Consider the following 72089-nt stretch of genomic DNA (forward strand, 5'->3'; position numbering starts at 1 on the left):
AACCCACAACAATCCAAAACCTATGAGGTGCAGCAAAAGCAGTTCTGTGAGGGACCTTTATACCAATACAAGCTTACCTCAAGAAACAAGAAAAATCTCAAATAAACAACCAAACCATACACCTAAAGCAATGAGAGAAAGAAGAACAAAGAAAACCTAAAATTAGTAGAAGGAAATAAAGATCAGAGCAGAAATAAATAAAACAGAGATAAGAAAACAATAGAAAAGAATAATAAAACTAAAATTGGGATTTTTGAAAAGATAATCAAAATTGATAAACACTTAGGCAGACACATCAAGACAAAAAGGGAGAGGACCCAAATCAACAAAATTAGAATTGAAAAAGGAGAAGTTACAACCTACACAACAGAAACACAAAGGACCATAAAAGACTACTACACGCAACTATGTGTCAATAAACTGGACAGAATAATTGGACAAATTCTGAGAAAGGTACAATTTCCCAAGACTGGACCAAGAAGAAATAGAAAATATGAAGAGACAAATTACAAGTACTGAAATTGAATCTGTGATTAAAATACTCTCAACAAACAAAAGTTCAGGACTAGATGGCTTCACAGGTGAATTCTATCAAACACTGAGAGAGGAATTAAGACATATCCTTATGAAACTATTTCAAAACATTGTCAAGAAAGGAATACTCCTAAACACATACTATGAGGCTGCTATCACCCTGATACCCAAACCAGACAAAGATACCACAAAAAAAGGAAATTGCAGGCCAATATCACTGATGAACATAGGTGCAAAATTCCTCAACAAAATACTAGCAAACTGAATCCAACAATATATTAAAAGGATCCAGTGGGGTTTATTTCAGGGATGCAAGGAGTTTTCAATATTCACAAGTCAATCAGAGTGATACACCATATTAATAAATTGAAGAATAAAAACCAAAACATCATCTCAATAGGTGCAGAAAAAGCTTTTGACAAAATTCTACACCAATTTATGATAATAAAAAAAACTCTTCAGAAAGTGGGCTTAGGGGCTTCCCTAGTGGTGCAGTGGTTGAGTCCACCTGCTGATGCAGGGGACACAGGTTCGTGCTCCGGTACAGGAAGATCCCACATGCCACGGAGCGGCTGGGCCCATGAGCCATGGCTGCTGGGCCTGCGCGTCCGGAGCCTGTGTTCCACAATGGGAGAGGCCACAACAGTGCGAGGCCTGCGTACCACAAAAAAAAACAAAACAAACAAAAAAAAAGAAAGTGGGGTTAGAGGGAACCTACTTCAAAATATTTGCATACAATATGATACTCTATGTAGAAAATCCTAAAGGTGCTACCAGAAAACTACTAGAACTGATGAATGAATTCAGTAAAGTTGTAGGATACAAAATTAATACACAGAAATCAGTTGCATTCCTATACATTAACAATCAAAGACCATTTACCATTGCAAAAATATAATAAAATACCTAGGAATAAACCTACCTAAGGAGGCAAAAGATCTTTACACAGAAAACTATAAGATACTGATGAAAGAAATCAAAGAGGACACAAAAAGATGGAAAGATATACCATGTTCTTGGATTGGAAGGATTAGTATTGTGAAAATGTCTATAGAACCCAAAGCAATCTACAGATTCAATGCAATCCCTATCAAATTACCAATGACATTTTTCACACAATTAGAACAGAAAATTTTACAATTTGTATGGAAACACAAAAGACCCTGAATAGCAAAAGCAATCCTGAGACAGAAGAACAGAGATGAAAGAATCAGGTTCCCTGACTTCAAACTATACTACAAATCTACAGTAATGAAGACAGTATGGTACTGGCACAAACACAGAAATATTGACCAATGGAACGGGATAGAAAGCCCAGAGATAAACCCAGTCACTTAATTTATGACCAAGGAGGCAAGAATATACACTGGAGAAAAGATACTCTCTTCAATAAGTGGTGCTGGGAAAACTGGACACCTGCATGTAAAAGAATAAAATTAGGACACTCCCTAACACCATACACAAAAGTAAACTCAAAATGGATTAAAGAGCTGAATGTAAGGCCAGAAACTATGAAAGTCTTAGAGGAGAACATAGGCAGAACACACTTTGACATAAATCACAACAAGATCTTTTTTGACCCACCTCTTAGATTAATGAAAATCTTTAAAAAAGAACAAATGAGAGCTAATTAGACTTAAAAGCTTTTGCACAGCAAAGGAAACCATAAACAAGATGAAACAGCAACCTTCAGAACGGGAGAAAATATTTGCAAATGAAGCAACTGATGAAGGATTATTTTCCAAAATATACAAAGAGCTCATGCAGCTCAGCATCAAAAAACCCAAAACCACCCAATCAAACAATGGGTGGAAGACCTAAATAGACACTTCTCCAAAGAAAATAGACAGATGGACAACAAACACATGGAAAGATGCTCAATATCACTAGGCAAATGCAAATCAAAACTGCAATGATGTATCACCTCACCCCAGTTAGAATGGCTATCATTAAAAATTCTACGAACAATAAATTCTGGAAAGGGTGTGGAGAAAAGGGAACCATCTTGCACTGTCGGTGGGAATGTAAATCGATACAGCCACTACAGAGAACAATATGAAGGTTCCTTAAAAACTGAAAATAGAACTACCATGTGACCCAGCAATCCCACTACTGGGCATATACCCAGAGAAAACCATAATTCAAAAAGACACATGCACCCCAGTATTCACTGCAGCACTATTTACAATAGCCAGGACATGGAAGCAACCTAAATGTCCATCACCAGAGGAATGGATAAAGAAGGTATGGTACATATATACAATGGAATATTACTCAGACATGAAAAAAGAATGAAATACTGACATTTGCAGCAACATGGATGGACCTAGAGATTATCATACTAAGTGAAGTAAGCCACACAGTGGAAGAATGATAAATATCATGTGTTATTGCTTATATGTGGAGTCTAAAAATGTATGATATGAATGTACTTATTTACAAAACAGAATAGACCAACAGACATAAAGAAACAAACTTATGGTTACCAAAGGGGGGGTTATTGGAGGGATAAATTAGGGGTTTGGGATTGAAATATACACACCACTATATACAAAATAGATAACTAACAAGGACCTACTGTATAGCACCGGGAAGTATACTCAATATCTTGTAATAACCTATAATGAAATAGAATGTTAAAAAAGAATATATATATATGTATGTGTGTGTGTATATATATGTATGTATGTATGTATAACTGAATCACTTTGCTGTATACCAGATACTAACACAACATTGTATATAAACTATATTTCAATAAATATTAAAAATATATACAAAAAATACTCCATTAACTCAAACGAATGCCTCAAAAGAGGAAAATCTGGGGAAGAGTACAAAGAGAACAATTAAAAACAAATGATGAAATTGCAGTTTTTAACACAATCATTTCAAAATAAAACCAAGTAAAATTCCAGAAGTGAAAAAGCAATAATATAAAATTTAAAAACTTAATGAATAATTTTAACAGCATATTACACATAGTTGAAGAGAGGATTTGAGAATTGGAACATTCTCAAGCTTACATATAAAAAGAAAGATACACTAAGACACAAAAAGTTTGAAAAAAAGAAAAGAGGATAAGAGACATAAGGGATAAATTGAAGGTATAATATATGTAAAACTGAATCCTAAGGATGAAAAGAGAAACAAATGGGATGCTTGACATATTTGAAGAGACATATACTAAAATTCCTCCAAAATGATAAAAAGTCATTAAGACTGAGTTTCAAAAAGTTCTAGGAACCCCATACAAGGATAATTACATATTTCCACAATATAATTAAATAGCTAAAAACCAAAGAGAAGGAGATAAAAATGAAGAAACTGAAAGGCATTATCTTGAAGTAAGCAACACAGAGGACTATTGCCAACTTCTCAAAAGAAAAATAAAATCTAAGCAAACAAATGAACAAAAAGGAAAACAGAATTCAGTGACATGATACCTTAGGATAGCAGAGTGAAAATGAATGGCAACCTAGAATTCTGTCCTCAGTGGTAAGGAAGGGGGATGTCCCCTCAAAAATGAAGCTGAAATAAAGATATTTTCAGAATATAAATAAAGAAATAAAAATTGGTAGAAATTGTCAATAATTTTGTGGACTGAATTATGTCCCCCCAAGTTCATATGTTGAAGCTCTAATGCCCAGTACCCTTGAATGTCACTGAATTTGGAGATAAGGTCTTTAACGAGATAATTAAGTTTAAAAGAAGTCATAGAGTTTAGTCTTATTTCAATATAACTCATGTCTTTATAAGAAGAGGGAGAATATCAGAATTTGTTTGCACAAAGGAAAGACCAAGTGAGGACATAAAGAGAAAATAAACATTTGAAAGCCAAGGAGAGAGACCTCAGGATAAATCAAACCAGCTGAAACCTTGATCTTGGATTTTATCTCCAGAATAGTGAGAAATAAATTTCTATTGTTTAAGCCACCTAGTCTGTGGTGTTTTGTCATGACAACCTAGCAGACTAACATACTTGCAAGCTATTTTTCAAATATAAATATAAAATAAAGTTCTGTAATATAACAAGAAAAAAATAACAAATATAAATGCATTAACAAATCTAAATGACTATCATATGAATCAAATAATAGTTTGATTCATTTGATAAAGAGTTAAAGAATGTATATTATTAAAGCACATGACAAAGATGGCATATATGGTAGAAGGGAATTAAACAAGGTTATTATATTCAAAGGATCTTGCTTTATATAGGAAAGAGAGAGATATAGCACCACGCATTTATTTCTTTTTTATTCTGTGGTATCATTGACATTATATTAGTTTCATGTGTACAAGTTAGTGATTCAGTATTTGTATATATTGTGAAATGATCCCTACAATGTCTAGTTAACATCCAACACTGTACACAGTAACAAAAAATATTTTTCCTTGTAATGAGAACTTGTAAGAGCTATTTTCTTAGTAACTTTCAAATGTGCAATACAGTATTATTAATTATAGCCACTATGCTGTACATTTCATTCCCATGACTTATTTATATTAATACTGGATATTTGTACCTTTTGACCCCCCTCACCCATTCATCCACCCCCACTCCCCACCTCTGGCAACCATGCATCATGTTCTACTAAATAAATTTTTACTTTATCCAAAGGATAAAATAAAGATGGGTTCTAAGCAGGAGAGTGATGTGTCAGATTCACTAAAACACTGACTGCAATGTAAATAATCAGTGTTTTGACTAAAATGGTTCTATCTGGAAGAAAAGACTGGAAACAGGATAATTGTGGCTGTATTTTTGGTGTGAAATAATGGTAAATTCAATTGTGGGTGGTGGCAATATAATTAAAAATAAAAGACTTAGGAGACATTTATGATTTACATTTATAAAGACATAGGTTATTAGGATGTAATTTGTGAGAGGAAGATGAGGATTGTCATTCTGTTTATAGTTTTCCAGTTTGGACAACTGGAAGTATTTTGACAACATTCAGTAAGAAATGGCATAAATAAGACCCTGTGTTTGTAATCATTTATCAGAGTTTTGTTTAGGACATTTAGTGTCTATTTATGATTTTGTCTATTTATATAGCCACCAAAACCATGAAACCAATGAAACTGACCCTAAATAAGGAAGATTAACTTTATTATTATGTTTTAACAATGTTGTTGTTTTATAACTTTTTAAACTACTTTCAGCTGTTAACAAACCTGCTGTATGAGCTTCTGTAAGTTTTAGTTAACAGAAAATATATTGGGAGAATATATCAAACCAATGTTATCTCTGACTTCATCCTTTGTTACCAGAAGTCTTCTGGTGTTTTGGTACCAAGCTAAGGTGTTTCTTACAGTGAGTTCCTAAAGTATCCATGGCTAGATCTCAGAAGCTTAAGGTGGTTGTCTTAGTCTAACAAAGTTTTATTAAAATATACATACAAAAGTGCAGAAATCTTAAGTGTACTCAATAAATTGTATCATTGAAAGGTAAGAGAGAATGAGGCAATAGCAACTTAGGAAAGTAAGACTGAAATGCACCACATACTTAAGCAGGAGGTAATTATACCTTTTTGTAGGCAGTCTCTCTGTGCAAAGTGAGGATCCAATGAAATATAGAGTTCAGAGAAACAAGTTCAGAGATTGGTGGTCTTTCAGAGTGGAGTGTCAGTTAATGTCACCTATGGTTATTCAGGTGAGACTGTTGAACTGTTGACAATGAGGTTTTAACTAATTGGCTCATGTTCAAAAGTATGTGGCTATGGCTGAGAGGTTGACTTTTAGAAGTGCTTCTGGTTCAAAGCACCGATTGATTAAAATCAATTAAACAAAGTTCAATTAAAACAAAAACTATATATGTATACCCACTCTTTTTTGGATTCACTTCACTGTACAGCAGAAACTAACACAACATTGTAAAGCAACTGTACCTCAATTTTTTAAAACATCTGGTTATTATGACTACAGAATAATCAGTCTTTTCCTGGGAGCAAGGGAATTAAAATAATAATAATAATGTGATATGTAACACACTGCACCTATTTAATGTGTACAACTTGATGAGTTTGAGAAAAAGTATATGACTGGGAAACCACCACTACCACTAAAGCCAAGAGTTGTACAGATAAAGAAGTACAAATTATTACATGTCAAAAAATAAAGTTTAGTACAAATTTTTTTTTAAATAGGGGATTAGGGAAAGATGGTGGAAGAGTAAGAAGTGGAGATCACATTCCTCCAACAAATACATCAGAAATATATCTGCATGTGGAAAAAATCCTACAGAACACCTACTGAATGCTGGCAGAAGAACTCAGACCTCCCAAAAGGAAGAAACTGCCCACATACTTGGGTAGGGCAAAAGAAAAAACACACAAAAGAATCGGGATAGGACCTACACCAGTGGGAGGGAGCTGTGAAGGAGGAAAGGTTTCCACACACTAGGAAACCACTTTGCAGGCAGAATCTGCAGGTGGCAGAGGGGGGAAGATTTGGAGGCATGGAGGAGAGCGCAGGAACAGGGGTGCAGAGGACAAAGCAGAGATTCCTGCATGGAGGATTGGTGCCAAGCAGCACTCACCAGCCCGAGAGGCTTGTCTGCTCACCCACTGGGGTGGGTGGGGGCTGCGAGCTGAGGCTCCAGTTTCAAAGGTCAGATCCCAGGGAGAGGACTGGGATTGGCTGTGTGAACACAGCCTGAAGGGGGCTAGTGAGCCACAGCTAGCCGGGGATGGGGGGTGGGAGGGGTGGGGGTGAGACTCCAGGTAAACGTCTGGAACTGCCTAAGAGGCAAGAGGCAATTGTTTTGGGGTACACAAGGAGAGGGGATTCAGAGCACTGCCTAAATGAGCTCCAGAGATGGGCACAAGACACAGCTATCAGCCGGGACCCCAGAGATGGGCATGAAACTCTAAGGCTGCTGTTGCAGCCACCAAGAAACCTGTGTGCTAGCACAGGTCACTATCCACACCTCCCCTCCATGGAGCCTCTGCAGCCCTCCACTGCCAGGGTCTTGTGATCCAGGGACAAATTCCCCGGGAGAACACATGGTGTGCCTCAGGCTGTTGCAGTGTCACTCTGGCCTCTGTCGCTGCAGGCTCGCCCTACATTCTGTACCACTCCCTTCCCCTGGCCTGAGTAAGCCAGAGCCCCCTAATCAGCTGCTCCTTTAACCCCATCCTGTCTGAGCTGTAACACACAGCTTCAGGCAACCTACATACAGAGGCAGGGCCAAATCCAAAGCTGCACCCCAGGACCTGTGTGAACAAAGAAGAGAAAGGGAAATTTCTCCCAGCAGCCTCAGGAGCAGCGGATTAAATCTCCACAATTAACTTGATGTACCCTGCATCTGTGGAATACCTGAATAGACAACAAATCATCCTAAATTGAGGTGGTGGACTTTGGGAGCAATGATATATATATATATTTTTTTCCTTTTTCTCTTTTTGTGAGTGTGTATGTGTATGCTTCTTTGCGTGATTTTGTCTGCATAGCTTTGCTTTTACCATTTGTCCTAGGGTTCTGTCTGTCCGTTTCTTTGTTTTTGTTTTTTAGTATAAGTTTTCACTTGTTACTCTCAGTGGATTTGTTTTTAAGTTTGTTGCTCTCTTCTTTCTTTTTTCATTACTTATATTTTTAATTTTTAATAATTATTTTTCATTTTATTTTATTTTGTTTTATTTTTTCTTTCTTTCTCTCTTTCTTTTATTCTGAGCCGTATGGATGACAGGGTCTTGGTGCTTTGGCCGGGCAGCAAGCCTGTACCTCTGAGCTGGGAAAACCAAGTTCAGGACATTGGTACACTAGAGAACTCCCAGCTCCACATAATATCAAATGGTGAAAATTTCCCAGAGATCTCCACCTCAACACCAAGATGCAGCTCCACTCAATGACCAGAAAGCTACAGTGCTGGAAACCCTATGCCAAACACCAAACAAGACAGGAACACAATACCACTCATTAACAGAGAGTCTGTCTAAAATCATAAGGTCATAGACACCCAAAAACACACCACCAGATGCTGATGTGCCCACCAGAAAGACAAGATCCAGCCTCATCCACCAGAACACAGACACTAGTCTCCTCCACCAGGAAGCCTACACAACCCACTGAACCAACTTTAGCCAATGGGGGCAGACACCAAAAACAATGGAAAATACAGAACTGCAGCCTGCAAAAAGGAGACACCAAACACAGTAAGTTAAGCAAAATGAGAAGACAGAGAAACGCACAGAAGGTGAAGGAGCAGGGTAAAAACCCACCAGACCAAACAAATGAAGAGGAAATAGGCAGTCTACCTGAAAAAGAATTCAGAATAATGAGAGTAAAAATGATCCAAAATCTTGGAAATAGAATGAAGAAAATACAAGAAACGTTTAACAAGGGCCTAGAAGAACTAAGGAGCAAACAAACAATGATGAAGAACACAGTAACTGAAATAAAAATTCTCTAGAAGGAATTAATAGCAGAATAAATGAGACAGAAGAACAGATACATGACGTGGAAGATAAAATAGTGAAAGAACTACTGCAGAGTAGAATAAAGAAAAAAAAGAATGAAAACTATTATGGACAGTCTCAGACACCTCTGGAACAAAATGAAAAACACCAACATTCTAATTATAGGGGGTCCCAGAAGAGGAATAGAAAAAGAAAGGGACTGAGAAAGTATTTGAAGAAATGATAGTTGAAAACTTCCCTAAAATGGGAAAGGAAAGAGTCATTCAAGTCCAGGAAGTGCAGACAGTCCCATACAGGATAAATCCAAGGAGAAACACGTCAAGACACTTATTAATCAACCTATGAAAAATTAAATACAAAGAAAAAATATTAAAAGCAGCAAAGGAAAAGCAATAAATAACATACAAGGGAATCCCCATAAGGTTAACAACTGACCTTTCAGAAGAAACTGCAAGCCAGAAGGGAGTGGCAGGACACATTTAAAGTTGATGAAAGGGAAAAACCTTCAACCAAGATTACTCTACCCAGCAAGGATCTCATTCAGATTTGACAGAGAAATTAAAAGCTTTACAGACAAGAAAAAGCTAAGAGAATTCAGCAATACCAAACCAGCTTTTCAACAAATGCTAAAGGAACTTCTGTAGGCAGAAAACACAAGAAAAGGAAAAGACCTACAAAAACAAACCCAAAACAATTAAGAAGATGGTAATAGGAACATACATATTGATAATTACCTTACATGTGAATGGATTAAATGCTCCGACCAAAAGACATAGACTGGCTGAATGGATACATAAAAAAGACCTGTTTATATGTTGTCTGCAAGAGACCCACTTCAGACCTAGGGACACATACAGACTGAAAGTGAAGGGATGGAAAAAGATATTCCATGCAAATGGAAATCAAAAGAAAGCTGGAATAGCAATTCTCATATCAGACAAAATAGACTTTAAAACAAAGACTATTACAAGAGACAAAGAAGGACACTACATAATGATCAAGGGATCCATCCAAGAAGATATAACAATTATAAATATTTATGCACCCAACAAAGGAGCACCTCAGTACATAAGGCAAATGCTAACAGCCATATAAAGGGAAATTGACAGTAACACAATCATAGTAGGGGACTTTAGCACCCCACTTTCACCAATGGAAAAATCATCCAAAATGAAAATAAATAAGGAAACACAAGGTTTAAATGATACATTAAACAAGATGTACTTAATTGATATTTATAGGACATTCCATCCAAAAAAAACCAATATGCTGTATCATAATAATAAAATAAAAGATGAGAAAACTGTGCTCTACTATATATTTCATTTAACTTGATTATTCTTAAGCTTGTCATACTGCTCTGAATTTTATTTGTCATATCTCTTTTTATTTTCATATCTGAATGAAGCTGAGTAATTTATAAGACTGTTCATTCTGCTTTTTAATTTTGTTGTGTTTTGTTTTTATCTATTGCTATTTGGTTATATTTTTCTTCCTCATGTATCTAAATATATGTGATGAGGTGTCAACTTTGTACATTTAAATTCCAAAGACTACTTTTGCTTCTCTCAATCACATAGCCTTCACAGATGACAGGTATCATACAGGTAGTGAGATGATTCAAAGTTGGGTTTTTGTTCTTATGAGAGCTATTTCTAATTCTTGTTTACTCCATGTTACAGATCTTCTGGTTTCCAACCAAAAGTCTCTGAATGTTATATTGTCCTCTTCATCTTAGCCCTTGCTGATAACTTCTTTCCCCCCCTTTAGATTCATTATCCATGCAAACGTCTGATAAGCTTCTCAGTCTCCTTGCACTGCTTAATCTTATTAATCCTTCATGCTATAAAATATCTAACAGCTAATATAGACTAATAAGGAAGTCTTCCATCTTCTACTACAAACAGTACACATCAAGGTAAACAATATGCATATTATGATTATAACAAAATTAGAAGTTTTAAGTTTATATGTGAAACAAAATATCAATATGTGTAAAATATATAGCAAATATAGCTAATAATAATAAAATTAGCAGCAGGGATACAATAACATTTTTAGTTAAAAAAAAGAACAGATAGGAAATTATAACTTTAGTGAAATTTGTAAAAAGTTAATAATGTTGGTTCATTTTTATCTTTCTTTGAAACAAGAGTCCCTTGTTGTTCTTTGAAGTAGACTCTGATGTCTCTTTATCTCTCATTTTCAATGCATTTTATTACTTGTGGTTAATTCAAATTAGGTTTAACAACAAATATTTTTCCAATTTTAAATTACAATTATTTTTATTCATTGATATAATGAGTCAGTACCTGAAAATAATCTTGTAATGCTTTTGCTTTTCTTTTTATTAACACTGCATCCTTCTTAGAGGATATTTAAATATGATTATGTTTTATAGGTGTATATGAGTCTTGGATATATATTTTCTTCTATTGTAATTGTAATTGTAATCATTATTTATTAATGTGCATTGAAGCTTCCAGACTAAAAATAATGTACTCTTTTTTAAAATTCCATTTTTATGAGATATAATTGACATATATAACTGCATAATTTAAGGTTTCTAGAAAAAGATTTGACTTACATACATCATGGAATGATTATTACAATTAGTTGAGTGGACCTCTATCAACTCCTATAGATACAAAATTAAAGAAACAGAAAGAATGTTTTCCTTGTAATGAGAACTCTGGATTTTCTCTCTTAACAACTTTCATATGTAACATACAGCAGTGTTAATTATATTTATCACATTGTACCTTACATCTCTAGTACTTATTTATGTTATAACTGAATGTTTGTACATTTTGACTACCTTCATCCAATTCCCCTCTCCCAACCCCCACCTCTAGTAATCACAAATCTGATCTCTTTTTCAATGAATTTCTTTGTGACTTTTAAACATGTCATTAGCCTAAAACACTCTTAGTTCCTGTTACAAAATACAGTGATTCAATATTTTTGTACATTTCGAAAAGATCACCATGTGAAGTTCAGTCATGATCTGTCACAATACTAAGATATTACATAGCTACTGACTATATTCCCCACACTGTACATTTCATACCTAAAGCTTTCTAATTTGATGTAGTCCCATTTGTTTATTTTTGTTTTTGTGTTTCTTGCCTTAGGAGACATATCAAAGAAAACATCACTAAGACTGATATCAAAGAGTGTACTACCTAGATTTTCTCCCACATGTCTTATGGTATCTGTTCATACATTTAAGTCTTCAATACATTTTGAATTTATTTTTGTTCATGGTGTGAGAAAGTAGTTCAGTTTGATTCTTTAGCATGTAGTTACCCAGTTTTCCCAATATCATTTATTGAAGAGTCTCTCTTTTCTCCATTGTTTAGTCTTTGCCTCTTTGTCATATATTAATTGCCCATATAAATGTAGGTTCATTTTTTGTCTCTCTGTTCTGCTCCACTGGTCTATGTATCTGTTTTTCTGTATTATATTGTTTTATTACTGTAGTTTTGTAGTATGGTTTGCAATCAGGGAATGTGATACCTGGGTCTTTGTTCTTTCTGAACATTGTTTAGGCTATTTAGTGTCTTTAGATTTTCCATACAAATTTTAGAATTATTTGTTATAGTTCTGAAAAATGCCACTGTTATTTTGATAGGGATTTCATTGAAGCAATATATTGCCTTGAATATTTATGGTCATTTTTAAAATATTAATTATTCAAAGCCATGAACCCTTTTTCCATCTGTTCATGTCTTCATTTTTTTTTTTTTTAATCAGTGTTCCATAGATTTCAAAGAGCAGGTCTTTTACCTCTTAGTTAGATTTCTCCTTAGGTATTTTATTCTTTTTGATGCAATTGTAAATGGGATTTTTTCTTCATTTCTTTCTGATAATTTATTGTTAGTCTATAGAAATACAATAGATATCTGTATATTAATTTCGTATTCTGCAAATTTACCAAATTCATTGATGAGTTCAAGTAGGATTTTGGTGACATCTTTAGGATTTTCTATGTATAGCATAATGTCATCTGTAAACATGTCAGTTTTACTTCTTCTTTTCTGAATTGGATTTGTTTTATTTATTTTTCTTGTCTGATTTCCATGGTGAGGACATACAATACTATGTTGAATAAAAGTGGTGACAATGGGCATTCTTGTCTTGTTCCTGACCTTAAAGGAAATGCTTTCAGCTTTTTACTATTGAGTATGATGTTAGCCATGGGCTTGTCATATATGGCCTTTATTATGTTGAGGTATGATTCCTCTATATCCACTTTGTTGAAAGTTTTTGTCTTAAATGATGTTGAATTTTGTCAAAATCTTTTTCCACGTCTGCTGAGATGACCATATGATTTTTATTCTTCAGTTTGTTAAAATGGTGTATCAAATGGATTGATTTGTGGCTATTGAGCAATCCTCACATCACTGGGATAAATCCCACTTGATCATGGTGAATGATCATTTTAATGTATGGTTGAATTCGGTTTGGTAATATTTCATTAAGGAATTTTGCATCTATGTTTATCAGTGATATTGGCCTGTAATTTTCTTTTTTGTGATATATTTGTCAGGTTTTGTCATCAGGGTGATACTGACCTCATAGACTGAATTCTGAAGTGTTTCTTTTTCTGCAATTTTTGGAATGATTTGAGAAGGATTTGTGTTAACTGTTTTCTAAATGTGTGGTAAAATTCTCCTGTGAAGCTACCTGGTTCTGAACTTTTTTAGTTTGTTTATTTATTAGGAGTTTTCTTAAATTATCGATTCAATTTTATTACTGGTAATTATATTCTCTATTTCTTCCTGTTCAATCTTGGGAGATTGTAAATTTCTAAGAATTTATCCATTCTTTCTATGTTGTTCATTATATCACTGTATAACTTTTCGTGGTAATCTCTTATGACCCTTTTAAGTTTTATTGTCTAGGCAGTCAATTCTCCTTTTTTATTTCTGATTTTATTGATTTGGGCCCTCTTTTTTTTTTGTCTTGATGAGTCAGCCTAAAAGTTTATCTTTTCAAAGAACTAGCTCTTGTTTCATTTATATTTTCTATTACTTTTTAGTCTCTATTTTTTTTCTGCTCTGATCTTTATGTTTTCTTTCCTTCTATTACCTTTGGGTTTTGTTTGTTTTTCTTTTTTTTACCTCCTTTAGGCATAAGGTTATGTTTATTTGAGTTGTTCTTGTTTTCTGAGGTAGGTTTTTTATCACTATAAACTTCCCTCTTCAAACTGAAGGTGACAACATACTGCCACAGAGAATAAAGTTTCACAGCACTTTTGTTTACTGCTTCCTGCCCACCTTGCTGACAATTCATTATGTCAGCAATCAAGTTCCACAGATTTTGGATTATTTTGTTTTTATTTTTATTTCTCTCCAGGTAGTTTTTTTCTATTTCTTTGATTTCTTCAGTGATCCTTAGATTGTTTAATCACATGTTGCTTAGCCTCCACATATTTTTCTTATGCAGTCTTTTTTTCAGTTGATTTCTAGTCTCCTAGTATTGTGCTTGCAAAAAAATGCTTTATATGATTTCACATTTCTTAAATTTACTGACACTTGTTTAGTTTGTGATCTATCCCGGAGAATGTTCCATGTGCACTTGAAAAGAATGTTATTATATTCATATAACATTCCAACCAAAAGCAACAGAATAGAATATATATATATATATATATATTCCATTTTGTGAATTGTTTTGGTGTTGTTTTTGTTATATTTGGATTCCTTTATCTTTTTTGTGTGTATATTTATTACACACTTTAGGTTTGTGTTTACCATGAGCTTTATATATAGGAATACATATACATACATAACTAAGGTGCTGATTTCTTAAGTTCAAACACACTTTAACAACACTGTGTTTTTACTACCTGACATGTTTACTGTTTTTGACATCATATTTTAAATGATTTTGTTTTGTGTATCCCTTAACTACTTATTGTGGATATAGATGATTTTACTACTTTTGTCTGTTAACATTCCTACTAGCTTTATACATGGTTGATTTAGTAACTTTACTATATATTTGCCTTTACCAATGAGAATTTCCTTTTCATAATTTTTATATTTCTGTTTGTTGCCTTTTTCTCAAATGCAGAAGTCTCTTTAACATTTCTTGTGAAGCTGGTTTGGTAGTGCTGAACTCTTTAAGCTTTTTATTCTCTACAAACTTTCTTTCAAATCTTAATAAATGCTTTGATGGATATAGTGTTCTTCTTTCTTTCAAATCTTAATAAATGCTTTGATGGATATAGTGTTCTTGTAGTTTTTTGTTGTTGTTTGTTTGTTTGTTGTTTTTTAATTTCATCACTTTAAATATATTGTGCCCTTCCCTTTTGGCCTGCAGAGTTTCTGATGAAAAGTCTGCTGATAATTTTGAGTTCTACTGTGCATAACTAGTTGATTTTCCATTGATGCTTTTATATATTCTCTTCTCAACTTTAATTTTTGCCATTTTAATTACAACATGTCTTGGTGTGGTCCTCTTTAGGTTGATCCTGCTTGGGACTCTCTGTGCTTCCTCAACCTGGATGTCTGTTTCCTTTCCCAGGTTAGGTAAGTTTTCAGCTATTATGATTTCAAGTATGTTCTCTGCACTTTTCTCTCTCTCTTCTTCTCTTATAAGTCAATATTAGTAAGCTTGATGTTGTCTTAGAAGTCTCTTAAACTTACCCTCATTTCTTTTTATTCTTTGTTTCTTTTTTATGTTCTGTTTCATTTATTTCCACTACTTTTTCTTCCAGTTAGATGATCTGTTCTTCTGTATTATCTAATCTGTTGATTCCTTCTAATGTATACTTTTTATTTCAGTTATTGTATGCCTCATCTCTTTTTTGTTCTTTTAATTTTAATAAATTTATTTATTTATTATTTATTTTTGGCTGTGCTGTGTCTTTGTTGCTGCTCATGGGCTTTCTCTAGTTGCAGTGAACAGGGGCTATTCTTCGTTTTGGTGTGTGGGCTTCTCATTGTGGTGGCTTCTCTTGTTGTGGGGCACAGCCCCTACGCATATATGGGCTTCAGTAGTTGTGGCACGTGGGCTCAGTTTTTGTGGCTCATGGGCTCTAGAGCACAGGCTCAGTAGTTGTAGTGCATGGGCTTAGTTGCTCCATGGCATGTGGGATCTTCCTGGACCAGGGATTGAACCCATGTCCCCTGCATTGGCAGGCAGATTCTTAACCACTGCACCACCAGAGAAGACCTTATTCTTTATATTTCCTAACTCTTTGTTAAAATCTTCTAACATCTCATTCTGTTCAGCTATTCTCCTGAGTTCTCTGAGCATCTTTATGATCATTACCTTGAACTCTTTATATGGTAGATTGCTTATCTCCACTTCATTTAATTCTTTTCTGAGGTTTTAACTTATCCCTTCATTTGAAACATATTCTTCTTTTGCCACATTTTGCTTAATGTGTTGTTTTTATTTCCATGTATTTGGTAGATTGGTTGTATTTCCTGACCTTGGAAATGTGACCTTTTGTAGATAATCTATGAATACCAGCAGCACACTTTCCTCTTGTCACAAGAGCTACATGTTCTCAGGGTGCCACCAATGTAGGCTGCATCAGCTCTTCTGTTTTGGTGGGCTAACTACTGTGGGTGGCCTGGTAGGCATGGCTGGCTCATGGTCCAGGTGTTTATCAGGTCCTAAAATGTGTGGTTTTTCTGCATCATGAGGTGCCTGGCTATGGAGACTCAGGGGATTCCCTGGCTAGTGCTGGCCCTCTGGTAGACAGAGCCAGATTTCTGGGTGGGTGGTTGCTGGGATAAGGTTCTCAGATTTAGTGTCAGCCTGTCAGCACACTGGTTGGTTTGGCCAGTTCTGACATGGTTGGCTGTGGTTTCAGGGTATCCCAAAGCTGGTGTTGGCCCACTGGTAAGTGGTCCTAGATCTAGAGTGTCTGACTGAGTTGTCCAAGGTGTCTTAAAACTGGTGTTGGCCTGCTGATAAGCAGTGCTGGGGCCCCAGGTGTCCCAGTACTGATGTTAACATGCTGGTTCTTGACATAGTTGGTTGCAAGGTTTTGAAGCTGGTGTCAGTCAGTTAGTGGATGTGGTTGGACCTAGGGTCTTCCTGGATGGTGCTGGCCTATAGGTGCATGGGCTGGATACTGACACAGTAGACTGAGTGTCTGTGTTGGTCATGGGGCTGCTGTCTGACCTCTTGTGGTCAGGGCTGGGGCTCAGGAGATACTTGAGCTAGTGCTTGTCCACTGGTGGGGGAGGCCAGGTCCTGAGGTTAGTGTCCACACCCTGGTGGGCAAAGACAGGTCTTGGGATTTCTGGCTGCAGGGCCCTGGATGGTGTGTTAGCCTATTTGTGAGGGGGGCTGGGGCCCAGTACCTTCTGAGGCTGGTGCCTTCCCACTGGTAGAGGAAGTTTAACCCAGTTCTTGGTGTGTAAGGCCATGTCCTGGGCCCTCTGGTGGAGGCCAGGTCCTGGGGCAGCTGATGGCTCAGGGGGTATTGATGCAACCAGACTGCTGATAGGTGAGGCTGTGTTCACAGCCAGCTAGTTGCTTGGCCTAAGACATCCCAGTACCGGTGCTGACAGACTGGTGGGTCAGGCTGAGTTCTGGTACTAATAAGCCAGAAGGAGGATTCCAGCACCAGTGTCCTCATGGTAGAACAACCTCCCCAAAGTGGCTGCAGCCAGTGTTTATCTCTCCAGTGTGAGATGCAGTTGCCTCCAGCTTCTCAAAGAGGCTCTCCAAGATAAGCAGGTGGATCTACCCAGGCTCCTTTCAAAGGGCTGCTTCTGCCCTTTGTCCCAGAGTATATGCAATTTTGTGTGCACACTTTACTTGTGGGGTCTCTACTTCCAACCACCCTCTGGCCTTCAAAGCCAAACATTCTTTGGGCTTGTCTTCCTGGGATAGGAGCCTTGGGCTGGGGAGTCTGATATGTCTGATAAGGGGATGTCAATCCCCTTGCTCCTTGGGCAGAAACTCTGTAATTTTAATTATCTTCTCATTTTTGGGTCACTCACTCGTGGCTATGGGTCTTGATTATACCATGTCTCTGCCCCTCCTACCTGTCTCATTGTGGTTCCTTCTTCATATCTTTACTTGTAGAATATCTTTTCTGTTAGTCTTCTAGTCTTCCTCACCAATTGTTTCTCTGTAAGTAGTTGTAATTTTGGTGTGCCCATGGATGGAGGTTAGCTCAATGTCCACCTACTCCACTATCTAGGTCACTCCCTTTCCATGCACCCTCATAAATATTCATTTATCTGAGCCAAATACTAAATAAATCTTATAGAAAACTAAATAATGATCAAACAAGTAAACCCTTCTATATTTTTCTTGATTGTTGATTTATTTATTAATATTAAGTTACAGAATATTATGAAGTATCTCCCTGTGCTTTAAATTATTTAATTTTAGGGGGAAATCCTTCTAATCTTATATATTTGAAAAGTTGCATGTCTCTTACTTATTTTAAAATTGTGTTTACTCATACTTTGTCAGATATATGCATTGCAAATATCTTCTCTCTGTTGTGGCTTGTCTTTTAATTCTTTTAATAGTTTTTTTGATGAGCAAATTTTTTTAATTTTAATTATATCAAAATATTCCAATATTTTCTTTTAGGCTTAATAATTTTGGTGTATGGTTTAATAAGTCTTTGTCTACCCCAATGATTTAAATATATTTTATTATGTTTTATTCTAGGAGTTTTCTATGTTAGCTTCCATATTTAAGTTTATGATATATCTTAATTATTTTTATAGTATTAAGTACTGTTCAAAGTTTATTTTTTGTCTAATCTGAATATTAACTTTCACCAACACCACTTGTTAAAAAATAAGTGCTGCTTTCTTTCTCTCTCTCTCTCTCTTTTTCTTTTTTTTTTTTTTTCAAATATGGTGTAAAGATATAAGAATGAGTCTTTGTCTGGACTCTTTTTTTCTTTATTGTATATTCTATTTTAGTCTAATACTACACTATCTTAATTATTGTAGCTTTTTATAGGGGAGTGTATGGTCTCAAACTTTTTTCTTCAAAAGTCACTTGTGTATCTTAGTTCCTTAGAATCTGCTTGAAACTTCCAAAATAAAATACAACCAAACAAACAAATTGAAGACAAAGAAAATTTTCTGTAACATTAAATATAAGAGGTTGTATGCAAAAATGTCCACATTTATAAAGTCAATATCTACATTATTTCATTTTGGAAAAAAATAAATAAATTACTAAATATTCAAATTGACTTAAGTGAAAAAAAATGATAGTATTATAAGATGAACAGAAAACTACACAGAAATGAATTAGAAAAAAGCAGTAACCCACAGAGATTAATGCAAAAACTTTAAAAAAACAGTAAGCAGGTTAATATCTAGAAAATCTGATCATAAAAATTATAAAAAATAAACTTCAGATAAGATAAAGGCATTAATATATACAGAGGTTACTCAGAATATACAGTGGACTTCATAGTATTTTAATGTTATATGTGTTTAAAAATACTATTTTCATTTGTGTGACTAAGATTGCAGTACCAAAGAATTTACATAGTAAGAGAACTAGTAATAGTAAAACAGTAAACAAAGAAGAAAGTAGAAAAGGTTAATTTTTATTACAAAACTCTGAGGATTGTTGTGTATATTATCAATATATGAGAACAATTATTTCACTTTATTCTATAAGAATGGAATTTAAATTCAAATACTTCTATCTTAATTATTTTATTTCTTCTTTAGTTTCTTTTTAAATTAATACTGATAGTGTTTTCCTATCTAAAGAAGATCTGTGAATTAGCATTCTAGAGAAGAAAAATTCTCAACCCAACATAATAGAACAGCTGGGAACTAAAGTAAAAAGTTTAAAATGGAATGAATAACTTGAATAAAGGTACATTTTATTTATTTTTTTTTTTTTTGCTATTCCAATTATTTATTTTTTTTAACATCTTTATTGGAGTATAATTGCTTTACAATGGTATGTTAGTTTCAGCTTCACAACAAAATGGATCAGTTATATATATACATATATTCCCATATCTCTTCCCGCTTGCATCTCCCTCCCTCCCACCCTCCCTATCCCACCCCTCCAGGTGGTCACAAAGTTATGTTTTAAAATTAAATCTCTGAAAATTTATTTAAAGTACTAGCTAACCAAATACCCACAGAAATATGTATTTGTGCAAGCAGTAAAAGAACATAATAAATTCATTAACAGAAAGTGTTGAGTCATCATTCTGTACTTTGACTATGCTTATTTAATCTCACCTTGTTTGTAATTATTCCTCATTTAACAATTTATGTCTCAGAGGTTTTCTGATATAAAGGCAACAAGAAAAATCCCAATGCTTGAATGCCTTCAAATTCATATACTGGGATATACTTTCACAATTCACAAGGCCCTCTTGTAAATTACCACTGCATCAGTGAAATGAGGTGAAATACATTGCTTTTTACCTTAGGCATCCTCTTCAAGGAAACGTTAGGATTTCACAAATGAGATTCTTTAATTATTCATTTAGCATATTTGTCAATTTCTTAAAGTAGTTGTTTGCCATTTCTTGTATAAACAATATATCCAATCACCCTGTATATTCTAAGAATAGAACAACAATCTGTATCTGTAAAAGCATCATTATATTAAATTGTAGATCACAATAATTAATAGCCTTGTTTTGTTTGCTTACATAAAAACCTAATAATACATACTTTATCCAAATAATATTGTCACATATAAAAGAGATCATTTCACAAATCACTTCTTCTCCAATGAATTATTTTTGAATAAAATCATGCTTTAAGACTTTATGAGAAAAATAGGGATATATTAAACATATAAGCTTACAGGTTCTTAACAACTTATAAGTGAAAACAGAGATAAAAATATATCTACCTTGACCCATCTCTGTCCTGCTTTTCACTTCTTCAAGGTTTTTCCTTAACCTTTCTAATTTCTTTTTCATCCCCCTTCCCATGCTACCCCAGTTCTATAGATTTTTATTTAATTAAATATTGAGTTGTTAGGGAAACATTTTTTTCTGTTGATGTCTATGGTATTATGGGGTTGTTTGTTTTGACATGCTAGCTAAGTTTCTCGATTTTCTAGAAGACCAGTGTTCCCAATATTTAGGATCATCACTCCTACATGGGAATGTAGTAAATTGAATATTTTTGATCAATGACTGTATCATTGTAGTGGAGGAGGATATAAAAAGTGCTGTTGAACCCATAGCAAATATTACTTTAATCATTCAATTCTAGTTTTATATAGGTGACATAAAAAGAAATTTCAGTATATAGAAATATAGTGTTACTTTTAATGAAGATTTCAAGCAAAATTTCAGAACAGCACCATTTTCCCACAACATAAGGTGGGAAAAGTACTGAGAGTTTTCAATACATAAGTGTTTTTGCATATGTCATTATGCCTAGAGTTACTGAATAAATATTTTACTAATATTAAGAAAAAGGCAAAAGAATTTTCAGTAAGTAAATCAGACATATTTTGAACTTAAAATATGGTGAGTTTGCTTTGGGAGCTCTCCTGTAAAAGGGAAAGAGATCTCATTAAAATATAGAAAATGTAAATATTATGGTCAATACCTTACAAATCTCATGGATTTTCAACTGTCTCTAGGAATAAATGAGAAGAATAAAAGTTGTTGTCATAGCTTGCTGAGTTGATTTTTTGTTTTCAAATGCATGCTTTGAAGGAGTGCCTGATGCAAGCTGCTTGGCAATTTTGCTAAATTTCTAATTTCCAACTCTCATTTGCATTAAACTACCAATATCTGGTTCCTTGAATGTGGAGACATGTCATAGGAAATGAATTAAGTAGATGTAAAATGAACTTTAGACAACTATTAAGTTTACTGTATTAAAGAGGAAGTAAAATTTCCAGCAACTAAAAAGAAAAAAAATATATAAAAGTAAATAGGTAAATAATAGCTAAACAAATTACTTTATAGCTATATTTACTAATTTTGTCTCTTTATATATTTTATTTTATAGTATATAATTATTCACTGAAAAAAACTAAATGCTTACCATACAAGATGAGGTATTTATGAAATTACAACCATAAAAAGATACTAGTCTACTTTCTTAGTTGAAGATATTAAAGGGGATAGAATGCTTTTCTAGTTGAATACCAAAGGAATAATAATCTTTCAATGTTAAGCTTCCTTCTTACTTGTACTCCTGGAACCTGCTCTAAGAAGTCAGACAAATGTCCTAATATCACTAATGCATTTATCATTAAACTAACCATCTCTCAGTATCTTCACTATCTGGCATATATTTTAGTTCTATTCAAACAACACTTGAGTATGACAAAAAGCTATTCTAAGTAACTATGCATTAATAAAGTATATTTTTAAACATAAGTATTTCTCTAGAATTATCCTATGTTGTACCAAAATTGTTGGTATTTGATGAATGTAGCCTAAGTTTTAAATTAAAACAGTTTTGGCAAACACACAAAAAAAGCTGCAGACATGAAAATAGTACTTATAGCAGAGAATTAATTAAATCAATCAGGGTAATATTGAAAAATGGCAGGTAACTGAATAGCAGGTTGAAAGACAAATTTTCTTCTAAATATAAGCAAATAGTGTTTCGTGTCGAAACCAAAAATGGATTTACTACTAAAGAAACTGTAGATATGTTTTGACATTTACATGAATATGTTAGAGTAATGGCCAAGTGAGGCAGTCTGGAAACTGACTGATTTGGACAGAATATGAAATAATTTTGCTTCACGTGTATTATTCTTCTTACCTTACACAGATAGTTCTGTAAATGAGAAGTTAATCCAGGAACACTATACTCTGAAGACAAATGGTGATTTTATGATTCAAATCAAATATAGAAAATACTCAGAAGAAGTAATACCACACCCTTGTTAATTAAGGAGTTAAAACTGAAAAGGTGTCAGGAAACACATACTTTAGAACTGCCCAGCTTCTCTCTGTGATTTAGTTTTAACTCTAGATACAAACCAACATTAATGTATCTTGATGTCATAAATGTACTCAATAAATTTAATTTTAACTTAATGTCAACTTGAATTAACTGATGTAATAAAACCATGGTAACTTTTTAAGATCTTTTAATATGTTAGGTAGTATTCTAACCTATTTGATGTGTTTTATACTCACAACTCATTGAGAAACTCATTTTTTTCTATTTATCAAGTAAAACTTGGAGAGATTTAAATAAATTTCCCATGACTGTACTATTACTAACTTGATACCATTTGTGTCCTAGTCTAAAATCAAAATTAAAGCTCTACTTTAATTGTGTTTAAAATGTGTGTAGGGAATATTATATTTTCTGTAATTTATTTGTCTATCAACTTCATTTTTTACAAAATCAAAATTGCCAAATATCTGGGCACTACAGGTCATTCAATCTATTCTCAAAATTAAGAAGAGATTTAACATTTCTGAGTGATATTTTGACTATAAATGAAATGTTTTATGACTGACATTCAAGTTTAAGAGCATCAGTTATCTGACAAGTGCCATTTTGAAGAAAAAAATAATTCATTTTAAAGATAAATTTGGAATGAAAAGAAAAACTTCCTAATGTGGACTCATGACTAGATTAGAAGTCAAAAGACCAGCACTGGCTCTGCCACTAACACTTTCAGCAGCTCTTTGTATAAAAATATCTGATATTTTACGTTTCATTCATTTCTGATTTCATTCAACAAGCACTTAATGTGATGTGCCAGACACAGAACTGGAAATAATGTGAATATAACAGAGCTATCAAACATTCAGATAACATTCACGGGCATTGGACTGAATAAGATAACTTAGGAAGTGAATGTAGAAATAACTCAGGTTTGAACTCTGAGAGCCATAAAATGAGAAGGAATAAGCAAAAGAGACAGAGAAGCAGCTGTCAATGTTATAGAAGCAAAACCAACTAAGAATATTGTGGTAGTCCATAAAATTAAATATTCCAGAAGGATGAGAGTGGTAACAACATGTGAAATGATTCTGCCATGACACCTTAGATATGAACTGATAATCGACCACAGAATTTGGATGAGTTGAGGTGAGTATGACATATACTATTTCTTTGGAGTGAGGGAAGCAAAGCTTGATTGGAGTTGGTTGGAGAGAGAATGAGGGAAGGTGTTGAGACAGTAAGTACAGTTACATTTTCCATGGATTTTGCAGAAAAGCAGGACAAGTAAGTCAGGCAATAGAAGGAGATACAGGATAAAAGGAATTTTATTTTGGTTTTTATTTTATTTTTAGGCTAGGAGAAGTTACAATATGTTTCTATGAGAATGGCCAAGCAGCAAAGAGAATATTGATGATGGAGGAGCAAAACCAGGAAATCTCAGGAGAGATATACTTTAAAGACAAGAGGGAAGGAGATCCAGTGCACAAGCAGAGATCAGGCATATAGTTATATAGGAACATGTAGATCACGTGGTGTAAGAAGAGGGCAGGCATGTGAAAGTTGACAGATTTGATGGTGGCTCCATGCAGTACTTTCTTCATAGTTCTACTTTGACAATGAAGTAACAAATATCCATGGATATGCGAGAAGATTCTGTAGTTTCATAAAGAGGAGAATAATCCTAACAGTTACCAGAGTAGTGGTAGAGTCAGTGGAGTAGGAAAATGTGGTGGGATCATCAGACAGTGCTAAGGATGCCCTTTAGTTCAGTGGTGAAGAAATTAAAAATGTAAAATTTCCAGAAACTAAAAAGGAACCCTGATGCTTAAAAATAGATAAATAATTGCTAACCTCATTACCTTATAGCTATATTTACTAATTCTGTCGCTTTATATATTTTAATCTTATAGTATATAATTATCCACTACAAACACTAAATGCTTACCATATAAAATAAGGTGTTTATGAAATTACAATCATTAAAGGTACTAGTCCACTTTCTTAGTGGAAGATATTTAAGGAGATAGAATGCTTTGCTAGTTGGATTCTAAAAGAAAAAAATATCCTTTAAATGTTAAGCTTCCTTCTTACTTTTACTCCCCAAACCTGCTCTAAGAATTCAACAAGTGACCTAAATTAAAAGTAAGATTATTTAACATGGTTGTAAGTTTTTTCTCCTTCAAGTCTACCTATTTGATAATGGCTTAGAGCAGGTGACTGGTTTATAACTATAGACTTTTTCCAAGAAAATAAGACAGAAAAGGGAGTGGGTAACTTTTTTGAAACTTTATGCACAAAGGAGAGATATTGTAATAGTAGCTGTTCATTTTAAATCATATATGTAAGGAAGACAGATATGCGGGCATGAAGCACAGTGAAAATACTGTGATATTAATGGATTAAATGGAAGATGGAATGCACATAGTAATAAGTGAGGATAAATATGCTACATTTCTCTCATTATAGCATATCAATACCTACCCTCCTTTCCCCAAACCTTCAGTTATTTTTGAGGCTAACGACAACAGTCTATGCCACATATTGTCACTTTGTGCCCCAGTTATTTATAATCCTCTGTCTCTCCTTCTCATTTTCTGAAGATTTGGTCCCCCAGCTCATTGTCTTGCTCTTTCACATTATCCCTGTCACAATTTTCAGTTATTTTCATGTCCACATACATGATATTGTCAACATCCACTTAGACAGACAGTTCTTTGAAGAATTTTCCTTCTAGGCACATTAGATAACTCTTTTAGACTTTAAAGATTACCAGTAACAGCTTACTCTTCTTCCTCACTGATTACTCTGGTATGGATGCAAGAGAGACAATAGTTACCATTTTAGAAGACTATGTGGGAAACACAGGGTATATTTATAATTAATATTATATACATAATACTGTAATAGGCATTGTGAGGTCACATTAAGAACATAAAACATCTATCTTCAATGATTACAATTTACCTGACAAGAAACTATTTAATGTTAAATAAAAAGATGAACAAGAACAAATTTTAAAATAATGTATAATACCACAGATTATTATGGAATGAGTATTAAAATTTTGGATGGATATTAAAAGGCCGGTAGAACAAGATTATATGAGCATAAAATGTATTTCTTGATACCAAATCATGTGGGCTTGGTGAGTTAGTGAACTGTGTTGCACTAGATGGTTCCCAAGATTCTTTTCCTCAAACTTGGTATGTTACCTCTCAAGGGTTTATCTGTTGGAATCACATCACTCACTTCCTAGTCAAAGGGAGTTGGGTATTTAAGAAATTACTATGTTGCTACCATGGTAGATCAGCACCTTATCCTAAGCTCTCAGTACGGTTTCCACACTTCCTCACATTAGCACATCCAATTTAATGCTATAAAACAAGGAGTGCAAACAAATATCTACAGGTAATTTAAATAACTTTTTAGAGGTAAGAAAATCAACTACCAGAAATATAATAAAACTATTTTTTTACAAAATTATGTGGTAGGGACACACCAATATAAGTATAATTAATTCCTGAGATTATATTTTAAACTAAGAAAATGAAAAAATGCAAGTTAAAAAATCAGTGGAACTATGTAATGATCCTTTTTATTCAATTTCAACTTATTTGATACTATAAAACTGACAGCTAGGGCTTCCCTGGTGGTGCAGTGGTTGGGAGTCTGCCTGCCGATGCAGGGGACGTGGCTTCATGCCCTGGTCCGAGAGGATCCCGCATGCCGTGGGGCGGCTGGGCCCATGAGCCATGGCCGCTGGGCCTATGCATCTGGAGCCTGTGCTCCGCGGCAGGAGAGGCCGCAGCGGTGAGAGGCCCACGTACCGCAAAAAAAAAAACAAACAAAAACTGACAGTTTTTTAAAAATTCAAAATGGCAATGTTCCTGATTTTTTGAAGGCTGTGATATGCATCATGGCAGATTGGGAACTATATGAAACTTAGTAAGTTTATTATAAATAAGGAACCATATTAAGATTATTTTTTTAATCAGTTCTGTTATGGTTGTAAACTGTAAAATAAAATTGTTACATTTTAATTTTTTAGAAGTAATTCTATTTTAATTGTAACTTTAGAGAAAAATATGTTAAAGTGTTTTTTTAAATTTTTAAGACAGTATCAATAGCTATGTGAAATATCAATTAGTTATGTGAAAATTTTCACTGAAATGTAGGCGTTAAATTATAATTATACCATTAAGAATAATTTCATTCTCAGAAGTTTTTGAAACTAAATGTACTCAGAAGTCACAAGAATATAAGAATCATGAGGACAAGAAATGTGTCTATATTGTTCATTGCTGTATTCTTAGAATATAGAAAATGACTGGAACATAATAGCCATTCAGTAAATATTTCTGAGTTTATTAATAAAACATATCTCATATCTGTGAAAGAAAATATCTATTAATACTATGCAAATTGACATTTCTAGGAAACTGTGAGTACCTGCTTTAAAGCTGGATGAATGAACAAGTAATTTAAAAAAAAACATGAAAGAAACCTAATTTAATATAATTAACAATTAATATAATTGATTTGATTGAGTACAATTTTGTGAAATCCATGTTCCCTCGATTTTGTTTGTTTCCAGACATGTAAAATGCTGTTCATTCACCCTTGAAAGAAAGATGTGTTTTAAAAGATTACATCAAAACCTACTGTCTAAGGGTATAAATGCATCCTTCTAAAGAATTTACATTTGGAAATATAGACTGGTGAAAGTGACTGTACTCATTTTGAAGTGTACACAGAATCATAGGCTATATAGTGATAACAGAATATGATCACATATGATCACAGAATCATAGGCTATATAGTATTCACCTTCACAATGCTACAATAAACGAGCCCAAGTGGATGACTATTTTAAAAATTCCCTAAAGAAACACACCCTTGTTGTCCACACATCAAATAAAAACCTAGGAAAAAGTTTGAATATGGGAAGAAATTCTCTACTTTTTCTTATTCCTGTCCCCATCTACTCTGGTTGAGGGTGCAGGTGAGAAGCATTACCCTACCCACTTTGATGAATGACTGAGTTTATTTTTAACTATCTCTTACAAACAATAGTGCTTCTTTAACCTTTCTTTGTATCCAATATTTCTATTTGTGAATGATTTTCTTGTTTGTGATGTTTATTTTGTTGTCATTTTGTGGGAATTTTTGTTTGTTTTGGTGCTCTCCCTGGTACAACTGTTTCTCTTATTGGGGTGTGTGTGCACGTGTGTGTGTTTAGGTAGTATTTTGTGGAGAAATTTCAGAGCTCTGAATCCCATGAGGTTTCTGTTGCAATATTGAGAATATCTAGAGTTGATCTTAGTCTAAATCAATGTGGGAAATTTACAAGACATAAATTAAAACTTGTTAAGTAAATAGGAAGAGAAGTAAGTTAACAGTTTCTAGGTCTTTCAAAGTTTTACAGTTCATCTGACAAGATTATAAAGCCTATTTTATTGATATGAGTCGGTATGCTCTGTTTTAACATCCTTCAAAGTAAGACTGTTTACATTTGTTCCTAGGAAGCAGTCACATTACCATCAGTGATAATTGCCATCATTAAAACAATACCTTAGTAAAATGCTAATTTGGAGGTCCTTTCAGTTTTTCATAGTAAGTGGTACATGCATGAGTGGCTGTTACACTTACTTTAACTGAAACACCTAATAATAATGAACCACTGGAGAGCCTCCCATTGGGAAATGCCTCACCAAACATCACAGAATTACACAAAAAGTAGTTTTAGTACACATATAAATATAGACATAGCGACTTTGACTTGTTTAGTTATTGGTATTTTAATAAAGAGCAAACAAGTATTCCATAACTATATTTTGAGTTGGGGAAAGGGATATCATCATCAACTGTTTTGTTTTAAATTCTAGTTATAATCCTTACCAGGGAGAAGGTGAGTTAAATATGTGTATCTCACCTAGTAGACTTAAAGATTATTGGCTAGTTAGTTTTAAAGTATTGATGCAGCTCTGTGGGAACAATGGTGATAAAAATATAGTAAGTTTGAAGGTTTAAAATACCTTGAACCTGCTTAGTATTTGCACAAAATAGTCCCTTAATTAGTAGTTCTCTCCCTTAGCTGCCCTTTAGTATCACTTGGCAGCTTTTTAAAACCCTGACACCCTGGACAAAACCCAGTCCAATTAAATCAGTATCTCTGGAGGTAGAACTCAGGCATTTGAATTTTATACAGTTTCCTAGGTGATTGTACTGTGTAGACAAGGATAAAAACCACTAAGGAAAATCTGAATACACAAGGAAGCTTCAACCTAAAGTGAAAATTTTCCCAGCAAAAAAGATGAAGATGTGAGTTAAACCAAAGCATGAGTTTTGTTGAGATATTAATAAAAATGTTTTTTATTCAAGAAAATGTGCTGTAATTTGATCGTCACAACCAGCCACCAATTTTGAGTCAGTATTTTCTCACTTTTTTGTGTGATTTTCCATTAAAGTTTAATGCCATGTAAGTTTGTTTTATTTATCCTTTAATTCAGAAAAGCAGTCAGTTTTTCAGAATAAAATTATATTTGCCTTATTTTTCCTCAACATGTAAGGTACATTGGGGATTTGTATATATGTATATATCACTATATATCATATTATAGATTATATATATTTTTATATATATTTCACTATTTTCAAATGAGGGAAAACTATAGTTTTATTATATTGTAAGACATATCAGATTAGAGGTTTGTCCAAAGAGCTATGGTGGTATATTTTTTTTTGAGGAAATATACATATATTTTGAGAGAAAATAATATTTGTGCCATATGTATATTGCCTCAGTATAAAATTTTATCTAATATCCTTTAAGACAACCATTCTTTTTTTGCGGTACACGGGCCTCTCACTGTTGTGGCCTCTCCCGTTATGGAGCACAGGCTCCGGACGTGCAAGCTCAGCGGCCATGGCTCACGGGTCCAGCTGCTCCGCAGCATGTGGGATCTTCCCGGACCGGGGCACGAACCCAAGTCCCCTGCATCAGCAGGCAGACTCTCAACCACTGCGCCACCAGGGAAGCCCCGACAACCATTCTTATTCTTATCATCCTATAAGGTAACTGATGCTAAATATTATCTTGTCCAATATTTCTCACTTATTAAATGTCCAAATCAGTATTTGAGCAAAGATTTTTCTACTTTCAAAGCCTGGGCTCATTTCTTGGTTAGATTATGTTGATTGAAAGTCTTTAAGATAACTTCAGTTATCTTTTCTGTTTCTTTTCTGCAAAAAGTTCGTGCATAAAATTTGATAAAAAAAATATGTTTACTTAAGTATACCCCCATCTGAATATAAATCTTACAAAAATTCCTATTAGTATTTGTATTTTATTTAAGCATTTAAAACATACCTGTACCTATTTCTAACTCAGAAAACATTCTGCTTTTTGTTAAAATTCAACAATCTCCCTTGGACATTAAGTGGATTATATATGCTTTATGTAAATGATAAATTTAATTTTCCATATATAAATATTTTTAGCATTAAAATAAGTACTTTCACAAGGATATGGGTGTTTTCTGAACACTTAGAAGTGACCTTATGGTAATCTCTCCTGCGATAATCCTTTAAACCAAAGCATTACTCTTACCTAGAGAATAGCTTCTATATATATTGTCTTTTCAAAAGATCAAAACCAATGTTATTGTAATTTTAATTTGTAAATCACATGGTAGTAACCATTTTATTATTATTCTATATCTTAAATTTAACATGTAATTTATCACACAATTTGCATACAAAATTAGATAATATGCTGTGCATAATGATAGAAGTGAATATAATTATCCTTTATATTCTCAGTGTCTTTGCAGCTGTCTAACCAAATGTTTTAGAATTATATGATTAAATCAAATTATGAAAGAATTAAATAGCTGCATATCTCATCTATTGATTACAGCAGAAGCCTGTTGGTTTTTATCAACAATAAAATGTATCTCATTCTAAGTATGCATTTTGATATGTATTATTCTTTGAAATAACTATTATAGTTATAAGCTATAACAAAATATTAAAATGTGGCTAATGTTGAATTATGCCATTTTTTTAAACCAAAGCCCTTTCAATGTTTATTTATGTCTGTTTTGGGCATTACATTTTTAAAAAGCTATTAAAATATAAAACAAAACAGCAGCTTTTAAAACACTAGTGAAAAAATACTTGATTATGTTGGTAATTGTCCTAGTCACTGATTTATTTGGACACAACGAAAATACCACTTAAATACACCTGTAATTTGTTATCTAGAGTATAATGATAATGTAATCACTCTTATATCACACATATTATTAGGAACCGTTAAGAACACTAAGTGTAGTAGAACAAACAAAAAGTCATTTTTTCTTACAACCAGGTTTTAAAGGATATATGTTTGCTAGCTGCTGCAGCAGGAGATAAATTATGGCTATGACTCTCCTGGAACAGATTCCTACATGCTACATGGAGAGCTCTCCACAAGTAAAGATGTGATAGATGATAGTAGGTAGTATAAAAGAAAAATTAAGTTAAGTCAAGAAGTTGAGAAAGACAGTTGTGTATAGTTTCTTACCCACTGCATGACAGCCTGAGTGGCCTTTACTAATTTTCAGGGTAATGGAAATCAAGACCACAATGAGATATCACCTCACACCTATGGTAATGAATAAGTTATGAGGATGTAAAGTACAACATGTTGACTTTAGTTAACAACACTGTATTACATACTTGAAAGTTGCTGAGAGTAGATCTTAACTGTTCCCTCTACAAACATACAAAAGTGGTAATTATATGAAGTGATTAATGTGTTAACTCCCTTTATTGTGGTAATCAGATATTTCACAATATATATGTATATCAAATCATCACGTGTACAAACACAAATTATTTACTGAGGAACCTAACTTTGTCTCAAACCTTAAAGAATTTCTATGAATAAGCACCCAAATTAAATGGTAATTCACATTCAAAACAAATCAACACACAATAAATCATAATAATTTATTATGAGAACAAGCAAAACAAAGAAACAGATAATATAAACATTTTTAGACATGCAATAATTTCTAATAATTTATGTATCTCAAAAATGCTTAGAGGGCTTCCCTGGTGATGCAGTGGTTGAGAGTCCACCTGCCGATGCAAGGGACATGGGTTCGTGCCCTGGTCTGGGAAGATCCCACATGCCGTGGAGTGGCTGGGCCCATGAGTCATGGCCGCTGAGCCTGTGCATCCGGAGCCTGTGCTCTACAACGGGAGAGGCCACAACAGTGACAGGCCCGCATACCGCAAAAAAAAAAGCTTAGAAAGAGGGATGAACAGTATATATAGAGAACAATATGATTTGAAAAACATACAAACATACATAACTACTAGGGATTAAAAATGATTTGGATGTTGAGACTGATGATACCACAATTCATCAAGATTGAAAAGATTTATTGCTTGCATAATGGGACTTTCTGGTTTAGTGGTCAGTTTGGAAGATCAGGATGAGGGAACCCAAGTTTGAGTGGTTCAGTCTTCCCTGCCTGCAGCATGACACCTGCCTCCCCTATGGCAAGTGGCTTGCAAGTTTTATCTGCTTCCCCAGACAGAAAAACAGGAAGGGGTAGGTGGGGCCTGAAAGCTATTAGTGGTCAAACATCAGAAACAGAGTTATTTAAAAATGATTTTATTTTACAAAGAGCATTCCATGACCACAGGGCAATTTGGCAAAAATAATTAGATGGGACCCAGGAAATTAATGTGTTGGGAAATTAGAAACATATTTCTGAATAAACCAATGTAAAAAAAAGAAAATATAACAAAAGGAGGAAATTGTACTATCAGATACCATTTTTAAAAAAGCTATAAAAATAAAGCTATAATAATTAAGACTGATATTGGTTCAGAGATAAATTAATTGACAAATGGAATGTTAGCAAAAAAATGTGACGACACAACAAGAAGGTGGCCATCTGCAAGCAAAGGATGAGAGACCTCACCAGAAACCTACACTGATGGCACCTCGATTTTGGATTTCCAGCCTCCAGAACTGTAAGAACATAAATTTCTGTTGTTTAAACAACCCAACCTTTGGTATTTTGTTATGGCAGCCCAAGCAGACTAAAACATTGCATAACAAAATAGCATAAAGAGGTGGCATTAATGAAAAAAATAAAATTTATTCTTTCTCTTGATTCCTTGAGTTAGGAACGTGGTGCTTATTCTGTGTGTTATTTGGAGTCAATTATGTTTCCACAGGCATCTGCCATCTAGACTGGAGGTAACATATCAGAGTCTCAGACTAGTAGTCTGAGTCTGAGTATGCTTCACCATACACCATACACCATACACCCCCAATATTCCATCCCACCAGTAGTAGAGAATTGTCTACAAAGCCTTGTGCCACCCCAACTTCACTTCAAATGACCAGAGCACACCTTCTCTGATCTCAAAATTTATCTTGGGTGGAAGAGTGTTCCTATGTACACCCTGAGACACCCATTAGCATTTAAGCATTATCTTCACTTCTTCCAGCCCTTCCCTGTGCTAGCCTGGCTCTTCATTTACTTTTTCATTTGCTGTTTACAGTATGAAATTTATAGCAGAATTTTGTTTTGTTTTGTTTTTGAAATTCTAATGACCTTTTCACTGCTTAAAAAATGCATGATTTGAAAATTTAAACTCTTGACTTTCAAGACTTCTTTTATTTACTTCTTTACATTGAAGTATAGTTGATTTACCACATTATATAATATTAGTTTCAGATGTAGAATGTAATGATTCAATATTTTTATAGCTTATACTCCTTTTAAGTTATTACAAAATATTGCCTACCTTCCCTGGCTCTATAACATATCTTTGTAGCTTATTTATTTATACATAGTAGTTTGTACCTCTTAATTCCCTACCCATATCTCACCCCTCCCTCTTCCCTTTCCCTACTGGTAACCAATAGTTTGTTCTTCATATCTATGATTCTGTTTCTTTTTTGTTATAATCATTCCTTTGTTTTATTTTTTACATTCCACATATAAATGCTAATATACAATATTTGGCTTCCTATGTCTGACTTACCTCATTAAGCATAGCTTTAAAGTTCATCCATATTGTTGCAAATGGCAAAATTTCACTGATTTTTTATGACTGAGTAATATTACATTACATATATATACCACATATTATATATATGTATACATTTAAATATATACACATATATAGTGCACCTTCATTATTCATTCATCTGTTAATAGACACTTAGGTTGTTTCCATATTTGGCTATTGTAAATAATGTTGCTATGAACATATAAACATTGAGGTGTGTATACCTTTTCAAATTAGAGTCTTTTGTTTTTTTCGAATTTATACCCAGGAGTGGAACTGGTGGATCATATGGTAGTTCTATTTTTAGTTTTTTGAAGAACCCCCATAGTGTTTTCCAGAGTGGCTGCACCAACTTACATTCCTACCAACAGTGTACTAGGGTTCCCTCTTCTCCACATCCTCTCCAACATTTGTTATTTGTAGGCTTTTTCATGATAGCCATTGTGACAGGTGTGAGATGATATCTCATTATGGTTTTGATTTACATTTCTCTGATGATTAACAATGTTGAACATCTTTTCAAGTGCCTATTGGCCATCTCTGTACCTTCTTTGGAAAAATGTCTATTCAGGTCTTCTGTCCATTTTTTAATCAGGATTTTTTTTTTACGTTGATTTGTATGAGCTTTTTATTACTCTGGAAATTAACCCATTATCAGTCATATCACTTACAAATATTTTCTCTATTTCAGTAGATTGTCTTTTACTTTCCTTTGCTGTGCAAAGGCCTTTAAGTTTAATTAGGTCTCATTTGTTTATTTTTGCTTTTGTTTCCTTTGCCTTAGGAGACAGATCCAAAATGCTATACTTTATGTCAAATAGTACTCTGCCTATGTTTTCTTTCTGAAGTTTTGTAATATATTCTGAAGTCAGGGAATGTAGTACCTTCAGCTTTTTTTCTTTTTTTCAAGAATTCTTTGGCTATTTGGGGCCTTTTGTGGTTCCATATGAATTTTAGGATTATTTGTTCTAGTTCTGTGAAAAATGTCATGGGTATTTTGATAGAGATTGCATTAAATCTGTAAATTGCTTTGGGTAGTATGGAAATTATAACAATATTTATTCTCCTAGTCCATTAACACAGGATATCTTTCAATTTCTTTATATCATCTTCAATTTCTTCACCAATGTTTTATAGTTTTCAGAGTATAGGTCTTTCATCTCCTTGATCAAGTTTATTCCTAGGTATTTTATTCTTTTTGGTGTTATTTTTTAAAGGGATCTTGTTTATGCTTTCTCTTTCTGATAGTTCATTATTAGTGTATAGAAAAGCAACAGATTTTTGTGTATTAATCTTGTATCTGCAACTTCTCTAAATACATTTATTTGTTCTAAATTTTTTTCATGAAGACTTTAGGGTTTTCTATATAAAGTGTCATGTTATCTGCAAATACTGACAATTTTTACTTCTCTTCCAATTTAGATGCATTTTATTTATTTTTCTTGTCTGATTGTTGTGGCTAGGACTTACAATATTATGTTAAATAGATGTGGTGAGAATGAGCATTCTTGTCTTGTTGATTTTACAGGAAAAGCTTTCATGTTTTCACCATTGTGTATGTTGTTAGTTATGGGTTTATCATAAATGACCTTTATTATGTTGATATATGTTACATCTAAACCAAATTTGATGAGAGATTTTTTCATGAATGGATGTTGAATTTTGTCATATCTTTTCCTTCATCTATTGATGTGATTTTGTAATTTTTATTCTTTCTTTTGTTAATGTGGTATATACCATTGATTGATTTATGGATATTGAACAATTCTTGTGACCATGGAATGAATACAACTTGATTGTGGTGTATGATCCTTTTTATATACTGTTGGATTCAGTTTGATAATATTTTTTGAGGATTTTTTCATCTATATTCAACAGTGATATTTGTCTCTAACTTTCTTTTTTTACAGTGTCTCTATCTGGTTTTGGTATCAGAGTAATTGTGGCCTTTATAATAAGTTTGAGAGTGTTCCCTCCTCTTCAATAATTTGGAGTAATTTGTGAAAGATAGGTGTTAGCTCTTTGCTATATGTTTTGTAGAATTTCCCTGTAAAACCATTTTGTCCTGGATTTTTGTTAGCTGGTAGTTTTTTTGATTGTTTTAATTTTATTTCACTACTAATGGTTGGTCTATTCAGATTTCCTTGTTTTAGTCTTGGAAGATTGTATGTTTTTAGAGATTTATCAGTTCCTTGTAGGTTATCCAATTTGTTGTCATATAACTGTTTTTTTTTGTTGTTGTTTTTTGGGGGTTTTTTTGCGGTACACAGGCCTCTCACTGTTGTGGCCTCTCCCGTTGCAGAGCACAGGCTCCGGATGCGCAGGCTCAGCGGCCATGGCTCATGGGCCTAGCCACTCTGCGGCATGTGGGATCTTCCCAGACTGGGGCAGGAACCCATGTCCCCTGCATCGGCAAGTGGACTCTCAACAACTGCGCCACCAGGGAAGCCCCATATAACTGTTTATAGTATTTTTTTGATTTTTTTTCTGTTTCTGTGATACAAGGTATTATTTCTCTTCTTTCATTTCTTGTTTTGATATTTGGGTCTTCTCTCTTTTCTTCTTGGTGAGCCTGGCTAAAGGTTTATCAATTTGGTTTGTCTCTTTTGGAAAAAAAAACAAAACAAAAAAAAAAAACAAAACAAAACAGAAAAAACAGCTCTAGGTTTCATTGATTTTTTTTCTATTTTTATTTTTTGGTGCATATTAATTTATTTTCTCTCTGATTTTATTATTTCCTTCCTTCTGCCCTTCTTTCTCTTTTATTACAGACTTTATTTTAAAGTCAATTTTGTCTAATATAGGTATTGCTGCTCCAGGTTTTTTGTCATTTCCTTAACTAGAATATCTTTTTCCTCACTTTCAGTCTGTGTATGTATTTAGCTCTGAAGTGAGTCTCTTGTAAGCAGCATATAGATGGGTTCTGTTTTTATTTTTTGTTTTTTTAACCTAATCAGCTACCCTATAGGTTTTAATTGGTACTTTTAGTCCATTAGCATTTAAAATCATTGATAAGTATGTGTTATTGCCAATTTTGTTTATTGTTTTCTGGTTGTTTTGTACTTCTTCTCTGTTCTTCGCTTCTTACTTTCTTCCCTTGTGATGTTATGATTTTCTTTAGTGTATGTTTCTGTTCCTTTGTCTTTAGTTTTGTATCTTTTGTAAATTTTTCATTGTGATTACCATGGGGTTCATATATGTTGACCTATTGACTTTTTTAAACTGGTAGTCATTTAAGTTCAACACATTCTAAAATATCTATATTTTTATTCCCCTCCAACATGTTGTTTTTTTCTGTTTTTGATGTCACATTTTACATATTCATGTTTATCCTTTAATTGTGTATTGTGGTTACATTTAATTTTACACACCAGAGCTCCAGAGGGCTCCCAATCTGCTACCCCTGTGAACACCTGTTTGAACACCCAGCATGACATGCTGCATCTGTGCTGACTCTATCTTTCACAACTGCATATTCCCTTTGGCTATGGCAGGCTTCATTTTAGTGTGGAGCTATGCTGTGGAGCAAGAGGGGCCAAAGTGGGTACTCAGTTCAGGTTGGGGTATGTGCTGAGGCTGTTTTGAGAAATAGCCCAGAGTCTTGGGTAGTTTCTATCTGCTTCTTCCATCTCTTTCTCTTTTCAAGTATGTGTGTACTCTTCACAAGTAAAGTGTAGGTTTCTTATAGCCTCACTGTTAGTCGCACTGGTTTTTAAATCAGCTAAGGGGACTCATCCTCACAGCGTTTGACCCCAGGGCTGTGGCACCCAATAAGTGGTTCAAATCACTCACTCCCCAGAGAGGATCTCAAAGCTTACGTAAGTACCCTCGTCCCCTGTGTCCCCTCTTAGGGGCATGGATCCCAATCTGGTAGCTTCTCTTCCCTTACTACCCACTCCATGTGGAACTTTCTTATAGCCTTGGTTGTATAAGAGTTTTTCTGTTACTCTCATTTGCTTTCAGTAAGAATTTCTCAATGTGTAGATGTATGTTTGATGTGTTCTTGGGAGTGGTGAGATCTGCATCCTCTTATTCTGATATCTTGATCTCCTCTTCAAGAATTTTCTTCTCATATACGTTTCTAGATTATATTTTGAGACCCTATAGCAATCATTATTTTTTTTCATTATGTAATCATACCACCAGAATTTGAACGCCTATAATTAAATAAGGAGAGTGTTTCGAAGTCTGCCAGGTTAGGTTGTATTACGCTGCTCTATAAAATATTCTGAAAATCTTACAAGCTTATAAAAACATAAGTTTATTTCCTTTTCCTACTTCATTTTCATTATGGTACTCTAATGTCATCTAATTTATAGGATAAATTGACAGGAGTTTCTATCTTGAATATTTCTATATATTACAGTAGAATAGAAGGAACATCTGTATCTGATTATTTAGGCTTCTCCCTCCAAGTAACTCACATCATGTCCTTCTACATTTAATTGCCAATAATGGCCACATGTCACTCCTGAGTAGAACAGGGAGAAATTCTAAATTTGCCCCATATAGAAGAGGGTGAAACAAGGAGAGAAAATGTAATATTTTCAAATCTTACAAGGGTCACCTATATGGAAGAGTAGGTAAAACATATGCTGCCACATCTTTTCTACTAATATATGTAACTAAGTATATGAAAGATTTATCAAGAATCATACAGCACTTTTAAAATATTATCTCAATTAATTTTCAACATAATTTCATGATTAAATTTTCCTAAACCAGACAACTTTTAGTGACAGTTCTTGTATGAACCCAAACCTGTGATTCCTGATTCTATCCTTTTTGCCAAATGACCACTCATATTTCTGAAATATGAATGACTATCTATTGCTTCATAATTATAGCACATTTTGTGTGTATAGTATGTATAGTATACTAGTAGTTCTTTCAGTTTTTCACTCATAAAATCAACTTATTTATACATCCATTCATAAAATATGTCCAGATAATCTAACATGTGCAAAAAATTCCTCCTGGCCACAGTGTTGAACATAACAAATATGTGTCCTGCCATCATGAGGCATACTGTCTAGTGGGTAATACAGACACATCACTAAGTTGATGAATAATCTACAAATAGAGTATACATAGTCACAGAAGTATAAGTGGTAGAACCTATGTCTATAATGTCTGAATTTAGGGAAGGCCACACTGAGAACTCACTTTTACATTGAGATCTGAAAGGTAAGTGGGCAATTTGTTCCCAAAAATCACCTCACAGCTAAAATGTATTATATTCTCCATGTAATCAGGCATTTGTTCCATCCATTATCCAGTACACTATTGTTCATTAAAAAAATGATCAGGGGCTTCCCTGGTGGCACAGTGGTTGAGAGTCCGCCTGCCGTTGCAGGGAACACGGGTTCGTGCCCCGGTCCGGGAAGATCTCGCATGCCGCAGAGCGGCTGGGCCCATGAGCCATGGCCGCTGGGCCTGTGCGTCCGGAGCCTGTGCTCTGCGATGGGAGAGGCCACAACAGTGAGAGGCCCACGTACCACAAAAAAAAAAAAATCAAACTTTTCTATTTACTGACAACTAAAGTACAATTGTAGTTGTTTAGCACATTCTCAAGTATCTTTTTGACTAAGCAGTTTATCAAGAAGCTTTGAGGTAAGCAAGTCTAAAAGATGGTGAGTTCTTCAGAAAGAGTGTTAATATACTTTAGAGCTCTAAATGTAATGAATTCCCTCTCATCTCCCACAACTGCTGTCCCTCCTATGTAATTTTGGATGAACATAGGCAGTTCTAAAGAACTTGCAGTCAAAGAAGTAGCGCACGTTGTGGCCTGAGGTAAAATTGCTCTTCATCAAGTAAATTCCTTTTAAGCTTGGCTTGCACAGTTGTCCTTGATTTTTAACAGCTGTTATTCTCAATATGGTATAAACACAGTCCATCATCATAGTCAATATAGGTGTGTACACTTTGTTTTTCTCTATATAGCAAAAAAAAAAAAGATGTAAAAAGTGATATAAAATTACCCCTATGTGATCTAAACATTTGAGTGCAGAACAAATTTTAAAATAGCATATATGTGTTATTTCTCTATGTAAGTAACTATGCTTATAACTTTTTCACCTCTGAATTAAAATTTGTTTTTTTCTTTGGAATTCTATAATGAGTATTTTATTAAAAATTTTATGCATTTATAATATAGTATAATAAATAAATATACATATATATAATATAATATAATATCAAGTAAGTAGGGACTATTTTTGCCTCGCAAAATTTTAGGATTACAGTAAAGATTGTAAACAAATCTTAATCTTAATAAAGTTCTCACAAATAATGGTTAACAGTATATACCAGAAAAAATCCTTGGGAAACTAATTTAAAAATACAAAGGGAGAAAAAAACGAAAGGGAACAAGTCATCTACAAATATTTATGTACTTGTCTTAGGAAAATACTCTATTTCCTTATTTCATAATAACAAATAGTAAACAAAAGTTTCAAGAATTCATAAAAATTATTACAAAAGAAATTTCTAATTGTCCAAGTAGTGCCTCAACGATTAACCTGGTAATACAATACATGAGTTAAAGAATATGATGTGTGTATGTGAAACTAAATAAAATTGTCACTGACAAAGTTACCATCTTTCAGCAAAATGATTGCTGGCTACAAAGAGTGTTTCATTAACAAAATCCGTTATGACAAATAAAAAAAATGTATCTGCAAATGGATTTAGGAGAAAATGTTCTCATGTCAATTCATGATAACTCTCTCAGGAGAAGAAAAGAGAGTATTATTTCTATAACTCACAAGAAGAAAATTGTTTTATCTAACCCAGATTTTTTGTAACTTCATATATGTTATCATTGGTCTCTTTGTATTTTGACGATTTTCTAAAATAAATTGTGGCTAATATTACATTATTTTAAGTGAAGTTCTCCTAGTGGAATAAACCATCAGTAAAAATCTGCATTTATGTTACAATGCTATGATACTCTTCTCTTTCTGAAATACTTTATCCACATATTCACATTCCACATCCCAGTAAGCATTTTTTGGTACGCTGTCAGACACTGGTTCAGTAATATTTATTTAATATCAGCAAAAATATATTTTTTGGTTATCAGAGGTGGTATATAATCAATTTGCTATTCAAGAAGGTAGGGTTTTATTTTAACCAGCAATACATCAGTAAATATAATTTAAGAAATATATTATTCTAAGACCTGTGAAATAAATTGCATCAGGGAATGATTTTATTCTGATTACAGATTGTCTCTCTTCCTCATTCAAAGTTTCATTACTTTTTTTTAAAAATCAAGTTAGGTAAAGCCAAAATATCCAAGAATATAGCTATAAATTGAAATAGGGCTCTAGAACTAACCACATACTTATTATTAAACTGCAAAAGTTACTCTGTCTTCCTGGTAATCATATTTCACTTTTCTTTCAATATACCTTTTCTGATGGTATGTTAAACTTTTTAGTGTAGAAGCCCCATTAATTGCAAGTGAACTTAAGCTTTTATATTCAGACAAATTACTTAAATATCTTATGAGCAGGTGATAGAACCCAATCAATGACAGTTTTTATAAAATATTTTCCAATAACAAAGTTAACGTATGAACATTTATGTACTGTACTTTTATTACATTTTCCTTATTTAAGTAATGAAAGACAGCTGAGTGGACACCGTATTTTTTAAAATCCCAAATGGATTTTATTAATATCTTGTTTATTTGCTGATTCTAGAATTATGAAGCTATTCTAAAAATGTATAAGTCCCCAGTATCTGGTTTATTAAGCAGAGTAAAAAGCTAAAATAAAAACCAAAATAAAACAAAATCTGTAGCAAAATAAATATGTAAAGTGTGATGAAGATCAATATTTAATGTTATGATATACTATAGCTTCCATTTAAATTTTAATTTATAATTAATATGATCATTCTTTTTCAAAATTCCTCCTATTACTCCATTTATAATGCTTCCACTTAGTAATAATTCACATATTGATTAATGACTCAATTTAATATTTTGTGGAGGTTTAATTGATGTACAATTACTGTGAATATTTGAAGTGTAAAATTCAATGAATTTTCATACATACATGAACCCCCAAAATAAACTAATGAATATATCAACCAACTTCAAAAGTATCCTCTTTTATAATCAGTACAGACCACTTTTACCTCTCTTCCCGACAACTACTATTCTTTCTGTCACTATAGATTCATTTGCATTTTTTAAAAAAAATTATATAAGTGGAATCTTACATCCTGTACTCATTTTGTGTGGTTTCCTTTATTCAGGTTGTTTTTGTTTTCAGATTTATTCACATTTTTGTGTTTATCACTAGTTCATTTCTTTTTTCTGCTGAGTAGTAGGCCCTTTTATGGATATACCACAATTTGTTTATCCATTCACCTGTTGATGGATATTTGGGTTGTTTCCAAATTTGAGGCTATTACAAATAAAGCTATGGAAATTTGTGTACACATTTTTGTGTAAACATAAATATCTAGGAATGGAATGACTGGAATACATTAAAGCTTACAATAGGAAAAATTAGTAAAGACTATATTACAAAAAGTAGAAGACCAAACTTCTTACAATTTTAAGAAAATTATTTTTAGTTAATGGAAACTTGTTTCAGATTAAAAGTATATGCCAAGTAATTTCTTACAATCTCATAGTCTTTTGTAAATAGAATAGTAAAATGTTATATTCACTTGTGCTTAAAGAACTTTGTTGTGTCATTAGGCTTCAGTCTCTCAAATTCAAAGGGCATTAATTTAACATTTTAAGATATTACTCTCCACATTGACATACTAAATATGACCACTACATAAAAATCAGCCTGCTAATCTTGTAGTTTACTCTCAGATGACCATTATCATCTGTTGCCTGGACCTTCATAATGATCTCCATGCTATTATTTTTGTTTCCACTTCTGTTATAGAGGACCCAGAAGAATGCTTTAGGAACATAAATCATTTCATATTACTCCTTGGCTTTCCAATACAGTTTAAAAAGAAATCCAGTATTCCATACAGTGTTCAACACAACCAGACTGAACAATTTGTTTATTGCTTCTAGAATTCTCCAAAGTGAGTGAGAGTGATGATTGTTTTGTTGTATCTCAAGAATCTAAAGCTTTCTGGCATGTATTAAGCATCTAGTATATATTTGTCTGGAAGATAAGTAAAAGCTTGCCTTTTTCTTTCTTCAAAATAATTGTATTCATGTATTCTTGTTTATTTAAGCTGCTAATGGTTTATTCAAAGTAAAATATAGCTGTTACCTACAGTTAAGGAAGAAAATATATATCCATTTTGAGGTTAAGAAAGTGTAGCCAGCAGTATCTTTTGAGAAAGAAAATTAGCTGATAGTGTCTATGCCCAGGGACTAGAGTATAAGTAGGGTATATTGAATGTTTGCAAATATTCTTTCTCTGTAAATGTACTGGAAGCAGTGTTTTTTTTTTCCATAGTAAACACTGTACACTAAATTAGTTGAAGCTGAAATTTATCCAAAAATCTAAACGAAAGTCTGAAATAAAGACATAGAAGAATGAAGATGGTGAGGAGCAAAACTTTCAGAGAATTTATTCTCATTTTAATAGGGATATTGCTAAAATTGGATCTATTAAGCATGAATGTATCAGCAGGAGGTCTCTTAACATTTTTTTTTTTTACTAGTGTAGAATATTTGTCTGCCACTCTTGGATGCAGACCCATGAGAAGATCTCCTTTTCAGTGTGGCTTCTCTGTTCCCTGAGACAATAAAAAGGGATGACTCTGCCATGTTTTATTTATATCAAGTGGTGAGAAATTATGCTGAAATCTGTGAGAAAATTTTTTTGGACTTCTACTTTCTCATATACAATCTTTATTAATTCTTTCTGACTTAAAACCCTTGTCAAGAGAGATGCACGAAACTTGTCATGATTTTCCAAATTTTGAAATAGTGACTGTTAAACTAAAGACATGTGGAGTCCTAGAGACAAAATTATATGAAATAATATCCCTTCTTTCAATTAAGTAATAAAGCTTGAGAAGATTAATGCATCACCATCTGAAAGCAGCAGTATTCTCCATTAAATATTAAAATTATTGCCATAGTAATGTGATAAATAAAAATGGAGAAAGCTTGTCCTTCATCTAATTTTTCACATTTTTATGTTTCATTTTAAAGTGTTCTATTGAGCATAATTTTACATAGCATGTGTTTTATATAGAGATATAAATTGATTTACTTTGAGTGTGCCTAACTTATTTACATGCTCTCTTGTTTATCTTAGTGGTTATATCTTTAGACTTTTCCAAAATATATTAATGTCGTGTGATTGTTTATTAGGTATGAATGAGATGGATTTGACAATGATACATACTTTTGGTTATATGGTATATACATAAATATTCTGAAGTATTTACTGCATTTACTATATACAGAATAGTATGTGAAAATTACTAAAGTAATATCATTTGTCCTATGTTTATCACAAAAATGTTTATGGTTAATATTTCCTAAATTAAGCCAGAAATTGATGAACCACTTTTGGAGAGCCATTACTGAAGTTCTTTCAGAGATAAAAATGACTTTGAAAGATTTTTTTCCAAATTATCTGTGTAAGTATGGATTCATTTTCCAAACTGCATGGCCTGTACAAATGCAGTTGTCATTAATTTTTATATTTACTCAAACATTTTTTTCAATATTTGTAAAGGTCTTTATATGTTATCAAGATTTTATGTATTCATATATTTATAAACTCTTAAGTGTAGACTTTTATGTTTAAATAGTAATAATAATTATTAACAGTTATTGAGTGGCTTTCCTGTGCTAACCACTGTGATAATTGGTTCATAAGGAATATTTGTTTGGGTCAACAAAATTATACTCTAAGGAAGTCATTTTTACTAACACTGTTTTATAGGGGAGGAAAGTGAGATGGGTTATGTGACTTGCTCAGAGATGTATACCCAGTGAGAGGAGAAACTGGAATGTAAATTAAATCATTCTAATTCTGCATAGCATCATCCTAACAAAATACATCATGTTTATACATCTCATATCTATTTTTCATGGATAAAGATGATGCTAATTATGATCACGATCATAATGTTTTGTCATATAGACTATGTTTCTACATACACTTTTATGTTAAGTGACAAACAGCAACAACAAAAATATGAAAGCACTAAATGTAAATTTCTTACCTTTAGTAAATTTATAAGGTAATTCAAAGGTAAACTCACAATAGGCGCAATTAAATAAACCAATTGTGGCAATGCATCTGGAAGAGTTAGGAATATACAAAGTGAGGAAATATAGTGGAAGACATTTAACCTTCTGAGTCAAATACAAGTTGTGTTCCAATCCATGTTCCCATATTTATAATATTTTCTTTAATAAATAACATATACAATTGAAAGATCAGTTTCTTCATTTTAAATCAATTATTAAAATACTTAGTCTTTATATTTTATTTTTTATTATTATTATTTTGCGGTACGTGGGCCTCTCACCGTTGTGGCCTCTCGCATTGTGGAGCGCAGGCTCTGGATGTGCAGGCTCAGCAGCCATGGCTCATGGGCCCAGCCACTCCACGGCATGTGGGATCTTCCACGACCGGGGCACAAACCCGCGTCCCCTGCATTGGCAGGCAGATTCTTAACCACTGTGCCACCAGGGAAGACCCTATATTTGATTTTTAACAGTTTCATAATTATGCATCTCTGATTTTTTTTCTTGGAGGGAACTATTTATTCTGATAAGATCTTAAAACTTGTAGCTTGATGTTTCTAATGAATTTCATAAAACTTCTGAGCAATACCTCTTCAAATATTGCTTCTGACTTATTTTCTTCCTCCTCTCCTCTAGTTCTCCACTCATCTGTTTTTTTTTTAACCTTTTGACTCCTTTTCTTATGACTCCTAACATTACTTTCTTGATTTAGATATTTCTTTCTTCCTATTTTCCAGTTCACTATGCCTTCAATTTTGTAAAATATGTTTTTAAATGCATCTAATATATTCTTAGTTTCATTTGTTGTGTTTTTCAATTTTATACATTTCTTTTCTTAATGCCTTCTGCTTTTCTGCCAAAATTTCCCTGTTTTAAAATCCATTCTCCATATAAAGCAGAAACAAACACACCATTGTAAAACAATTATACTCTGATAAAAATGTTTAAAAAAATACATTCTCCATTCCAATTTGACTGAATTAGGGCTTGCATGTTTTTTTGTTTTTTACTATCAGAGGGCCTCAGAGTAACACTTAAATAAACCTTTTCCAAAAAAATGTTTTACACATTATTCTCAATGCAATATTTCTACAAAAAAATATTTCCTAGTCATATCAATTAACTATTAGTCTGTAATAACCTACCATAAATCTCACTAACATAAAACAAGAATATTTATTATTACTCACTAGTCTACAGATAGCTAAGCTATTCAACATTCTCGGGCTAGGCTGTTGATCTCATTTGGTCTCACTCTTGAAGCTCTTATGAGCTAATGTTTTGGTTCTCTGACTGCTCTAGGATGCTCTTAGTTGGACAATTTATCTCTGATCCAACTGTACATTTATCTTCTAACTAGCTAGCTCAGGCTTATTCTCATGGTAGTTTCAAAAGAGAGAAGATGTTTGTGAAGACACTTGAAGCCTAAGTTTGGACCTAACATAACTAACATAAGCTTGGAACTCAGAATTCTATTGGTCAAAGAAATGTACAAAGCCAGCTTAAAATCAAAGAGTGAGGAAATAGATTTCATCTCTCTCTTTTTATTTGTTTTTATTTTGTGCAACATCTCTGTAACTATGTGTTCTTAGAGTTGCCTCCATTTTACAGATGATAAGATGGCTGAGCACAGAAATAGTTTTTTTTTCCACAACTCACACACACACACTGTATTTTATTTTTACAAGAGATAAATAAACTGACACCAAGCACTATAAATGGATGAACACAAAAGCAAAAATGATTGCAATTCCCAAACACGAAACACACTCATACTATGTCATAATATTGACATTCAGTCCAGTAATCCTCCACTGAAACAGCTCCTTTACTTTGCAGTTAAAATTGATTTGTATATGTTTTGCCTCTGAGTTCTTGTGGGATTTTTTTTTATTCAAACAGAAAGTCACAAAAATTATAATCATCTTCATCAGTTCACTCAGTTCCATGTAATTAATTTTTTTAATCTTTATCTTTTGTTAGCACTTTTATCAATTTGTCAGTTTTCCATTAGAGTTCTGAAAATGTTTATTCATTCCGTTCAGCAGTATAGTCATTCAGCAGAAACCTGTCAGAGTCTTTTCCATGAATTCCTTGAAGGTGAAACCCTGTTATAAGAACATTTTTCTGAAAGCATCAGTCTACACCCAGAACTGTCTGTAAATGACAAAAGACTTAAAAATGACCACAGTTAAAGATCTGATGAAAGTTCATAATAACACAATTGACAAGGAAATTTAGTTATTTCTGAGATATACACCTTGAAGTAATAACTAGTATAATGACTTATAACATTATACCAGAACATATAAGATTATTAGAAATTTCATGTAATGTCTGAAACATTTATATTAACATATTTCCATACAAATAAGCCAAAGAAAGTTTAGTATTAGTTGTTTTTTCTGTTTGTTTTTTTTATACTGCAGGTTTTTATTGGTCGTCAGTTTTATACACATCAGTGTATACATGTCAATCCCAATCACCCAATTCAGCACACCACCAACCCCACCCCACAGAGGTTTTCCCCCCTTGGTGTCCATACGTTTGTTCTCTACATCTGTATCTCAACTACTGCCCTGCAAACCCGTTCATCTGTACCATTTTTCTAGGTTCCACATACATGCGTTAATATACGATATTTGTTTTTCTCTTTCTGACTTACTTCACTCTGTATGACACTCTAGATGCATCCACATCTCAACAAATGACTCAGTTTCGCTCCTTTTTATGGCTGAGTAATATTCCATTGTATATATGTACCACATCTTCTTTATCCATTCATCTGTCGATGGGCATTTAGGTTGCTTCCATGTCCTGGCTATTGTAAATAGTGCTGCAATGAACATTTGGGTGCCTGTGTCTTTTTGAATTATGGTTTTCTCTGGGTATATGCCCAGTAGTGGGATTGCTGGATCATATGGTAATTCTATTTTTAGTTTTTTAAGGAACCTCCATACTGTCCTCCATAGTGGCTGTCTCAATTTACCTTCCTACCAACAGTGCAAGAGGGTTCCCTTTTCTCCACACCCTCTCCAGCATTTGTTGTTTGTAGATTTTCTGATGATGCCCATTATAACTGGTGTGAGGTGATACCTCATTGTAGTTTTGATTTGCATTTCTCTAATAATTAGTGATGCTGAGCAGCTTTTTGTGTGCTTCTTGGCCATCTGTATGTCGTCTTTGGAGAAATGTCTATTTAGGTCTTCTGCCCATTTTTGGATTGAGTTGTTAATTTTTTTTAATATTGAGCTGCATGAGCTGTTTATATATTTGGAGATTAATCCTTTGTCTCTTGATTCATTTGCAAATATTTTCTCCCATTCTGAGGGCTGTATTTTTGTCTCATTTATGGTTTCCTATGCTGTGAAAAAGCTTTGAAGTTTCATTAGGTCCCATTTGTTTATTTTTGTTTTTATTTCCATTACTCTAGGAGGCAGATCAAAAAAGGTTTTGCTGTGATTTATGTCAAATACCCTTCTTCCCATGTTTTCCTCTAAGAGTTTTATAGTGTCTGATCTTACATATAGGTCTCGAATCCATTTGGAGTTTATTTTTGTGTATGGTGTTAGGGAGTGTTCTAATTTCATTCTTTTACATATACTGTGCAGTTTTCCCAGTACCACTTATTGAAGAGGCTGTATTTTCTCCATTGTATATTGTTGCCTCCTTTGTCATAGATTAGTTGACAACAGGTGTATGGGTTTATCTCTGGGTTTTCTATCTTGTTCCATTGATCTATGTTTCTGTTCCAGTACCATACTGTCTTGATTACTGTAGCTTTGTAGTATAGTCTGAAGCCAGGGAATCTGATTCCTCCAGATCCGTTTTTTTCCCTCAAGACTGCTTTGGCTATTCAGAGTCTTTTGTGTCTCCATACAAGTTTTTAGATGATTTGTTCTAGTTCCATAAAAAATGTCATTGGTAATTGGATAGGGATTGCAATGAATCTGTAGATTGCCTTGGGTAGTATAATCATTTCCACACTATTGATTCTTCCAATCCAAGAACATGGTATATCTCTCCATCGGTTGGTATCATCTTTAATTTCTTTCATCACTGTCTTATAATTTTCTGGATACAGTTCTTTTGTTTCCCTAGGTAGGTTTATTCCTAGGTATTTTATTCTTTTTGTCGCAATGGTAAATGTGAGTGTTTCCATAATTTCTCTTACAGATTTTTCATCATTAGTGTATAGGAATGCAAGAGATTTCTGTGCATTAGTTTTGTATCCTGCAACTTTACCAAATTCATTGATTAGCTCTAGTAGTTTTCTGGTGGCATTTTTAGGATTCTCTATGTATAGTATCATGTCATCTGCAAACAGTGACAGTTTTACTTTTTCCTTTCCAATTTGGATTATTTTTATTTCTTTTTCTGCTCTGATTTTCATGGCTAGGACTTACAAAACTATGTTGAATAATAGTGGTGAGAGTGGACATCCTTTTCTCATTCCTGATCTTAGAGGAAATGCTTTCAGTTTTCACCAATGAGAATGATGTTTCCTTTGGGTTTGTCATATATGGCTTTTATTATGTTGAGGTATGTTCCCTTTATGCCCACTTTCTGGAGAGTTTTTATCATAATTGGGTGTTGAATTTTGTAAAAAGCTTTTTCTGCATCTATTGAGATGATCATCTGGTTTTTATTCTTCAATTTGTTAATATGGTGTATGACATTGATTGATTTGTGTATATTGAAGAATCCTTGCATCCCTGGGATAAATCCCATTTGATCATGGTGTATTATGCTTTTAATGTGTTGTTGGATTCTGTTTGCTAGTACTTTGTTGAGGATTTTTGCGTCTATATTATTCAGTGATATTGGTCTGTAATTTTCTTTTTTTTGAAGTATCTTTGTCTGGTTTTGGTATCAGGGTGATAGTTGCTTCATGGAATGAGTTTGAGAATGTTTCTTCCTCTGCAAATGTTGGAAGAGTTTGAGAAGAATGGGTGTTAGCTCTTCTCTAATTGTTTGATAGAATTCACCTGTGAAGCCATCTGGTCCTGGACTTTTGTTTCTTGGAAGAATTTTAATCGCAGTTTCAATTTCATTACTTCTGATTGGTCTGTTCATATTTTCTGTTTCTTCCTGGTTCAGTCTTGGAAAGTTATACCTTTCTAAGAATTTGTCCATTTCTTCCAGGTGGTCCATTTTTTTGGCATAGAGTTGCTTGTAGTAGTCTCTTAGGATGCTTTGTATTTCTGCGGTGTCTGTTGTAACTTCTCCTTTTTCATTTCTAATTTTATTGATTTGAGTCCTCTACCTCTTTTCCTTGACAAGTCTGGCTAATGGTTTATCAATTTTATTTATCTTCTCAAAGAACCAGCCTTCAGTTTTATTGATCTTTGCTATTGTTTTCTTTGTTTCTATTTCATTTGTTTCTGCTCTGATCTTTATGATTTCTTTCCTTCTGCTAACTTTGGGTTTTGTTTGTTCTTCTTTCTCTAGTTTCTTTAGGTGTAAATTTATGTTGTTTACTTGAGATTTTTCTTGTTTCTTGAGGTAGGATTGTATAGCTCTAAACTTCCCTCTTAGAACTGCTTCTGCTGCATTCCATGGGGTTTGGATCCTCGTGTGTTCATTGTCATTTGTCTCTAGGTATTTTTTTTTCCTCTTTGATTTCTTCAGGGATCTCTTGTTTATTTAGTAACGTATTGTTTAACCTCCATGTGTTTGTGTTTTTTACTTTTGTTTCCTTGTAATTCATTTCTAATCTCATAGCGTTGTGGTCAGAAAAGATGCTTGATATGATTTCAATTTTCTTGAATTTAGTGAGGCTTGATTTGTGACCCAAGAACTGATCTATCATGGAGAAGGTTCCATGCACACTTGAGAAGAAAGAGTAATCTGCTGTTTTTGGATGGAATGTCCTATAAATATCTATTAAATCTATCTGGTCTATTCTGTCATTTAAAGCTTGTGTTTCTTTTTATTTTAATTTTGGATGATATGTCCATTGGTGTAAGTGAGGTGTTAAATTCCCCCACTATTATTGTGTTACTGTCGATTTCCTCTTTTATAGCTGTTACCAGTTGCCTATGTATTGAGGTGCTCCTATGTTGGGCACTTATATATTTATAATTGTTATATCTTCTTCTTGGATTGATCCCTTGATCATTATGTAGTGTCCTTCCTTGTCTCTTGTAACATTCTTTATTTTAAAGTCTATTTTATCTGATATGAGTATAGCTACTCCAGCTTTCTTTTGATTTCCATTTGCATGGAATATCTTTTTCCATCCCCTCACTTTCAGTCTGTATGGGTCACTAGGTCTGAAGTGGGTCTCTTGTAAACAGCATATATATGGATCTTGTTTTTGTATCCATTCAGTAAGCCTGTTTCTTTTGGTTGGGGAATTTAATCCATTCACGTTTAAGGTAATTATCAATATGTATGTTCCTATGACCATTTTCTTAATTGTTTTGTTTTTGTTTTTGTAGATCTTTTTCTTCTCTTGTGTTTCCCACTTAGAGAAGTTCCTTTAGCATTTATTGTAGAGCTGGTTTGGTGGGGCTGGATTCTCTTAGCTTTTGCTTGTCTGTAAAGCTTTTGATTTCTCCATCGAATCTGAATGAGATTCTTGCTGGGGAGAGTAATCTTGGCTGTTGGTTCCTCCCTTTCATCACTTTAAGTATATCATGCCACTCCCTTCTGGCTTGTAGAGTTTCTGCTGAGAAATCAGCTATTAACCTTATGGGAGTTCTCTTGTATGTTATTTGTCATTTTTCCCTTGCTGCTTTCAATTTTTTTCTTTGTCTTTAATCTTTGCCAATTTGATTACTATGTATCTCGGCGTGTTTCTCCTTTGGTTTATCCTGTATGGGACTCACTGTGCTTCCTGGACTTGGGTGGCTATTTCCTTTCCCATGTTAGGGAAGTTTTTGACTATAATCCCTTCAAATATTTTCTCTGGTCCTTTCTCTCTCTCTTCTCCTTCTGGGACCCCTATAATGCGAATGTTGTTGCATTTAATGTTGTCCCAGAGGTCTCTTAGGCTGTCCTCATTTCTTTTCATTCTTTTTTCTTTATTCTATTCCACAGCAGTGAATTCCACCATTCTGTCTTCCAGGTCACTTATCTGTTCTTCTGCCTCAGTTATTCTGCTATTGAATCCTTCTAGTGTGGCTTTCATTTCAGTTATTGTGTTGTTCATCTCTGTTTGTTTGTTCTTTAATTCTTCTAGGTCTTTGTTAAACATTTCTTGCATCTTCTTGATCTTTGCCTCCATTGTTTTTCCGAGATCATGGATCATCTTCACTATCATTCTGAATTTTTTTCTGGAAGTTTGCCTATCTCCACTTCATTTAGTTGTTTTTCTGGGGTATTATCTTGTTCCTTCATCTGGTACATAGCCCTCTGTCTTTTCATCTTGTCTATCTATTTGTGAATGTGGCTTTTGTTCCACAGGCTGCAGGATTGTAGTTCTTCTTGCTTCTGCTCTCTGTGCACTGGTGGATGAGATTATGTAAGAAGTTTGATGGGAGGGATTGATGGTGGTAGATTTGACTGTTGGTCTAGATTTCATCTCTTGATGTGAGAATTTGGAACCATGTTACAGATAGCATAGGGAAAGTTGTAAAATATAATCATTTTTCCAATCAACCTAATATATGAGCTTATAGTTGAAATTTTCTAAGTTAGCTAAAGTTTGAATAGCACAACAATATAAAAGTTTTGTTGGGTTTTTTTTTGATACTGAAGTATTTTTTTGTTTGTTTGTTTTGTGGTACACGGGCCTCTCACTGTTGTGGCCTCTCCCATAGCAGAGCACAGTCTCTGGGTGAGCAGGCTCAGCTGCCATGGCTCATGGGCGCAGCCGCTGTATGCCATGTGGGATCTTCCCTGACTGGGGCATGAACCTATGTGCCCTGCATCAGCAGGCAGACTCTCAATGACTGCACCACCAGGGAAGCCCTGATACTGAAGTATTTTTAATTACTTTGTGATGTATATAGACAAGGGTAAGGGCAATGAGGTATCTCAAGCATAGCTCAAAAGAGTCATTAGCTATTTTTCTTTATAAAAAAATAAATCTGTCTCCAATATGCAACAGTTTCTCCACTCCTCTCCTGCTATACCTCTTTACCATCACCATAGCAACTCTTGTCCTTTAAGTAACATAAACTGCCATTATAATAACATAGAGTAACTAGAGAATGGATTTGAGGATATGAGGAGGGGGAAGGGTAAGATGGCACAAAATGAGGGAGTGGCATGGACATATATACACTGCCAAATGTAAAATAGATAGCTAGTGGGAAGCAGCCACATAGCACAGGGTGATCAGCTCGGTGCTTTGTGACCACCTAGTGGGGTGGGATGTGGAGGGTGGGAGGGAGGGAGACACAAGAAGGAAGAGATATGGGGATATATGTACATGTATAACTGATTCACTTTGTTATAAAACAGAAACTAACACACCATTGTAAAGCAATTATACTACAATAAAGATGTTAAAAAAGAAAAAAGCCTGGAAATGTGATTTTTCTCCCAAGTCAAAAGTGTTTTCTTGGAGTTTTCCCTGTGGGAGGCCTTGTAGACTTGGAAATTTCCAGAAAATCAGCATTATAAAGACTACCTCCTAGGTCTGAATCTCTAGATTTCTTTCTTTCTTTCTTTCTTTCTTTCTTTCTTTTAATTGAAGTGTAATTGACATTTAACATTATATTAGTTTCAGGTATTCAACATAATAAGGATATTTGTATATATTGCAAAATGAACACCACAATAAGTCTATTAACAGCCATCATTGTTATAGATTTAGTCTCTTGGCAACTTTCAGATATATAAATCAGTATTAACTATAGTCCCCATCCTGTACATTACATTCCCATGACTTACTTTATAACTATTTATTTTATAAGTTTCACCTTTGGATGCCCTTCAACTATTACTCCCACCCCCCATCTTTCTTCTGGCAACAAATCTCCTCTCTGTATTATCTATGAGCTTCTTTCTTTGGTGTGTGTGTGGGTTTTGTTTTTATTAGCTTTCACATGTAAATTATATCATAAGGTATTTATCTTTCTCTGTCTTATTTCACTTAGCTTAATGCCCTCAAAATCCATTCATGTTGTCACACATGGAAAGATTTCATTCTTTTTTTATAGAAAGTAATATTCAATTATATCTATCTATATATCTCTCTATCATCTATCTATCTATATCTATCACATTTTCTTTATCCATTCACCTATCAATGGACACTTAAGTTGTTTCCATATCTTGGCTATTATAAATAATGCTGCAATGAACATGGGGGTGCATATATCTTTTTGAGTTAGTATTTTCATTTCCTTTAGATAAATACCTAGAAGTGGAATGGCTGGATCTGAAAATTTATAATCATGTCCAAAGAACTGTATTAATCAAAAAAGACTTAACAAAAATAGTTTAATAACTATGTAAAGCAATAATAATAAGGGTCTTATCAGGTGGCCTATTAGCATAATACTTTAACCCTAGCTTACAGTTTCAAAAACATTATCCATAATATACTATGTAATTTAAGCACATGTTTAAATTTAAACACTTAATTAAGCACAGTGTATGAAATTCTCCATATATTATTTATAAATAAATAATTTATCCAAATTAAATGATGACATTATAGTAAACAAAATTTTCTCTATAATTATTATAGCCAAAATGTTAAAGTGATAACCAGTTATCAAAAGTTTAATTTTTCTTCAAATATTAGTCAATTTTTTACTCAATTTTATGATTTGCATATTGTTTGCAATTACCCATGTAAAGATAATACTCAGTTAATGATATTCAAGAAATAGAAATATATGTTTTAAAAGTAATTTTTAGAGAACATTAATGCTATTGATCTCAAGTGGCCACAGCCTGCAGCACCTTGAAGCAGCGTTTCAGTTCCTAGTCCGTGATTGAGGTCGGGTCACGGTGCTTAGAGCACTGACTCCCAGCCACTAGACCAGTGGTCAGTGGCAAGGTCCTGGTCCTATGGGTTTGCAGAAAAAGAATTCCCACAAATACGGAAAGTAGTGAAACAAGTAAAGTACTTATTAAGAGAAGAAAGAGTACATGTGGATAGATCCACAGGCAGACTAAGAGAGAGTGTCACGCCCTCGTGGCAGCTTGAATCACTTTTATGGGGCATTTCTTCCGTGTTTCTTTTGACCAATCATTTTGATTTGCCTGGTTCAGAGTCCATATTTGGTGTATCTCAGGATTTTCCCATGTATGTGTGCACATCTTTTAGCCAAGATGGATTCTACCAAAGAGGTCTATGGATAAGTGAGCATTAGTTGGCATCATGCCCCTTTTGACCTCCAAGGAGCCTTTCTGCCCATGTGTAGTTGGGGAGGTCTCCTGACTTCAAGAATGCAGAATATGTGGTCTCTTATCTTCTTTCTGGGCAGGTCCCAGCCTTCTCCCTCAATTGTTCTTTCATTCTCATTTCAAAGTTATCGGTCTACAAGGACCAAACTCAGACCATTTGCCCTGGGGACCCATCTGTCTCCTGCTTCACTATGGGAAGAAAAGAGAAAGTAAACAAAGTTTTTTTGTTGTTATTAATTCACAGACTTGAAAAATTCAAACTTTCCAGTGTATAAAAGATTTTAAATATTGTGTTAGTGAATTAATTTTGACATAGACCATTTTATAAGCCCAGTGACATCAATTACAGGATAAAAAGGATTACAAATACTCCTTATCCAAGACCTTGATATTATGTCTTAATTTCTGAACCAAATCCAATACTTAGTTAATAACTTTAAATGAAAGTCATCTTAATTACAAACTCTCACATTATTCATCTTTATTCCTGCATTTCATAGAGAAGGAAACTGCTTTCCCTCTTAAAAAATGTTCCTTTTGGCATATTAAAAAAAAATAGAAATATATTATAAATTTTCTTGTGAGGGAAAGAAAATGTTTCTCCACCAACATTCACCGAAAAAGAACCCTTTTATGTGACTGCTTTAGTAACAAATAATTTATGTTGAAAGGATAATTTATTTCCTTAAAGTTAATACATGGTTAAGAGAATTATATCTGCTTAGTATTTTGTTCTTTATACTTGGCACAATGTAGTTACTTTATGAATATTTGTTTAATAAATAATTATATAAATCATAATTGAAAGTAAATATTATATTGTCAACAAGATTTATGTTATTGGGCCATAGTTATTTAATTATCAAAGACCTTTTAAAATCAGTGACAGAACAAATATACAGAAAGTGAAATTAGTCCAAGGACAGATTCCAAAGCAGAAGTTTTTCAATTCAGTTTTCCCAAATTCTCACTGATTTTCCTCTTCCACAGATTAATTTATTTTTTCCTTTCACAGCTATATCCCTTTTCTCAACACACACGAATCCAGAGCACAAGGACACAATATGATCAGTACATTTACTGAGACCTGATATTATTAAATAGATATTATTAAATAGCCTTGGGTTGTCTGCTGACATTAGGACTTGTCAATGCAAACTTCATTCCTCTCATCTCTATATCTATAGAGATTAGCTGATACTTATAGGTCACAGGCTTAACATACCTGGTGAGACAAATTGGGTAAAATAGAGTAAACAGAGTTTAGAGAGACAGAGCTTGAAAAAAAATAAGAATAAAAGAAAGTATTTTATTAAGTGTAAGACTAAGATTACATCATATACTCTTTTTCATTCCTTTCAGGAAAAATTACTTTAGAAAAATTTTTAAAAGAAGACTAAGAAAAGAAAGGTCTTGGTTTTCTAGGAAGTTAAAGGTTATGTTAAGTAATAACAGAATTTGTTAAATTTCTCTTAAATATTCTTTAAATGCTCTGGAAGACTTAAAGAAAGAGGGATTATAGCTTATGATTTTTCAATAATAATTTATTGACTTGGTTATCTTTTTTTTTTTTTTTTTGGAGCAGAGACAGTTTTATTGCAGGCCATGCAAAGAGAAGGAGTGGCTCATATGCAAAAAAAACCCCAAACTCCCTGAAGGATTAGCTATTTTATTGATAGAACTCTTTTAATAAAAGTGTGTTAAAGATAAATTAAGGTATATGACATGCATAACTTTTCTTCTGGTAGGAATCTTATGTTTTCTCCTTCTCTAGAATAATAGTAACACTACTCTGCTTACCACTGTTTTCTATTCCTTCAATTGATTGTAAGTTTTCATATCACTGAAATTTTTGAACCCAGACACAATGAGGGGGGCAAGTAACTTAAGCATTCAGAGGATCAGTGTCTTGTCTTTGTGCCTGTGGTCTCCAAGGTCAACTTCAGGTTTGTGAATTATCTAGAAGAAATTACAAGACTCAGCATGTAGTCATGTTTATGGTTAGATTAATTGAAGCAAAAGAATATAAAGCAAAAGGAAAAGGTGCGTGGGACAAATTCCATGGGAAACTAGGCACAAGCTTACAAGAGTCACATAATACATGCTTATTTCCTCTAACAATGAGGTGTGACAACACATGTGAAATGTTTTCTATCAAGGAAGATCATTAGAGACTTCGGTTAATCATGTAAGCACTTTCTACTTTGTATTGATACATTCCCAAATTCCAGACTTCAGAAGGTAAGTAGGTGTTCAATATAAACCATATTATTTGCACTAACAATTTTGGTCTAATGAGGCACCCATGAGTTCTGGAAATGGTGAGAACCCTACCGAGATCCAAGTTCCCAGATGCCAACTAAGAGACAACCTTATAGTTGTCTTTTAGCAGTCTTTTCCAAGGACAGATTCAGACCTGATATGTTAACTGTTTTCTGCACAATCTTCATTTGAAAAAATAGGAATAAATGCTTATTTTCAAAGTGTAGAGTATTATAAATATAATGCATACTATGTTGCAGAGATATTTATTATATCCTTGGTTTATTATTTTTAGAACTTATTTGTTTTTATTACTATTTGACATAAAGCAATTCTCTCTGTGTTTTGACTAACAAGAATTGAAAAAAGCTAACTTTTTTTTCCTGTCAGTTTTATACATTTGTCTTTGCATTTTGTAATGTTCACTCTCTGGCTTTCAAAAGATCAGGCCAATAAATCTTGCACTGGTGTGTGAAAACTGTAGATAGCTGCACTAATGTATCAGTCAAAATGAACCTCTGCTGACACACTACTATATATGTTACCTCTTTATGTATTTAATGCCTGTTTGTCCTCACTAAAATGTAAAACATTTAAGAGCAGAAATCTTTATTTTTTGTCCCCCACTGAATATCCTCAGTGTATGGACCAGTGTGTAAAAATTAATAGATGATTGATAAATATGTATTCAATTAATTAATTAATCAGTTAATAATTAGTGGTAACCATTCAGGTTTCAGGTCATTCTTTATTCTTTTCCTCCGCTGTCTTCTCTTACTTTTATTTCCTTCCTTCACCTCTTCTATCATCATTTTTTTTTCTCCCCTTTTTTAGCACTCTCCCACTTCTCTCCCTCCTCCTCCTTCCTCTTCTCTATCTTACTTTGGAAACATCAGCAATACATTAAAACATGTATTTTAATATTACTATCTATCATCTGGATGTTTTAGCAGGAGAGGGTTTAAGAATATCAGAGCTGCCATACTACGTAATTCCAGAACCCAGAGCTCATTTATTTAATTTGTAAAATGAAAGTAATATAATACAATACAGATTTTTAAGAGTGAATTAATCAGCTAATGGATAAGAAAACATTTCTTAAATTGAAAACATTAATAATTGATAATAGTTGTTTTCTGTCACCTTGGAAAAATTTGCATAGCTTTCACTCATTGACGTTTTATTTTACCTTTATAAGGTAGCATATAATTCATTTAATATGTTTTATGAGACATAGTTTATATATACTTTATAAGGTATGTATAACATATACACTTTAAAGTTTATGTATTAACTTTTATGAATTAAATAGTATTTAAATTTATTTTGTAGAAGGGTTTTTATTCTTTTAATAGAAAATTATATTTTATAAAGATTTTAAGGTAACTACAATGATGTATCTGGCTTATGATGCCAAAGAATCTCAGGATAACAAGAATCCCCAAGTGATATCTATGATTCATTGATTGTCTTCATAAATCTACTACCATTTCCACTGCATCTGTGGTCAACAGTTAATTTAGTGACCCCCAGTGAGCTATACATCCTGATATTAGAGCCTTTGTAGATTTTTTTTTCCATATGAACTCTGGTCTCGGCCTGTGGTTTGCTTTAACCAGTAAAATATTACACAAGTGATACTGTTCAAGTGTCAGACCTGAGTCTTAAGAAGCTCTGGAAGCTTCTGCTTTTGCGTTCTTGGAATGCATGAGTGACTATGTTATTAGTCTGGCTACTGTGAACTAAAAATGCTACCAGTCATATCAGTGAACAAAGGACATTGCAGCCATCAGCCGCTTCAGCTGCCCTCAGTGGTGATCCCTGAGGGAGCTTAGGAAAGAAACATAATGCCTGTCATTATATCATCAGACACTACAGCAACCACCCCCCCCCCCAGCAGTGCACCCTGAGGAAACTCAGGATGAGAAAACAGAGGATACTAGCCTCAGATAGCTGAGGTGCATATTAAAGGAATGAGTTCAGTGAACCCAGACTCTTGAATCTTACCATATATAGAAAAGTGCTTAAATTTCTTAACTTGAGATATCTGGTTTTCTTTAATTAACAGTAATCTTTTGATGCTCAACTATCAATATTTTGCAACTATTTCTTTGTTGCAAAAAATCCTATATATCCTGGCTTCCCTCCTTGCCTCTTCAGAGCAGTCTCTCAGAGTTATCTGAGGTGCTGTATCCAGGCTTAAGTCCTCAGTTTTGCCCTCTGAATAACTCTCAACTTTTAGGTTGTTCATTTTTATCCAGTCAACACTACACTGTCGGGTCAGATAGATAGTGTGGAGAGAGAAGCAAATGTAAAGGAAGAAAAGCTCATTCATCTTAAAATTCAAACTGCCCACCAGCTGAATGCAGCCACACAAGTGACCATCACAAGGTGAGGAGAAAAGTTGCTCAATTGAATGCAGTCCATTTTGAAAAATCATGAGAAAATTTTGTAAGAAAATTCGATTTAGAGTGGTTTATTTCATAGCAAAAGATAACAAAAGAATGCCTTTGAGCAAATGGAACTACTTCTACATCTCTACTTATGTCTTTTCCTCTATTTTAGACTAGTTTGAAAATTTTAATTTTTTTAAATATTTTAATAGCAAATGTTCTTAGTACACTCTTACATTTAACTAAAGTGAGAAAAGACATTGCCTTGTAGTCATTTTATTCTTGGAGGGACAGCAATGAGAAGTCTTGAGGCAGGATCTTATTTCCCTGCCCAGGAATTGAACCAGAGTAGCCTGGATGAAAACCAGAAATCTTCGCCAATAGTGCACCAGGGGCTAGAGACTAGAAGCAAATTTTTCCTGGCTCTTGTCCACATTTGAAAGCAAGAATGTTTCAAGGAGGTAAAAACTGTAAAAACAGGTACAACGTTTATTATTAGATCACAGCACAACATGTGAGAGAGCACACAGAGAAGCAGTTTAATTATTTAAGACAGAGCAAGGCAGAAATACACACCTGGAGAGAAAAGGTGTGGGCGTCCTTCCTAATGAGAAAGAGTGCAGTAAAGAAGCAGTTAAATCATTTATATTGAGACAGTTCTTTCTGGTATATGTCCTCCTCTGGCCAATTATCCTGCTTCTTTTTCTACACCTGACCAATGTTAGGGCCCTCCCTGATATATGTGCACATCTTTTTGCCAAGATGGATTCCAGAACAGAGGTTAATGGAAGCTTTGACAATACCTATTATGGTATGGCACCCCCTCCCTTTTGGACCCCTGAGGAGATTTCCTGCACATGTGTAATTGGGGAGGTTTCTTTGGCCACAGGAGTGATATATGTGGTTGTCTTATCTCTTTACTCTAGCAGAGCTCAGCTCCTGCCATTGTTTGTCCTTGGAGTGTCTAGGGAAAACAAAGCTCCAATTTATTCCACTTGATAAATTTCAGCTGCTCAGCCCAGGGGCCAGTCTACCTCCTATCTCAATTTCATTCTTTATTTACCAGGTAAATATTTATTGAGTTTTATACCACATGTAAGTACAATTCAAAGTATATATAAAATCTTATTGCATCCTCATGTAACAATTGTAAAAAAAATCTTAATTTAATCAACAGTTTATACAAGAGAAAGTGGAGGTAAAATACATTTAGTGAATTTCCTACAATCATACAGCTAGTATTTTTATAGCTAGTTTAACTCTGGAATCTGTAGCCTTGACGATTATGCTCTACTGGCTAAAATTTTCTCATCAGAATATAGCCTCACACTTTCAAAATAAAATACAGATGAACTTTGTAAGTTTTCCTTAGATTAAAATACATGAGGAAAAAGGAAAAAAAATAAATTGTAGGAAAAGTTGAATCAAATAAGATAGATTTTTTGATTGTAAGAGTATATACATAAAGGATGTTTTGGTGAGAAATCTAGTGCTGGTGAGAACTCTCTTCCTGGCTTGCAGAGGGAATCTAACTTCACTCTGTGACTTCTTCTGTTTTGGGGTGGGGAGAATGTAAGATTTGTAGCATCACCTCTTAAAAGAGTACTAATTCCATCATGAAAGCTCCACCTCCAAGACCTCATCTAACTCTAATTACTTCTCAATGTCCTTATCTCCAAGAACTATAACAATGGATGTTAGGCTTTCAATATATGAATTTGGGAAGAGATGCAAACAGTCAACTCTTAACAGTTTTATTTTTACCATTTTACAGGTGAATAAACTGTGATAATGATTAAGTTTCTCAGGATCACACAGATCGTATCTTCATTGTAAATTCCCTTTATCTTGCTTTGCTCTTGCTGTATCATTAAAACTTTTAAGAAGTATATCATAATTGAACACTTAAAAAGAGTTAGAAATAGAAAGGGAGGATAGTAGGGGATGTATTGTAATTAGGTTAAGTAAAATTAACAGGACTTGGCTATTAATAAAATGTGAGTTTCAAAGTACATAAAAAAAGATTTTCTTAAATCGGGGATGTAATAAAAGTCTCGCAAATTAACGATTGTGTAAAACCTTAGGCAGTTACTTAACCTCTTTAAATGTCATTGTCATCATCTGTTAAATTGAGATAATAATAAGACTTGAATCACTCTTATAGGACCAATTACCCCATACCTACACTTATCTCTGGAGTTCCACATATGTGGGTTTGGTACTAAGGGTGTAATTCTGATTTATTTCTATTGAAATATCCCCGAATAATTTTGTAGACATTTCCTAGTTTGCTTATCCCATTCTTTTAAATTATTTATTTTGTGCACCTACTGTTCAGATTTGAAAATTATATTGAAAATTTTAACTTCTGTCCCCTTTACTAATGCTCTTATCCTTGTAGATTTTTAAGGTTTAAATTTTTTTCTGTTATAATAATAATACAAAGTAGATGAGCACAATCCTTTCTATTAAGTACCTCACTGTTCAGCAGCAAAAAGAAGATACACACATAAGTATTATATGTGAAATTAAAGTGATTTTATATCATATGTTATATAAATTAATACTCTATGAAAATTAAAGTTGATATCAGATTGTGGACATGGGATTTTTTGTGGAGAAAAAAGAATTATAAAAAAATTTGATCGATGAAGATGATTTGTCTGAACCTGAGGAAGAACATGAGCCAGGCAATGATGAGAGAAATTATGAAGCCCAGTGGAGGAAGAACGAAAACTTACATTTGGTGCATAAAACTGTGGAAAATGAAAAGTAGGCCTGGGTATCTACTTACCATATTTTATAGTTATCCCAGACATTTACTATATTTACTGTATTGAGAAATGGATCAAACAAAGCACACAACATTTGTTAATTTCAACTCATTTAATAACCATGCTAATGATAAGGTCTTAGAGTTGCATACTTAAGTATGCAACAAAATAAACATATAAATATTCTTCAAGAGATGTAAAAATATGAGAGTAGATGGAAGAATGGTAGGCATCCTGGAAAGTATAGGTTACTGAAGAGACAAGCACTACACTATATTCCTATTTGAAAAGCAAATCTAGATTAACCATGTGCCTCATATTTTGAAGAAAAAAAGAAGTAACAACTTAAGAACACTAGTATTATAGGATAAAATTATTTTTTTAAATTTTATTGGAGTATAGTTGATTTACAATGTTGTGCTAGTTTCTGCTACACCAAAGTGAATCAGTTATGCATATACATATAGGGACCCTTTTTTCAGATTCTTTTCCCATATAGGCCATTACAGAGTACTGAGTACTACTCAATACTGTGCTTTACAGTAGGTCCTGATTAGTTACCTGTTTTATATATAGTAGTGTGTATATGTCAATCCCAATCTTCTAATTTATCCTTAGCCTCCCCCTTACATGCTGGTAACCATAAGTTTGTTTTCTACATCTGTACCTCTATTTCTCTTTTGTAGATAAGTTCATTTGTACCCTTTTTTTAGATTTCACATATAAGTGACATCATATGCTATTTGTCTTTTTCTCTGATTTAATTCACTCCATATGACAATCTCTAGGTCTATCCATGTTGCTGCAAATGACATTATTTCATTTTTTATGGCTAAGTAATATTCCATTGTGTATATGTACCACATATTCTTGATCCATTCATCTGCTGATGGACATTTAGATTGCTTCCATGTCCTGGCTATTGTAAATAGTGCTGCAATGAACATGGCTGTTCATGTATATTTTTGAATCATGGTTTTCTCTGGATATATGCCTAGGAGTGGGATAGCTGGATCATATGGTAGCTCTATTTTTAGTTATTTAAGGAATGTCCATACTTTTTTCCATAGTGGAAAAAAAAAGAAAGATTACATTCCCACCAACAGTGTAGAAAGGTTCTCATATTTCCAACTCTTTCCAGCAGTTATTGTTTGTAGATTTTTTTGATGATGGCCATTCTGACCCATGTGGGTGATACCTTGTTTTTTGATTTGCAATTCTTTAATAATTAGTGATGTTGAGCATCTTTTCATGTGCTTTTTAGCCATCTGTATGTTTTCTTTAGATAAATGTCTACTTAAATCTTCTGGTCATTTTTTGACTTTTTTTTTTTTTTTTTGACATGGAGCTGCATGAGCTGTTTGTGTAATTTGAAGATTAATCCCTTGTTGGTTGATTTTTTGTAAATATTTTCTCACATCTGAGGGTGTCTTTTTGTTTCATTCATAGTTTTCTTTGCTGTGCAAGCTTTTACATTTAATTAGGTTCCATTTGTTCGTTTTAATTTTCATTACTCTAGGGGGTGGATCAAAAAAGATCTTGCTGTGATTTATGTCAGAGTGTTCTGCCTTTATTTTCCTCTAAAAGTTTTATAGCAACTGACCTTACATTTAAATCTTAATCCATTTTGACTTTATTTTTGTGTATAGTGTTAGGGAGTGTTCTAATTTCATTTTTTTACATGTAACTGTCCATTTTCCCTGGCACCACTTAATGAAGAGGCTGTCTTTTTTCCACTGTATATTCTTGCCTCCTTTGTCATAGATTAGGTGACCATAGGTGTGTGGGTTCATCTCTAGACAGTCTATCCTGTTCCACTTATCTATATTTCTGTGTTTCTGCTAGTACAATACTGTTTTGATTACTGTAGCTTTGTAGTATTGTCTGAAGTCAGGGAGCCTGATTCCTCCAGCTCTGTTTTCCTTTCTCAAGATTGCTTTGGCTACTCAGGATCTTTTTTTTCTATACAAATTGTAAATTTTTTTATTCTAATTCTGTGAAAAGTTTCATTGGTAATTTGACAGGGATTGAATTGAATCATAGATTGCTTTAGGTGGTATAGACATTTTCACAGTATTGATTCTTCCAATACAAGAACATGGTATATCTCTCCATCTGTTTGTGTCATCTTTTATTTCTTTCATCAGTATCTAATAGTTTTCTGAGTACAGGACTTTTGCCTCCTTAGGTAGGGTTATTCCTAGGTATTTTATGCTTTTTGATGTGATGGTAAATGTGATTGTTTCCTTGATTTATTTTTCTGATCTTTTGTGGCAGTGTATAGGAATGCAAGAGATTTCTGTGCATTAATTTTGTATCCTGCAACTTTACCTAATTTACTGATGAGCTCTAGTAGTTTTCTGGCAGCATCTTTTGGTTTTTCTACGTACATTATCATGTCATCTGAAAACATTAACAGTTTTACTTCTTCTTTTCCAATTTGGATTCTTTTTATTTCTTTTTCTTCTCTGATTGCCATAGGTAGGACTTCCAAAACTATGATAAATAAAAGTGGCCAGAGTGGACATGATTGTCTTGTTCTTGACCTAAGAGGAAAGTGTTTTTCATCATTGAGAACAATGTTTGCTCTGGGTTTGGCATATATGGCCTTTATTACGTTGATGTAGGTTCCCTCTATGCCCACTTTCTGCAGAGTTTTTATCATAAGTACGTGTTGAATTTTGTCAAAAGCTTTTTCTGCATCTATTGAAATGATCATATGGTTTTTATTTTTCAACTTGTTGATGCAGAGTATCACATTGATTGATTTGTGTATATTGAAGAATCCTTGAATTCCTGGGATAAATCTTACTTGATCATGGTGTATGATCCTTTTAATGTGTTTAAAATTAAGAAAGCTAGTATTCTGGTATTCTGTTGAGAATGTTTGTGTTTATGTTGATTAGTTATACTGGCTTATAATTTTCTTTGTTTTGCGTGTGATATCCCTGCCTGGTTTTGGTATTAGGGTGAAAGTAGGCCTCTTAAAATGAGCTTGGGAGTGCTCATTCCTCTGCAATTTTGGAAGTGTTTCCAAAGGGTAGTTATTAATACTTCTCTAAATGTTTGATAAAATTGTCCTGTGAAGCCATCTGGTCCTGAACTTTTGTTGGTTGGAAGATTTTTAATCACAGTTTCAATTTCATTACTTGTGATTTGTCTGCTCATATTTTCTGTTTCTTCCTGGTTCAGTCTTGGAAGGTTGTACCTTTCTAAGAATTGGTCCATTTCTTCCAGGTTGTCTATTTTATTGGCATATAATTGCTTGTAGTGGTCTCCTATGTTCGTTTGTATTTCTTTGATGTTCATTGTAACTTCTCCTTTTTCATTTCTAATTTTATTGCTTTGAGTCATCTCCTTTTTTTTCCAGATGAGCCTGGCTAAAGGTTTATTAAATTTCATTTATCTTCTCAAAGAACCAGCTTATAGTTGATCTTTGCTATTGTTCTGTTCATCTCTATTTCATTTATTTCTGCTCTGATCTTTATGATTTATTTCTTTCTACAAACTTTAGGTTTTGTTTGTTCTTCTTTCTCTAATTGCTTTAGGTGTAAGGTTAGGTAGTGTATTTGAGATTTATCCTGTTTTTAGAGGTAAGATTGTATTGCTATAATTTTCCCTCTTAGAACTGCTTTTGCTTTGTCCCATACATAGGTTTTGTATCATCATGTTTTCACTGTCATTTGTATCTAGGTTTTTTTTTTTTTTTTGATTTCCACTTTCACTTCTTCACTTATCCATTGGTCATTTAGTAACACATTATTTAGCCTCCATGTATTTGTGTTCTTTACAGTTTTTTTTTCCTGTAATTGATTTCTAATCTCATATTTTTGTGGTCTTAATAGATGCTAGATATGATTTCAATTTTCTTAAATTTACCAAGGCTTGATTTGTGACCCAAGGTGTGATTTATCCTGGAGAATGTTGCATGTGCACTTGAGAAGAAAGTGTATTCTGCTTCTTTCATCTGGCATGTCCTGTAAATATCTATTAAGTCTACTTGGTCTAAAGTGTCATTTAAGGCTTGTGTTTCCTTATTAGTTTTCTTTCTGGATGATCTGTCCATTACGTAAATGGGGTGTTAAAATTCTCCACTATTATTGGGTTATTGTCAATTTCTTATTTTATGACTCTTAGCATTTACCTTATATATTGAGGTGCTGCTATATTGGGTGCATATATATTTACAATTGTTACATCTTTTTGGATTGATTGCTTGATCATTATGTAGTATCCTCCTTTGTCTCTTGTAACTGTCTTTATTTTAACATCTATTTTGTCTGATGTGAGTATTGCTACCCCAGCTTTCTTTTGATTTCAATTTATATGGAATATCTTTTTCCATCCCCTCACTTTCAGTCTGTATGTGTCCCTAGGTTTGAAGTGGGTTTCTTGTAGACAACATATATACAGGTTTGTTTTTTTTTTTTAATCCATTCATCCAGTTTGTGTCTTTTGTTGGAGCATTTAATCCATTTTCTTTTAAGGTAATTATCAATATGTATGGTCTTACCTCCATTTTCCTATTTGTTTTGGGTTTGTTTTTCTGGGCCCATTTTTTTCCCTTCCTCTTTTGTTCTCTTCTCTTGTGTGTCCTGCCTCAAGAAGTTCTTTTAGCATTTGTTGTGCACTGCTTGATGGTGCTGAATTCTCTTAGATTTACCTTGTCTGTAAAGCTTTTGATTTCTCTGTCAAATCTGAATGAGAGCCTTGCTGAGTAGAGTATTCTTGTAGGTTTTACCCTTTCATTGTTTTAAATATATCATGCCACTCCCTTCTGGCCTGCAGAGTTTCTGCTGATATTCTTATGGGGATTACTTTGTATGTTATTTGTTATTTTTCCCTCACTGTTATTAATATTTTTTCTTTGTATTTAATTTTTTTAGTTTGATTAATATGTGTCTCAGTGTGTTACTCCTTGGATTTATCCTGTATGGATTCTCTGTGCTTCCTGAAGTTGGGTGACTATTTTCTTTCTCATGTTAGAAAAGTCTTCAACTATAATCTCTTCAAATATTTTTTTCAGGACCCTTTTCTTCTTCTTCTGTGACCACTATAATTCAAATGTTGGTTCACTTAATGTTTTCCCAAAGGTCTCTGAGACTATCCTCATTTCTTTTCATTCCTTTTTCTTTATTCTATTCCTTGGCAGAGATTCCCACCATTCTGTCTTCCAGGTCACTTATCCATTGTTCTGCTTCAGTTATTCTGCTATTGATTCCTTCTTGTGCATTTTTCATTTCAGTTATTGTATTGTTCATCTCTGTTGGTTTGTTCTTTAGTTCTTCTAGGTCTTTTTAAAACTTTTTTTGTATTTTCTTGATCTATGCCTCCATTCTTCCAAGATCTTGGATCATCTTTACTATCATTACTCTGAATTATTTTTCATATATATGGCCTATCTCCTCTTCATTTAGTTGTTCTTGCAGGATTTTTTTTCTTTCTTCTTTGTCTGCAAAATATTTCTTTGTCTTCTCATTTTGTCAGCTTTACTGTGTTTGTAGTCTCCTTTCCATACACTGATGGATCATAGTTCCTCTTGCCTCTAGTATCTGCCCCTGGTCATGAGATTTGTCCAGAGATTTATGACATTATCCCCTTGATAGCAGGTTTGATTGGTGTTTTGGTGACCAGACCCTGCCCTGGATATTGAGTGGGGCCTTCCCTTTGCTCTGAGGTCATCACTGCCCTATCAGGGGTTGGGTCTGCTCCCTAGTTGTTGGAATAGAGTCCCCCAGATCTGTTTCTTTGTGTTTCTGATATGCGGTCAAGGTAGGTGGGATTGAATCACTCCCACTGGGGGAGAAGCCACAGCTCCTCTGGAGCTGTTCATCTATGAATATACTCTGTTGTGTCCTCTTTTGCCCATTGTGTGAGCTCACAAAGTACAGTATGTTGGCACTGCTCTCAGTCCCACTTTAACTATGGGTATGCCAGCAATTGGCCCTGGGGAGTCTCAGGCCTTGTTTTCACCAGGCCACTGGTACAGATTCACTGAGGTCAAGTCACAGGACTGCAGTAGTTGTGCACCTGGACCCTCTGTGAGAGCAATGGAGGCAGCTTACACTCTAGCCTGGCTCAACCCCCACATGTACATACCCACAAAGTCCATGGCTGCTAAAGCCAGACCTGTCCCAGCTGCAGGAATACTTTTTGTCTTTTCAGATGCTTCACAGGGGATGAATTTAGGAAGCTGTCAGTGGAGGTGTAACTCTTTGGTTCACTCAGCCACAAGGAGAGGTTGCAGCTCTTCTTCCTTAGTCACCTGGCCCCTGGGACTCAGCTGTGGTTTCAGCCCCACTTCTGCATGTGTTCTTCCCACTGGAGTCTGTCCCAGAGGTTGCCAGAGTACATGAGCCTGTCAGGCCGGAAGGGGTTGAGGTGGCAATCAGGGTGAGCAGGCCACCCATGTGGGAGGATGCTGGAGTAGTGACTGGAATGTGCAAGCCCATCAGGTGGCAATCTGGAGGTTGGGGCAACTGGGTCACTCAGGCAGGGAGGGGGTGTGGAGGAGGTGATGGCAGGGACATGTAAGCTGGCTCTAGCAGGAGTCCTCCCTAGTGCCTGGGAGGCAGGGGCCAACAGGTGAGAGGAGAGGCTGCAGTGGTGTCTCCGTCCCTTGAAAATCACTCAACAATGGTAGTACCCTTCTGTGGTGGCCCTGGCTTCCTCCACAAGCATTCCCAGTTGCCAAGCTCTTCACTCCTGTGCCCTCAGGATGTATCCTCACAGCCAACAGCAATCTTCTCCCTGGGTCTGCTTTCCAAACCCAATGTTTTAGTTCCCAGCCCCTGTGTGCACCAGCAGACACCCATTTCAGGCTGGGACATGCAGGGCTGTGACATGGACCATCTGTGTAAGTCTCACTTTGTCCGGCCTGGCACAGACTGGTTACTCGGTTCTCCTCCAAGACCCTGAGGCACCCCTTCTGTCCCAGCTGATCTCCCCACTGGTGAGGGGCTTCCTCAGATGCAGGAACCTCTCATTACCTTCAGCTCCCCATCAGTGGTGTAGGTTCCATCCTGCTTCTTCTCCTCTTCCTTTTCCCTTCTTTTATTTTTCATCCTACCCAGTTATGTGAAGATCTTTCTTGTCCTTTTAGGTGTCTGAGGTCCTCTGCTACTGTTCAGCAGGTGCCCTATGAGAATTGTTCCATTTGTAGATGTATTCTTGATGTGTTTGTGGGGAGACATGAGCTCCATGTCCTCCTACTCCTCCGCCATCTTGGAAAGTCCCTTTGATGTCTTTTGCTAGTTTTTCCCAGGATTCTGCAAGCTCTGGAGCAAGTGGGATGTCCCAGCTGGTCTTATCCTGCTCACCAGAAGCTCATGAAGAGGAGGAAAAATAGTTTTCCCTCTACTCTTCTTAGTGAGTGCTTGGCCAAAACCCTATTTTTCCTAAGGCAGCTCATAAATGGAAAAGCTTATCTGGGTTAAAAGTTCTTGCTGCGGCTGCTGTAAATAAAGATTATTTTGGGTATGTTTAACCTGCTTTTATGGCCTTAAAACAAAATTTTATTCACCTGATGCCTCACACTGGGCCCAGTCCGGCTTCAGTTGGCCCCAGTCTGACCAAGAACCAGTTCTATTTCTAACTTATACATAGTCCAACCCCAAACCCAGTCCAGTTTCTAAGTCAGACCCAGTCTGACTCTTAACTTGGTCCCATTTCTAAGTTGGACCTAGTCAGACTTCGGCATGTTTCCACACTGAGTCTGGAAAAAGGTACATTCAAATACAGTCTGAAATCTCCTCAGGCAAAAGCCAAGGAGGCTCCTAGAGGGACAGACCTGTCACCTCCTGAGGCAGTAAGAAATCTGCCAAAATATTTCTAAATAAATAAATGGTTACAAGGTGTTTGAAAAACTAAGTGAATAGCAATTAAAAAATGCTTGCTAATACAGGTCTTCCTCAACTTATGATGGAGTTATATGCCATAGGTTGAAAATATCCTAGGTCAAAAATGCAGCAAATACACATAATCTATCAAACATCATAGTTTAGCCTGGCTTACCTTAAACTTGTTCAGAACACTTACATTAGTAATCAGTTGGGAAAAATCATCTAACACAAAGCCTATTTTGTAATACAGTGTTGAATATATCATGTAATTTATTGAATACTGTATTGAAAATGAAAAAACAGAATCGTTGTATGGATATAGAACAGTTGCAAGTGGTTGTTTACTCTTGTAATCACATGGCTGGCTAGGAGCAGTTGCTCCCTGCCATTGCCCAGCATCAGGAGAGATGCTGCCTTAGCCTGAGAGAAGAAAAAATTCAAAATTTACAGTTTCTACTGAATAGTATAGCTTTCACACCATCATAAAGTCAAAACTTTGTAAGTCAAACCATTTTAAGTCAGGAAATGTCTGTATAAATGAAACAGTGATCAAAAGTGGTGATCATTATTAACCTTAGCTATTTAAAAAAGTAATAATTTTCTTATTTGTCCATATTTCTTTTTATACATTTTAAAAAATATTTTTTTTTTCTTTATTGGAGTATAATTGCTTTACAATGGTATGTTAGTTTCAGCTTCACAACAAAATGAATCAGTTATATATATACATATATTCCCATATCTCTTCCCGCTTGCGTCTCCCTCCCTCCCACCCTCCCTATCCCACCCCTCCAGGCGGTCACAAAGCACCGAGCTGATCTCCCTGTGCTATGCGGCTGCTTCCCACTAGCTATCTACCTTACGTTTGGTAGTGTATATATGTCCATGTCTCTTTATCGCTTTGTCACCGTTTACCCTTCCCCCTCCCCATAGCCTCAAGTCCATTCTCTAGTAAGTCTGTGTCTTTATTCCTGTTTCACCCCTAGGTTTTTCATGACATTTTTTTTTTTAAATTCCATATATATGTGTTAGCATACGGTATTTGTCTCTCTCTTTCTGACTTACTTCACTCTGTATGACAGACTCTAGGTCTATCCACCTCATTACAAATAGCTCAATTTCGTCTCTTTTTATGGCTGAGTAATATTCCATTGTATATATGTGCCACATCTTCTTTATCCATTCATCCGATGATGGACACTTAGGTTGTTTCCATCTCTGGGCTATTGTAAATAGAGCTGCAATGAACATTTTGGTACATGACTCTTTTTGAATTATGGTTTTCTCAGGGTATATGCCCAGTAGTGGAATTGCTGGGTCATATGGTAGTTCTATTTGTAGCTTTTTAAGGAACCTCCATACTGTTCTCCACAGTGGCTGTATCAATTTACATTC

This window comes from Leucopleurus acutus (assembly GCF_964270905.1).
Source record: "Leucopleurus acutus genome assembly, chromosome: 18".
Classification (NCBI taxonomy): Eukaryota; Metazoa; Chordata; class Mammalia; order Artiodactyla; family Delphinidae; genus Leucopleurus; species Leucopleurus acutus.